At 45.8% G+C, this 70,168-nt stretch overlaps 4 protein-coding genes and 1 long non-coding RNA gene across 7 annotated transcripts; 3 read left to right on the top strand and 2 right to left on the bottom strand.

Annotated features, from left to right (window-relative positions):
- Positions 1 to 724: 724 nt before the first annotated feature.
- Positions 725 to 4,252, top strand: LOC142904006 (uncharacterized). The gene is made up of 3 exons (XR_012929306.1): positions 725 to 2,975; positions 3,055 to 3,178; positions 4,006 to 4,252. It is a non-coding gene; the product is annotated as an uncharacterized LOC142904006 (long non-coding RNA).
- Positions 4,253 to 7,791: 3,539 nt separating this feature from the next.
- Positions 7,792 to 19,780, top strand: LOC142903968 (HHIP-like protein 1). Its single transcript, XM_076049877.1, has 14 exons — positions 7,792 to 8,721; positions 12,335 to 12,599; positions 13,134 to 13,413; positions 13,499 to 13,624; positions 13,728 to 13,871; positions 14,117 to 14,229; positions 14,355 to 14,495; positions 14,813 to 14,887; positions 15,113 to 15,239; positions 15,405 to 15,550; positions 16,236 to 16,317; positions 16,414 to 16,496; positions 16,607 to 17,005; positions 18,432 to 19,780. Exons 1-14 carry the CDS (start codon positions 8,440 to 8,442, stop codon positions 19,139 to 19,141), a joined length of 2,973 nt encoding a protein of 990 aa, XP_075905992.1. The 5' UTR covers positions 7,792 to 8,439; the 3' UTR covers positions 19,142 to 19,780.
- Positions 19,781 to 44,476: 24,696 nt separating this feature from the next.
- On the bottom strand, positions 44,477 to 47,668 carry bloc1s3 (biogenesis of lysosomal organelles complex-1, subunit 3). 3 transcript variants are annotated; one of them, XM_076049807.1, is made up of 5 exons: positions 47,530 to 47,668; positions 46,023 to 46,148; positions 45,739 to 45,931; positions 45,298 to 45,398; positions 44,477 to 44,973 (listed from the first exon to the last, which is right to left on the bottom strand). In XM_076049807.1, exons 2-5 carry the CDS (start codon positions 46,134 to 46,136, stop codon positions 44,788 to 44,790), a joined length of 594 nt encoding a protein of 197 aa, XP_075905922.1. In that variant the 5' UTR covers positions 46,137 to 46,148; positions 47,530 to 47,668; the 3' UTR covers positions 44,477 to 44,787. The 3 variants fall into 3 exon arrangements, with proteins under 3 accessions (XP_075905922.1, XP_075905921.1, XP_075905923.1); XM_076049806.1 differs by lacking the exon at positions 47,530 to 47,668 and adding an exon at positions 46,590 to 46,737; XM_076049808.1 differs by lacking the exon at positions 47,530 to 47,668 and adding an exon at positions 46,198 to 46,338.
- trappc6bl (trafficking protein particle complex subunit 6B, like) lies at positions 46,897 to 49,322 on the top strand. The gene is made up of 7 exons (XM_076049809.1): positions 46,897 to 47,123; positions 47,376 to 47,467; positions 47,596 to 47,663; positions 47,749 to 47,866; positions 47,985 to 48,068; positions 48,203 to 48,296; positions 48,465 to 49,322. Exons 2-7 carry the CDS (start codon positions 47,378 to 47,380, stop codon positions 48,494 to 48,496), a joined length of 486 nt encoding a protein of 161 aa, XP_075905924.1. The 5' UTR covers positions 46,897 to 47,123; positions 47,376 to 47,377; the 3' UTR covers positions 48,497 to 49,322.
- Positions 49,323 to 52,586: 3,264 nt separating this feature from the next.
- Positions 52,587 to 56,986, bottom strand: LOC142904015 (mRNA decay activator protein ZFP36L1). The gene is made up of 2 exons (XM_076049948.1): positions 56,735 to 56,986; positions 52,587 to 55,559 (listed from the first exon to the last, which is right to left on the bottom strand). The coding sequence occupies exons 1-2, from the start codon at positions 56,786 to 56,788 to the stop codon at positions 54,297 to 54,299; spliced, it is 1,317 nt and encodes a 438-aa protein (XP_075906063.1). The 5' UTR covers positions 56,789 to 56,986; the 3' UTR covers positions 52,587 to 54,296.
- Between the last annotated feature and the right edge of the window lie 13,182 nt (positions 56,987 to 70,168).

Below are 70,168 nucleotides of genomic sequence, written 5' to 3'. Positions count from 1 at the left end.
TTTCTACAAAATATAAATAAATAAAGAAAAAGACTTCAAGAGATGGATCGTGCATTGAAGTTTGGTAGGAGGAGGAAGACTTGACTACAGTATTAAAACAGCAATTTGGAGTGGAATAGATTTTCTTCTGCCCTGAAGGCTCCTGAGTTCCTGGTATCAGTCTGTTTTCTAACAATCTGGATTTTCTTTTCTTTTTTTTTTTTTAGAATGCTTTAGGAATTGCTGGTCCTAAAGCAAGATACAGATGTCTTTGTATTTGAGTTTCCAGTATAATACAATGGAATCAGTCATTAGTCTAACAGTGTAAACAAACCATTGAAATGAGGTCTTGCCAGTGTAATGCTCACAAGGAAAAAGAGGGAAAATGACACAATGATTGAAATACGCAGCTGATTTCTTCCTCCTCTTCCTCCTTCTTCCTCTCTTTGGATGCTGCGCGACAACAAACGCCTTCTTCAGACTTTTCTCCTGATTTCCTCTCTCGTCCCTCCCTCTGTCGCAGCACTTCCCGGCCGTCAGTGGAGCCTTCATGGATTCTCCATACAACGGCAACACGTCTCTGCAGACGTCCTCCTCCAACCTCAACGCCGGCTACTCCCGGCCCTCGGAAGCAGAGGATGATGGGAAGGTGTCCAGTGACACCATCTGGCTGTGGATCGCCGTACTGGCCACGTTTGGCAACATTGTGGTGGTGGCGGTGGTTTGTGTCTGTGCCTTCTGACAGATGTGGGAGCAGAAACACGGCTGCTGCTGGGTGCCGGGGGAAAGTGTACAGCCTGAAAATATATTTTCTTTATAAATGATGTAAAATAGCCTTGCTTTTGGCATTTTAGACATACTTTCCCCTACATTACTTTAGATGAATCCGCATGGAAGTCTATTTAAAACCCTTCTACGATTTTTTTTTTTTTTTTAAATGATGGACTATGACTAAAAAAAACAGTTTTTTGAATTTCTTAATTGTCTTTTGGCACATACGTCAACGTAAGTCATCTAAACTCAAATAGAAGTTCTTTATAAAGGATCTGTACATAAAATCACTTCACTGGTAGAAGTTGGAGACGTTGAACCAAAACAAACCGACCACCTGCAGGTGATGAACTAACTACACAACATTGTCTTTTTTCTTTTTTGTATTGTCTCTGTATTCCTGTGTTTTTCCGCGTATTATTAACAGTGATCATTAGTGTCGAGTGGTTTTTGTTTCCGATTTATGTACACCAACTTGGTTCTGCATTCCGCTCCTTCAATATGTTTTTTTTCCCTTCAGAATTTAAAGTTTCAAAAGCAATTTTTTGTATTTTTTGTATGTAGCTCCTTCACCTCACACTGAGCAAATACGACCACTTTATTAAGACCAAATAGCATGTTTAATGTTGTACATTTACTCTGAATCTCAAAATTAAGGTTTTGTATTAACGTATGTCATTGCACTTAAAACTGGGGAATAATTATTTTTATTTTTTGTTATTTTGCCACCACGTTAAAAAAAACCCAACAACATCATTAACCTTTTGAAATAGTTTGTGTCTGGTGGCCGGAATGTCACATTTGAATAATCAGGCTTTAGAAAAAAAAAAAGAGAAAGAAAAAACAGATGAGGTCTTTAAATTAACAGCAGTCTTGCCAGTGGTGGTTACGCAAGTCGTGCTGGTGTTACATAACCTCAGCGGCACCAAAGGTCAGTCTCCAAACTCCCTAACATGGCCTCAAACATCCTGCCAATGCTCCATGTCAACCCCCAAAAAAATCGAACCCAGGTTTTCTATTGTTACTTGACAGTTATTGTGTATTTTGTTAAGTTACTCCAAATGCTTTGGTCACCAAGAGCGTCTGACCTCATTGCCACATCAGTTTAAATTATAAATGATAAATTATTGTATATAAGTTGATATTGCAGGTAAAAACTTGTCTGCCCCCCTTTTTTTTTTTTTCAGTTCAGTGCAATATGTCGAGGAAAACAGAGCAGTTAGCGAACTGATTACAATTTGGCTGGAGGGCTGTAAACAGAGGGCTAAATACGCTTTCTTTTCCAATTAGAATCAGTCACAATTAATCATGTGAGGCTACTTCACTCAACCTGGGGTGAAAAATAAAGATGTACAAATGACAGTGCAAAGTGGGACCCTTTAACACTGACCGCACACCAAGAGAGTTTTATTTTGAAACTGAGGTCATGTCACTGTCTTCACAGTGATTTACACATAAAGACATTGTCGGTCCAGCGAGCGAAATAACATAAACACATTGTGACGCTGCGCTGCTGGTGCCAGTCTGCGAGGCCCCCCTGCAGGGTCTCAGGCGGCTCCTCGCAACACTTCCTCCTGCATCATGTGTGGGTCACGCAATGCAGCCCGCGTCACCCACTGCATGTGTGTGCACTGTGGGTGACACAAGGATGGCGAGGACGGGGGAGGGAGGGGGCGCCATCCTATAGGCCCGTGTGAACCATCGCAGTAATGAGCTGTAATGTCAGCTTACTTTCCGGCTTTTACAACCCCCCCCCCCCGACCGCCCTTCCCGATCCACACGCCCTCCACCCTCCTCGCCCGCTAAGCGCCGAGGGAGCCGAGGCCCCCGGCGGCGATTAGAGCGGTCAGAGCAGATCGCGTCTCCGCGCCGGAGATTGTCAGAGGACCATCCCGCAGACTGAGGAGCGGCAACTTCAGCCGTGCAGGACGGAAGGGGAGCGAGCGGGAGGAAGTGCTAATTACGACCCGGTGACATCGGCTCCGGAGATACGGGGGAGACGGCGTGGCTGGGATAACCGGGGATGACGACAGAATGATGAGAAGGACGCTAATGTGGCAAATGGGGTTCGGGCAAATTAGAGATGACACTCGGAGACGAGAGTGAGCCGCTCTCACCAGGCAAAGATGAAAGTTTGAGGATTCTATCTCTGGAAAGAAGGTGGTCTTGTTTGCTCAAGTTTGGAATTTAAGTTGAGCTCAAGCTCACGTATCCTCACCAACAATGTCCACGATGGGTCCGTGGAGGCCCGCTGTGAACGAGGCCGCCCAGGCAGCAGCCGGGTTTGGGTCGGCGTGGCAGCAGCAAAGGCACCCGATTGTGTTGAAACTGGAGGTGACGCTGCGACCAGCCACCGATGTTCTCCACCTGCAAACCACACCTCCCACTCACCCCAGTGACCCCGCCACCACCCATCAACCAGCAGGAGGTGAGAAGTCCCTGAATTGAGGTTTTTTTGGGGGGGAAAGTGGTGTTGGAATTGTAAAGGCCTTGACGAAGATCGATTCAGTCGGTCGATAAAATTCTTCGTCAGTGGTGACATTTAGCGTCCAGACTGCACTGCGATGTCTGCCTCACTCCATCTGGAGTTGAAACGGAGCTTTTGGCCACTTCGGCCCGGAACGCACTCGGCAAGAGCGAATGAGCAAGTGCTTCGTCACCGAGTGTCCTTTTGCCGAAAATCAGTTCACTCAGCTCAGAAATCGTTCCTCCTCCAGGGGGAGATCTGCACACGAGTCTGAGACACTGTGACACAAACCTAAGGTGACCAAGTGAATCCGAATTTTGTGGAGGCAAAGAAGCCAAGACAGGTCTGGCTGAATAGTTAAGGATTAGTGTCAAAATGAAAATATCAATTTGAATTTGCTCCGAGCTTTCATCAGTATTTTAGAAAACAACTGATTTGTTCCCAGTAAAACATAAAAGGCTCCGATTTCTATGCCCCCACTTTGTGCACGAGCTTCAAATCCTCCATTCCACAAGTGAACTGAAGGGGGCAGTATTGCAGGTTTCAGCACCTGAAGTTCAGAAGGGAGATTCAAACGCGGTAATTAGTTAAAATTGAACAAGCCAGTTCTATGGTCCTTTTTAAACAATGTATTGCTCGGAGAAAATTGATAATGGGAACAATTATCAATATAGACATTTAAACAAAAAACACATAAAAACTAAAAGCTGATGTAATAATGTTGAAGATCTAAAGTTAGAAAAGATATTCAGCCGTGCTTTTTTTTGTTGCTTTTTTTGTCTTCACAGAGATTCTCCTCCCATCTCTGAGGACTGACTGACCCTGCAGTGTCTCTTTCTGTCTGAAAGTCAGAGGCACTTCCAGATCAAAATATGCTTTGAAGATCCACAACAGCACAGCATGGGCAGGAATATGGAGGCAAGAGGCAACGCTTCATAAAAGAGCCTGGGTGACTTCAACCTACAACTGTAGCATCACTATTTACAAAACACCAGATTTTATTCCCACTGTTCCTCTTCAGCCACTCTGTGATTTTTTTTTTTATTTTTTAAATCCAGATTTATGTCTCCGAGTTCAATTTAACTCACGTCTGCTTCATTTAATACCTTGCTTTTCTCTCCAAACATGGCATTAAAGATTCTTTTCTAAAGATTTCTGCTGTGTGACTCCAGTCCTCTGTTACGTCACGGCTTTACATCCATCTGTCACAAAATAAGAGTCTAGTGAGGAGCCCAGGAGGAAACTGAAGCCAGCGTAACAGCGGTGGACGGGTTGTGACTAATGTGCGATAATAAGTGTCTCTTTGGAGACACATGAACAGAGACAGATCAGCCGGACTTGCAGTTGCTACACAGAGACAGAGAGCAACTTTTGATCTTAGCACTGTGTCATCGCATTTGTAAACCCGTCTACTTTCAATAGATGCAGATAGAGTCTGGAGTTCTTTACTATGGATAGTATAAAAAATGGGTCTTTCTTGTGAGCAACCTCAGCCTGGTCCGATATAATTCAATATTAGATACTATTCGGGCTAACGTGTGTGTTTTTTGTGGTCAGTCGGTTATGATGTCCTCCAGACATGCTAACAGTTTCGCAGCTGTCTGTCCAGAAGGGGGCGGTAGCCATAGAGCGAACTTACGGTGGAGTTTGGGGTTTAGGGTGAATCCCACGGAGCCAGCGTAACTTTGGTCTTGGATGGGTCGGAGCGCTATCCGGTATTCCCCCATGGTTGGAATACCTCCAAGCAAAGCTTGTGGGCTTCCTGTCCACCGGTACTTACCCACTCGCTAGGCTAACGAGTGGCTTTTTAAGTTACAGTAAATAGGAAAAGGGAAAAGGGAAAAGGAAAATGTCAGGCAAATATTTTAGTTTGTAGCTCTCCTGAAACGTCCTCGCAGATGAACTTGCTATAAATCCCAGTTTTAATAGCAAAGTTTTCTTTCCTCCACAGCAGTGGACGTCCACGCTCCCTCATTTACATGTTCACCTGTGCTCACCCTCTCCTTTACCGCACAGTGAAAAACATGCATTTGAACATTTTAACCCCTTTTTTTAAAAACCCAATTTATTCATTTAATTATCGTTATATATGAGCATTTCACTTGGGCTACAGCTGTAAATCAGAGGAGCTTCACTGTGTCTGTGAGCCAGGGAATTACTTCAGCTGCAGAAGAAGATGAAGAATGATGATGTCATTGCTCCTCGTGCTACTACAGGTGACGGGTCTGATGTCGCTGATGTAGGTTTTAAAAATAGAAATGCACGTGCTGCACACAATTCTGACTCGGTCTGACTTTTTTTTTTTTTAAAACATTAAAAGCTCGAGAAATTAAACGATTAGTGACATCTAGTGGGCAAAATGCTCTCCTACAACTCCGGAATCGTGTGTGTGTGTGTGTGTGTGTGTGTGTGTGTGTGTGTGTGTGTGTGTGTGTGTGCATGTATTTTTTGGATGTTTTCCCTCTAGGCTGTCAGACACTGCACCTCCATCTGTCGTCCCGTCAGGCATCGCAGGGTTTGGGTTGATGGGACACACACACACACACACACACACACACACACACACACACACGCTTTGTTGTGTGGAAGGAGACAAAAAAAAAAAAAAAAAAAAGAGGACACAGCAGGGTGAAGCCAATACCGGGCTGGCAGTGTGGTCACACACCTGGTCGGGGTACTTATGATGTCACACAGGGATCATTTTCTGATCGGCTCGGTTTTGCAAACACTTCCTAAAATGTGAAGAAAGCCGGAGAAGTAAAGTAAGAACTACACTGGCAGGTCAGAGGTGCAGAACAGAAACATTCAGATAACTCGCCAGGCGCCATCTGATCTCATCTAATATTTCTATTTGTTTGTGTTTCTGCAAGACCTGTCGTGATTCAGTGAGACGAGACAAGATGAACTTTATACACACACACACAGGAAAAAGACTGAAGCGACAGCTTGACTGACGTTTGTTTTGGTGACTGCAGTTATCACGGTGCTCTTTAACTGAGCCAGAGAGGCTGCCTGACCCAGCGATGTCATCTCTTAGATAAAGCATTTACTTATATAAATGACAATTTATTTATAGGTGATCCTAATGAGCATTGCTCAAGAACAAAGCTTAAAACACATTCACTGTAAGTTAAATCAGCACAAACGCATTTGCAATGGCAACATTTCCGTGTGTGTGTGTGTGTGTGTGCATGCCTGTCGCTTCCAGTAAAAAAAAAAATTTAAAACAAGATGACTCAGCCTTCGTCGTCACTCTGGAGAGTATCCCACTTTACAGGCTGACTGACAACATCTGCTCACAAGGCTGCACAGCTCCAACGTGGCTCCACTGGAATCTCATCTTCATGACCTCTCCTCTCATAACCTAAAAACATCAAATAAATAATTCCCCCTGTTGTGGTATTTTCAACTTCTTGGATACCAAAAGAATTAAAACCAAGATATTCATCTTTGGTAATTCCAAATGTTGCCTCATCAGTGGCTGAAATTATGAGTAAGTCAGGGAATTTTCTGGATGGGCGGAACTTTTAGAGCGAATCTGGAGCGCAGGATGACAAAGGAGAGGAGTCAGACGGGAGACACTCTGATCTTCAAGGTGGCTGCGCAATAATGAGGCCCAGATGGCGGAGGTATGTCTACACACTCAGCACAAACCGTACACACACACACACACACACACACACACACACACACACACACACACACACACACACACACACACACACAGCTCTTCCTTTGGTCAAAATATAAAACCTGTCCAAGGAGGTCATGAATTTATTTTTTTAAACAATGGTTCTCAAATAGGTTTAAAAGAAAGTTTGAAAGGATTCAAATGTTGCTGAGCTTCAATAATTCACAGATGACATCAAATGCTAAACAATTGTCAGGAGAAATGATGAAGAAACCTGAACATAGAAGAGTTTAAAGCTGCGAGGAAATACTTTTCCTTTAGATCTTTCTGAAATTCATCAGAGCCACAGGCAGTGAAATGACTTAAACAAGATGTAAAGCTGGAGGGGGAGAGCTGAGTCAGGGATTTTTAGTTCCATTGTAATAAAGAACAGAGTCAACGGCCAAAATGAAAAAAAAAAAAAAAGAACAGACGGTGTGAGGCTGGATTGCACAAGAGCCGCATTTCTGTCTGAAGAATCCATTGGACTCGTCTTCCAGCACACGTCTGAATTGTCTAACACAAGCACTGACGCACACGCACACACGCACCACACACACACACACACACACACACATACTGTCTGACCACAGCAGACACGGTGCGGTGGTCTGCTGGGAACGCCGAGGAGAGGGGGGACGGACGAGAGTTGGAAGTCGGTGGAAAGTTGCAACTTCAGGGCAACAAGGACCACATGCTGCAGGAAGGAATGCAGCGAGTCTCCTGCGTGAGCAAAGGAGAGAGCAAGAAGAAGAAGAGGAGGAGGAGGAGGAGGAGGAGGAGGCGGAGAAGGAGGAGGAAGGGCGGGATCAGAGGCAGAACTGCAGCGTGGCTGAGTGCCTGAATGAAAGAGCCCCTCTCTCTCTCTCACTCTCTCTCTCTCTCTCTCTCTCTCTCTCACTCTCACTCTCTCACTAGGTGCACGTTCGCTGCAGCAAACGAGCACATGTCCAGAGCAAACACAGCCAGACTTTTTTCCGAGGCGAGCTGAGCCGAGCAGAGCGTAAATATTTAGCAGAAACTGCGGCTGAAGGTGTCTGGATGCTTTTTCGCATCTGATCAGGATCCTCGGGGGAGCCTGGATCCCATTTCCTGGCTAATTTTGCTGCTGATTTTGATTTTTTTTTTTTTAAGAGATACAAAGTCGTCACGTTGACAAGGACTTGGTCTGTCTGCACTTTGACAAGGACTTTGGGCTCATCAGAGGGACATCAGCAGCTCTGCCTGGACAGCAGAAGCTTTTTATTGGATCACTTAGTTTCTTTCTTGTTTGTTTGTTTGTTTGTTTTCTCCTAACATAAAAAAGGGTTCAGGTTTGCAGGCAGGTGTGATGTGGGGTCAGCTGGGATAGCACAGTGTCACACTTCTACACACAAAAACAGACTTAAATGACAGTGCTGAAAAGTCAAATGAAGACGTGCGACAAAGTGAACGGTTTTGAGAAGTTGACTGCGCCGGTAGACATGTAAGATTTTGCTTCTGCTTCACGCACACGCTCTCTTTGGATTTTGCATCACGCTAACAGACTCCTCAGAACTGCATCCTCTGCACCATGACCCCGAGGACCTTCCTCAACTGGCCCTGGGCCTTTGCGGCTGCGCTGCTGTTGCTCCTCCAGGCCTGGCGGGGGTGCTGCCACCCGCAGTGCCTGGACTACAAGCCGCCGTTCGAGCCGCACCAGCCGCTGGCCTTCTGCAAGGAGTACTCCAAGTTCGGGTGCTGCGATACGGCGAAGGACGAGCAGGTGGCCGTCCGATTCTACAAGATCATGGAGAACTTCGACCAGTCGGGCTTCGTCACCTGCGGCAAATACCTGCGCAGCATCCTCTGCCAGGTGAGAGCGCCGAGTCATTGATCGCATGCGACCCCTACTGGTTTGTTATGATGATGGATTTGTTATTTTTGATGCTCTGCACCCTGAAGGCCTCACTAAATAAGTAGTAAAGTAATTTTATTTAATGCAAGTTGAAAAAACACTGACTGCATCCTAGAAAACTGTTTAAAAAGTTACCATGTCTTAAATTTCTTAACATTTATTTGAGCATTTATGACTGTTTATTTTTGCTCTTTTTTTAAAAAAAATAAATCAAATCTGTGAAAACCCACTTCCCCCCCACTCGATCTATTCCTGCCTCACTCTAAAGGAAACTTGTGGTGAGTCAGAACTTGCTCCCAGAAACGACAGGAACCAACAAACTGAGGTTTAATGGCCACGCTTGGCTTTTGACATCACGCCGACTCGGATTTATTTAATCTGACAGGTCAGGAAAAAAAAGATATTTTGCAACATTGAACCTCTTGACACGAGTAATAATTGACTGAAAAAAAGAGGACTTGGCTCACTTTCTTTTCTTTTCTCATGATGCCTCTTCCCCTCGTGACTTTGATGGGGATTTATTTTGGGTTGTCTCACAGGAGACACAGCAGGGAGCTACAGAAAAAAAAAGTACAACACTTTAATAAAGCGCATTTAGAGTAGCAAAGTCAAAACACCACCAAAATAATCCCGACAGTAATGTCAATTTGGAAAACAGCGAGTTTCTGCTGTTCGGGTCTGTTAGTCTAGTTGTGTTTAAATAGAAATGCTCATTACGTGAACTATGTTTAGGTTTCTTTCCTTGCTGGGACAAACCCCAGCGCCGCTCCGCTGGAAAGGCCCTCGAAGGCAGCGCCGCTCGCTGATTACATAATCTGACATGCAGCTATTTGTGCAGGTCGCGAGCTGGAAAACAAACCGGGTCTGAGTGGCGGGGTCCTGATAAAAATCTTGGCTGTGCCAGAGCCAAAACAACAGCAGTGGGACCGGGAGTGACTCGTTTTCTTTCTCCTTTCAACTCTTAACGACGCCGAAAAAAACACGTCAAGGCAGTGACAAATCCTCCGGCTGCTTAAACGCCGGTTTCCATCACTGCGATAATTACAGCCCGCCGCCGCATCGCTCCCTCCAGAGCGTAATGACAGCGCTGCAGCGCGTGCACGGCCGCCGCTTTGGGATGCAACAGAGGTTTTGAACAACGTGTTTTTTTAATTCTCAAAATGCAAGATTGTTTTGAGTTAACAGCTTTCTATTCTGTCAAAGTGCTTCTGGCCGGCCAGCTTTCTGAAGTAGAACAAAGTGCTTTTGGAACCCTTTTTTAAAATCACATTTAGTCCCTGAAGTTGGTCAGAATAATCAGATTTTGGAAAATGAACCGGGTGACGACGGTGTCTGAAATGTTCAAAATGACTTGGGGGATCCAGGGAAAACTTATTAATGATAAACGGTACAGTTCTGGAAAAATAAGCACTTTGTGATGTCACCAGGGTCACTGACACCTCGCCCAGGCAGATGTTGGCTCTGCTCTCTGAAACCGCCTTGTTTTTTTTCACCCCTTCGAACCATGTGAGAGGCTCAACGAAGAATCAACTCAAGCTAGAAGCTAAAACTCAGTCTTTCTTCAGGAGGCTGCAAACAGAAGGCTAAATGTGCTCATTTATGCTATCTAAAGACGCTGCTCCACAGGCAGAAAAACCAAAGCTTTGAACTTGAAGCCTTTCCACGTTGATGTTTTATCCCTGGTGGTCGTCAGTCAGTGATCTTCAGCTGGGCAAAGCCACCGGACCGAGAGGCCTCCTGTTGCTTCCTGGAACTGATACCAGTGAGACAGACAGATGAAGACACACATACAGAGAGGGGGAATAAGTGCTGCGTTTGGTGTGTGTGTGTGTGTGTGTGTGTGTGTGTGTGTGTGTGTGTGTGTGTGTGTGTGTGTTGGTCAGGGACACCGCGGGTAAGATTGTCCTCATCCTCCAGCTTAACTGACCAAACAAACATCCATTTCCTCCCCCGTCGAGGGACACAGGGTATATTGTGTGTCTCCACGAGAGAGTGAGGAGGAGGAGGAGGTGGAGGAAAAGTGAAGGAGCAGATAAAATATAATCAACTTTGAATAAAACCCCTCACCAGATGGAGAATTTGATGACACAGATTAGTGCCAACGCTGGTGAAGGGAATTCTTCACTAAATGGGGGCCTTGAAATCACCAGAAATGTGTTGAACTTTATGTTTTAGCCAGTGAGTCTTTAGTCATTAGAATTTTTTTAAATACACTTTTACCAAAGATGAGTTGCAGTTTCCTAAACTCCAGAATCCTCAACGATGCTCTGACAAAACGCTGCTATTTTCTGTTCTTTTCCCACTCAGCCAAGAGGCTGGTGTGTAAATGCTATGCAGTGCTTGCAGAACTCTTTCAGCCTAGTAGGACCAGCTCACACTGCTACACAACAAGCCAGCGGGACGCGACAAAAGCCTCCACTTTCCCCCTTTAGATATAAAAGTTTGCGCTTGCACGCACCGTTCAGCATCCGCGACTGCTTGCATGTGTCGATGACCGAAACGAGACTCGTAACAGTAAAAGTTCTAATGTGCAGGTTAACCTCATCCGGTAGGCCTGATTCACATCCCCACAGCCCCTATTTCAGGCACGTAGACACGTAATTGGCTGTGGGCGGGGCAAGGGCAGCCCACACTCGTCTCTGTACTACCCTCTGGCCTTCCATGCTTGTCATTTATCATTTATCATTGACTGATCGCAGGGACATTTCACTGTGAGGATGTTAAAGTTAAATTTTTAAGTCACTTTGTCTGAAAAAAGATGCCAATCTAATTTTCTTGTGGCCCACCTAAAATAAAATAAAATAACATTTCTGCCCACTAGGCCACTGCCTTAATGGTCAAGAAGACGTGGCAGACCAGTCGAGCCGGGTTCCATCTGCTCTTCACTCCTGGAGTTTCCCTCCACAGCAGAACCAGCTGCTCAGACAGAATGTTTCATTTATTTATTTATCTATATATGTGTGTAAAAACCCCAGCAGGACTCTGATCTCAGTTCAGATGATCCCATCAAAGATTAGAGTCAGTTCCTTTGTCCCTTTTGGTCAGATGATGACGATTTTACTGTTGAGTGCTTTGTGGTTTAGTTTATTGTTCCCATCAAGACTGACCACATTTGATGGTGAATCAAAGGATTTTTTTTTAAAGCTCACTAAGTGGCTGTTGGCAACCCATTTTCCCTGACTACAATTAATCCCAAGCTTTAAAACTGCATTTCTGTGCAGCTGAACGTGTGAGGAAGGAGGATCTTTTTGAGTTTCCTGGCCCTGATGATCATTCGGGGAGATTTGGGCCTGAGAAAAAAAAAAGAAGAAAAAAAGCTCCAGTCAACCACAGGATGGTTTGGGCTCCTCTATTTGCCTCCATCCTGGGTGTGGACAGTGTGGTGGTAGTTTAATCACTGACTGGACCTTCGTGGGATACATTTATACCAGCCGGCATGCAATGCAGCCTGCATATATCTGACCGGTCGCAGTGAACTTTCAGGCAATCACTTTAAACCGGATCAGTTAGAATTAAAACAACCAAACACCGTTTTTGCCTTCAACCATGAAATCCAATTGTTTCCCTGCAGGAATGTTCCCCCTACGCCGCCCACCTGTACGATGCTGAGGATGCTAACACTCCCATGCGGCTGCTGCCTGGTCTCTGTGGTGATTACTGCGCCGACTACTGGCACCAGTGCCGCTACACGCTCAGCCTCCTCTTGGAAGACCTGGGCGTCTTGCACCAGCTCGCAAATGTGACATCGGCCATGGAGGAAGATCGCAGAAAGTTCTGTGAATTTCTGGAGCTGAAGGACAAGCAGTACTGCTACCCCAGCGTCGTCTCTAACACTGGTATAACGCCCGCATGCAAAACTGTGATACTGTCGGAGAAATGCTTCACCCATATCCAGTGTGACAAAGTTTGCAAAGTTTGCAAAAGCTACGCTAGTCCAATGCTGAGGTGTATCTTGTGTGCGGCATGGCTTAGGAGTGCTCCTCTGATTGGTTCTTAATTATTGAGACGTCTCCTGAAGTGAAAGGCAAAGGCACCAGGATGAATTTTAGTTTCAAATATTGCCAAATTCCCATTGATCGCACACATTACACATTTCTAATAATGACTAGGATGTTGTTTCGATTCAGAACTTGAGCCATCCATTCCTCCAAATGTCATCCAATTTTATAGAAAAAAAAGTATACATTCAAAAAGCTAATCTTTCTAGACTTTCAATGACCAATATGATCCCGTTGAATTGCTGAATCAAGTCTTGACATGACTAACAGGAAGATGGCAGTTGTTTGTGTCAAATTATTTTCTGCTTCCTTTTTACTGATTCAACAACGAAAGAGACTCACTCTTTCCGCCATCCTATTTCCTCCCAACAGAGCTAACTGCTAACCTTGGCGTCGTGCGGGAGGATCCTGAGGGGTGTCTGGAGTTGTGTTTGCAAGAGGTGGCCAACGGGCTGCGGAACCCTGTGGCCATGATCCACGCAGACGATGGGAGTCATAGGTTCTTCGTGGCCGAGCAGCTGGGATATGTGTGGGTGTACCTGCCCAACGGATCCAGGATTGACCGTCCCTTCCTCAACCTGACCCGCGCCGTGCTCACCACGTCGTGGGCCGGAGATGAGAGGGGGTTCCTCTGTATAGCCCTGCACCCCAGGTTCTTGGAGTACACAGTATATCTGTCTTAAATGCTATACTGAGGTGTTTGACTTCACTGGAAAACTTTACTTGTCCTCCTAAAGGTTCACCACCGTCAGGAAAGCCTACGTGTACTACTCTGTGTCCGTCAAGAAGGAGGAGAGAATCCGAATCAGTGAGTTTACGCTGTTACCTCACGATGACAACCAGCTGGACCACTCCTCGGAGAGGTGAGAGGCTCACCATCAGGGATTTTATGCCAAGCAAATGTAGCCCGATGGAAGTTTATTTTCAATAGGAATTTGTTCAAGCAGAGACTTGCTTTGTTTCCAGAACCATCCTTGAAGTGGTAGAGCCGGCATCCAATCACAATGGCGGACAGCTGCTGTTTGGCCATGACGGCTACCTCTACATCTTTATTGGGGATGGCGGGCGAGCCGGAGACCCTTTCGGCAAGTTTGGCAACTCGCAGAACAAGTAGGTGCAATTGAGACTCAATATTGAGCAAAGACATGTGGTTTGGCGTAACCTAAAATTAGACTTTAAAAATATTTTCGAAATTTTGTTGACAGGGTACATGGTATGTATTTTGATCACGTAGGCCTTCTAACTTTTTCTTTAGCTAGAAAAGAAAAGATATCACCCTTGGATTGCTTGTTGTTTTGAGGGTGAAACAAACACCGGGGACAGAGAGGTAACATGCACACCGAATCTTTCATCAGGTCAACGCTCCTTGGCAAGGCGCTGCGAATTGATGTGGAGAACAATGATGACGGCGCTCCGTACAGCATCCCCTCAGACAACCCTTTCCTGTGGGAGAAGAACTCACGGCCTGGTAAGTCCTGCACAGGAATAGGTTTATCTCAGGGCTGACCGTAAGATGAACTGAACAATATTCCACAAAGTTCAAACTGAGTGCAATAACTTTACGCATCGTGTCGTGATCGTCTGCCTCTGCAGAGATTTATGCCTACGGAGTTCGCAACATGTGGCGCTGCTCCATCGACCGCGGCGACCACATCACCCAGCTGGGCAGAGGGAGGATGTTCTGTGGCGATGTGGGCCAGAACAAATACGAAGAAGTGGACCTGATTGTCAAAGGTACCATAGTGAGACATTCTCCTTTCGTTCTGCCTTGTTGGTGACTTGTATGTACGCCAAGTAGAACCCGTTGTGAGTCACAAGATCTGGTTTGTAATTTCAATTTCAATTACAACATGATTTATACCAACTTCCCAACAAAAAATCTCCAATTACAGCCTGTGGACTTGCTAAACCCAAGTTTAACTGTTTTTAAACAAACAGGAGCACTGCTTTTGCACGTTAAGTCATCTGTGTAATTGGTGTTCAGTTGTTGTTGTTGTTGTGCTGACTGTGTTGAAAATTATTTTTTTTTTTTAAATGTGGGTTGGACCCAGGCGGGAACTACGGATGGAGAGCGAAGGAAGGATTCAGCTGCTACGATCGCAAACTGTGCCAGAACTCCTCACTTGGTGAGTGGATAAACAAGCACAAACAGTAATAACAAGTTTATACACGTGTATTAAGGTAAAATAAAGTGTTGTGTTAGTATCAGTAGGGTCCATGCTACTTCTGAGGACCCAGTGTTAAACATCTATTGGCTTTGAGTGATGAAATGCCAGCTGTCCAGGAACTAAATGGTGTTGATCTTCACTGCACTCATGTGCAAATCAGCTAATGTGTTGTTGTGCCTGCAGATGATGTCTTGCCCATATTTGCCTACCCACACAAGTTGGGTAAGTCGGTGACTGGAGGATACATCTACAGAGGTTGCGAGATGCCAAACCTTAACGGACTCTACATCTTTGGGGATTTCATGAGTGGGTATGTCCTGCAGTTTTCTAAAATATACTTACATACATTTAAAAAAAAAAAAATACGATTTGAATGTAGATGCTCCAAAAACATGTTTGTTTTTTGTCAACTGCAGAGGAAGTGTTTACAGGGGGTCTGATGTGTTGGCTAACGCCCTGCTTTGTTGATGCTCAGGCGCCTGATGTCTCTCAAGGAGAACGTCACCAGTGGAGAATGGCAGTACAACGAGGTCTGCATGGGCAGAGACCAAGTCTGCAGGTTCCCCAAACTCATCAACAGCTACTACAAATACATCATCTCCTTTGCCGAGGACGAAGCAGGCAAGTTTGTGTGTCTGCGTGCATGTGTGTGTGTCCGCTGTGAATCTATGCGATTCCGTGTGAGTACGTGTGGTCTCCTCAACTTTTTTTTTTCCATCACCTCCCATCTGAACGTGCCACAAAGGACAAAGGAACCTGAAAAGAACATGCAGGGACTCTGGGCCACAAACGCCTCCTATCATTAAAACTCAAAATGAATGAGTTGATTGAAGTTCGAGGGCACTTATTCCAGTTTAAATAGGGATTATGTGACTCTAAGTGACAATTTCTTTCTTTTTATTGAAGTGTTTGCTCTAACTTTTTATTTAGACAATCTGAGATCTACTAAACTATCCCTGAGATGACGAATGTTGAAGGGTTTTAATTTGACTGTGAATTAAAGAGCTGGCTGGTCTGGAGTGTTTTTCACAGAGAAAACTTTCTGTAGATCAGAAACACTCTCGTCCCTCCCTCTGGACGTGAGCCTGTGGAGATTTCAGTGGAAAATTCCAAACCTTTTCTTTCAATTCACCTTTTGAACTTGCTCTGTGTTCCTTGTGTCCGTCTTTTAATCACTGCAAATATAAAACTCCCCCTCCCCTCTCCCAGCTTATCTTCCTCCTCTTCTCAATCCCACCCTTGTCTTCCACAGCCAAACTTTCTCTGTTTTCACCACGGGTCAACACTTTCTCATTTCCCCCTCCAGGTGAACTGTATTTTTTAGCCACGGGAGCCCCCAGAGCCACAGCCAGAGCCGGAATCATCTACAAGATTGTAGACCCTTCCAGGTACCCATGTGCTGCTGCAGCAAATTGGAATAATCAGAAGCATAAAATGTATTTATATCACGCTGATTCTCTCTTGTATTTTGGCAATTTCTACAGGCGAGCGCCACCGGGAAAGTGCAAGATCAAGCCATCGCCGGTGAAGATCAAGGGGAAACTGATCCACTTCTATCCCAAAGAAGGTGATGGAACCATCCTCCTGCACAAACTACACAACCCTCAGACTAAGAAATTGTCTCGTGCTTCATGAGTTCACAGAGGTGTTTTCCTCTCATTTGTCGTCGTGCCACAGAGTTTGTGATTAACAAGAAGCCCACCACCACTGCTGTGCCGACGACCACTACCACCAGGAAAACCACCACCACCACGAAGGCGCCGGCCAAACGGAAAAACCCTTTTGTAGTCGTGAAAGCGCCGCTACCGACCAGGAAAACTTCACGGAAGGGAATACGACCACCGCCGACCACAGCAATGAGGAGAGCTACGGCGTCGCCGCCACCACCAACAACACCACCACCACCACCACCGCCACCAACAACAGTGGCGGCAACAGTCGGAATAACATCTTCGACAAGGAAACAAACTGTGACAACGGCGACACCCAAACCAACGGCCCTGTTGACAACGACCGTACGAGCAACAACGGCCGCCCTGATGGCGACGACGCCGGCAGCCACTGGTAGGCCCACCGGTGCACCCTCTCACAGAACCAGCCCCACTGACCCTTCCAGCTCTGGCTCTGCTCCTAATCAAGCCACTAAAGCCAGCGTTAGGACTGAGTTTAATCCCACGGCGGACGCCTCAGTGGGGGGAGGGGCCGCCGCCCCTGGTCGCCTCCCCCAACTCCCCCTCCCGCTCCTCCTCCTCCTCCTCCTCCTTGTTGTCGTCGCATGCTAACCGCAGGATTGCCACTTTTCTTTGACAAACTCTCTTTGCATGTTTCCAGATCTATTATTTGTTGTTTTTGCAGTTTCCTCTCTTTTGATCTTGCACTAAATAACAAATGTAGCTTAATGATGTGATTCTGAGAGAGAAAAAAAAAAAAGATTACCGCAACGAAAAGAAAAATGGAGATGATTAGGTAATTCATGGCAGCTAATGTCCTGGTTGCTTATAGTGAAATTAAGGAATCAGCTTACATAATACTAAACAGGGTTAACTCACGCAAAATGATCAGCAAAGTGGGCGTGTCATTAAATCACCTATTTATTTTTAAATTATTGTATTTATGAAATCCATTCATTTTAAATCACTTGGGATTAATTATTTATGGCATTTTAAGAGCAGCAATTCTTCTTAAAGTGCTAATTAATATTAATTTCATGCTTGTGCCCATCGCATGTGAGAACAATGAGATCAAAACACATCCGAAGAGGACATTCTTTGACAGAATTAGACCTTTTGTTTTGTTTTGCTTGAAAAAGACAGTCTTTCATCTATTTGCACTTCAATTATGTAAAAAAAATAACTTTTAAAATTTTAAAAAATGCGGGCTAAAAACGCTTGACGGTATTATTCAGACTGATCGCAGTCGAGTAAAAACCATGTGGCCTGCATGTCTGCAGCTGGATGAAGGTAGTTAGAGGAACTTTAGGTCCTGCTGGTCTGTGGCTGGTACCAGACAGGAAGCAGGACGAACGGACGGCGCTCACTGACTGTGTTTTGCCGTTTTACACCACTTCAATTTCCTCCGGATATCCTCGGCCCCCACCCCCATTGTTGAATAAATGATTCTGCATCAGCCTCAGTTTGGACATTCATCCTTTTGTGTCTGTGTTAAAGTCATTCCTCCTCCTCCTCCTCCTCCTCCTCCTCCTCCTCCTCCTCCTCCTCCTATATATATTTGGGGCAAACCCGAGACCTTTCTGACAATTATCTACCAAACAAAGTCCAACAAGTTCACCTAAAAGTCTCCTAAGCTAATTGCTAATTCATCTACATACATCAATACATCAATACATATAAAGTCTTTTTCCCTCCTGTTCACCATCATTACACGCCTGCCTCTGTATCATTGGACACAGAAAGCAGTGACAGTGACTCGGGCCAAAAACATTCACTCACTTTACCCCAGAAAGTATTTTCAAATAAAGAGGGTGATTGTGTTTCTCCCTCAGGTTATCACCTCATCACCACGACCTCCTCTCAAACCCCCTCCGCTCCGCCGCCACCCACCAGGTCACACGGCAGAGCTGCTAAGTACCCGCCCACCACGACGGCAACACCTCCCCCTCTGATCTCAGTCCCACCTCCTCCGTCTCCAACCACCGGACCCTCCCACGCCGCCCCCACTGTGGCAGGGACCACGCCGTGGACGCCGCCCTGGAGCCGGACGACCCCGGCGGCGACCTACAGGCCTCGGAGGCCGTGGTCCAACGACACGCTGGCCAAGACCCCGCAGGACAAGCTGTGGCTGGAGGAAAAGGTGGAGACCGATAGCGACGGCAACCAAGTGTTCAAGAGGCCTCGCGGTCGAGGCCTCAAGAGGGGGCGGCGGCTCCGGGCCGGCGCCGTGCGGCTGGTCAGCGCCGACGGCCTGCCCGGCCGGGGCAGGGTGGAGATCTTCATCCACGGCCAGTGGGGGACGGTGTGCGACGACCTGTTCAGCAGCCGGGCCGGCGAAGTGGTGTGTCGGCAGCTGGGCTTCAGCGAGGCGCTGGCCGTGATGAAGCGGGCGGCGCTGGGCGAGGCCGACGCCAGCGTCAGGATCCTGCTGGACGACGTGGTGTGCCAGGGCGGGGAGAGGTCGCTGCTGGAGTGCAAGAGGTCACGGGTGGGGAAGCACAACTGCTCTCACAGGGAGGACGTCGGCGTGATCTGCGGTTAAAGGGAAGGACTCGGAAAACCAGGACTCGAACAGGAAGTGACAGGCTGAGACGCAAATTCCCACCGCCTCCGTCTTCAAATTCTTCCTGCAGAATGGCACAACAGATTGGAACTTTCCCAGACATGAATAACAGAAAAATAAATTGAAATATTGAATTTTATTTTCCAATTTTTACTCAGACTACTGAATCCAAATTTTAAATCACTATGTGAAACAGAACCTGCTCATTTTAAATGTCAATACATTGTGAGTGGATGAGCTTCAACTCCAGTCTGGCCAGAGAACGTTTTACAAGCCACTGGTTGAGTCGGACGGGCAGGGTTTTAATAAAGAATGTGACCAAATGTTAAAAAAAAAAAGAAAATCTTTCTTGTTGGGTATTTGTTTGTTCAACCAAAGTCACTGTCATCACAAATCACGTCTCTGCTTTCTCCTGAAATTGTGCAAGTTGATTTAATTCCACCAAACTGTGATTGAAAGCTTAAAATCTTGTTCTAAAATCTCTTGTTTTAGTGACAAGCGTTTGAGTTTCTCTTTGGGAATGTTGTTGGTTTGAATCCCATCCAGGTTGTGTTACATTTACATGCTTTCCAGAAACTTTGAGTTCATGTTTGTGATGCCAGCAGCAAGAACTAAAAACCAACAAAAAAACAAACCAGTACAGTACTGTGTGTGTGTTTCATGCTTGTAAAATATAAGAATGTAAAATATGTTTAAAAAAAAAAAAGTTTTCCAATGAAATGCTGGACATTCTGTGTGATGAATGTAGTTAAAAGTTTCCAGTTTGATATGAAGAGATGTGAGGGCATGGAGTGCCTTTAAAATATAAATAGACTTTGATGCAAAAACCATCCGGCTGGTTTAAATCATTGCTCTCTTTAGTTCTGTGTTTCTATTCAGAATGCTGAGCTGCTGTACATTATTCATCTTCTCAGACACACATGTGATCCGTGGCTGACCCCCCCCCCCCCCCCCCCGTTTTTGTTTCTTCACTGTGTTTTATAATTCTTCCCCCCCCCCCCCCCCCTGCTGTAGTCTCTTTCTTGTGGGTGATGGGAAAAGATGCCTCGTACAATTTTGTTCCTGCTCACCCAAAGCACAACTTCCGCCTACGCCACCGATCCAATTAACAAACAAAAGCCCCCCCACTACTGCAAGTATGCTTGTGTAACTCACTCATTGGAAAAAAAATATTCCCTGTAGGCATCTGAAATATTCAACAGGATCCCGAGATCTGGAGGAGAATTTGTTTTTTGGGGGCCGTGAAAAGGTCGAGCTGTCTTGTCTCTTCTCCGTTAAATGCTTCACTCTATAGACGGAAAATGTGTGCAGAGGGAGCGTGTGTGTGTGTGTGTGTGTGTGTGTGTGTGTGTGTGTGTGCGCACGGGCACTCCCAGAGTAAATCACAGTTCACTGAGATGGAAGGAAGCTCACAGTATTCTCCTAAAGTCCCCCTCAGGTCAGAAGTGTGTGTCTTCTCCTTCATGTTCATCCAGTTCAGTGTTCAAGCTGTGCGGAAGATTGTTTGACACCAAGAGGCTGTTTGCACCTTTATGGACTGGGTGATATACATTTCCAGGAGAGGAGAGGTTTTTAAAGGGAAAGGAAAGGTTGCTTTGTAAATTTTTTACTTGAGGAATAAAGAGCATAGAGTAATTTAACTTGCCAACTAAAATATTTTTTGGTTTGAAAAGTTGTGCGTGATGCTTTTACATATTATATTTACAATTAGTAGCATTATAGAACAACGACAACTACAAGGTGAAACAAAAAGAGAATAAACACATCTACTTGGAAATATCAGACTTCATCTCAATGTAATACCTGCGAGGTGAATTGGAAAACTCTAAATTGTCCGTAGACGTGTATGTTAATGTGAATGGTTGTTTGTCTCTACGTGGCCCTGCAATGAACTGGCGGCTTGTCCAGGGTGTCAGACTGCCTTCGCCCTATGACAGCTGGGAGAGGCTCCAGCAGACCCCCGTCACCATAAACTCAGGAATAAACGGCCATCGAAAATGGATGGATGGATGGATGGATGGATGGATGGAGTTGTTCTGCGGGACTAACAGCAGAGGGCGATAATGAGCGAAGGTTTGACTCAAAGTAATAAAACTTTTGCATCCCGAACGCGTTCAGCTTTGACCTGCACTCCTGCACTCGAACACGAGGGGGAGCCTAAACCTTGTGCTGCTGCATACGGACGCACCACGAGACAACTAGTGACCCAGATTTATTGCAGAGGGAAATAGAAATAGACTCATTAACGGTGATGCTTTCAGACTCACGTACCCCCCCACAAACACATGCATAGCGTTTCCATTTTACTTCATGACGGGTTTGACCTGAAAAAAGTTAACCAGTTTTAACCTCGTTCAGTGTGTCCCTGCAGTGTGTGTGTGTGTGTGTGTGTGTGTGTGTGTGTGTGTGTGCGTGGTTGGGTGTGTGTGTGTGTGTTAAAGCCTCTCATTATAGCTCTGGCTTTAGCCTCAGTCGGTGCACTTCTGTCAGATTTGCTTAACTGCGTTTTAGTGAGACAAACACACAGACAGTCATGAAATATATAAAAAGAATGGCAGGCTTGTGGAGGAGGTGTGTGTGTGTGTGTGTGGGGGGGGGGGGGCAGCCAATGACGGCGGTGACGATAATCTCTGCCAGCAGACTGTTAACTGAGACATTAATTATATCTAAAGGATCTGCGTCTAATTAAGACAATGACCGTCTCTGGAGCGGAGCCGAGTGGATGGAGGGGAATGGATAATCCCATTGATCTCGGCGAACACGCTCCCTCCACAGGATCAATGTCGAGGGGAGAAAAACGCAGCTCCTCTAAAGTCTGGAGAAAAACACGGCAGCAAGTCGTTTTATGGAGCTGGTGGCGTAACGGTGAACACTGTTGCCTTTCACCTTTATCACTTTTTTTTTTTTTTTTTTTTTTTGCAACAGATGTTGAAAAATCTGCTGTCCCCATAATGCAAAGTTGAAAAAAAAAAAAAAAGGGGTGGGGGGGGTGGGGGGGGATTAAAAGAGAGGAACAACATGCGATGAAGCGGACCAGAAACACAGCCTACCCTGGGATTTCTCAAGGCTTTAGTAAAGGATGAACACATATAAATGTGCAACGCATGCATGATTACTCCCACACACAGACACACACACACACACACACACACCCTCCTCCCCTCTTGTCTTTCGCTCCTAATTTAGCTCTCCCCGTCTCACACTCCCTCTTTATTTGCTGCTTAATGACTGTCTCCTGGCTCTCTGCTGCCTGTTCTCAGCTAATTTCATGTTTGGAAAAGCTCCTTCTTTCTTTCTTGCTACCTTGATTTACTTCATTTCCTGATAATGTCCTTCGGCTGGTTTCTCGCTCTGTCTTTGTCTCTGTCTTGGGTGAAATGACGATACAGAGAAACGATGACCACCAGCCGCCATAAAGTGTCAACTCCTGAGCACCAGTGGACATAATCACAGTTTTAACCAACTTTTACATCAACAGAAAACATCTGAGAATCCAAATCTAGAGATCAACCTCCAGACACAATAAATGATTACGTGCATGATCAGTATTGGATTGAGTTTCCCCACTACAAAACAGGAGAGCGTAAATAAAACAAGAATGCGCTGATGGTAGCTCACAGTATATTGTTTAAGGCCCAACTGTACCCACAAGAACTAAAAAAAGCAACAAAAATATTGTCTCGGTTCGGATGTTCCTGCACAAATTAATAAGTGAAATAAAACAAACAAACAAAAAACAGTGCTGGACTTGAGGCATAATAGATGTTACATTTTAAAGAGCGTCTCCTGGGAAGTCAGCCAGGCAGACATTCAAACGTGACCAGGCGGCCCTCAGAGCGAGCAGAGTGGAAATCAGCAGTCAAGCAGAACTTGTGCGGCGGAAAACCAGGAAGCAGGCTACAGATGGCTTATAATGCAAGATGTATTCAGATGTATTCCTCTGTCACATCGGATCGGCGCCGCCGCCTTGAGGCGGACGACGACGACGATGCAGCACATTTAGCCCTCAGTGCCCCTCAAAGTAAAGGACAAAGCGGGGGAAAAAACTAAAAGAGGGAAGTAAGACTTGAGTGAATTTGCAAAGTGGTTTGTCATGACAGCGACTGACTGACTGTGAAATCGTCACGCAGTACTCCGTCAGGGAAAAACATCCAAATGTGACAGCACAGAGACCCGTTGGTAGTACTACTACTACTATTACTGGGGAAACAAGGCTCGAAAAAGAAGTCCGGCTGGTGTTTATTTATTTATCTGCCATAGCTGCGTGTTGGTCCCAGTCCCCCCAGTGTCTGAATATTTTCTTTAGCTTTTCTCCTCTCACATGTTTTGACTGAAGGAAACCAAACTCGGTTTCAAACGTGGTGAAGAATCACATGGTACTTTTTCATTGGATTGGGAACATCTTCCACCAGAAGACCAACTCTTGGAAAACATCCAGGGAACAAAACAACATCGCAATTTTAGTGCAAAGGGGGGAAGGGGAGAAGACAAAGTGAGTGCAGACTGGTGAAACTGCAGGGAGGGACACAACTAAACAAACTAAACCTCTTCCAAACACAATGAACACAACACAGAGTCACCATGTAGCAGGAACTGAGGCTCAGAGAGCAGCTGATATACTGTGAGCTGACGAGCTGATGACGACCAGGTGAGCTTGATTGCTGAGGCAGAGCAGGTGTGGATGCTCTGCCTCACCTGTGCAGGGGGGCGGGGCCAGGAAATTGAATGCCAACAAAACACAATAACCCCTAAATGAAATAAAGAAGGTACACAAGCGAAATAGCTTAGCTGGACATGTTGTTTAAGGTAACAAAATAAAATGTATTTAATTTGCAGCATAATCATTAATATGCACAAATAGTTTTGTTTTTTTTGTCTCAAATTCAGTGTGAACAATCAGAGCTATCGAGTTTTGCTTACAAAACTGTTCAAAAATGGTTTTGAAACGCGACGTGGCAGCTTGAAAGATTCTGCAAAGAAGGCCACAGAGAAAAAACACACACACACACACAGAAATACACTGGAAGGGGCTGCTGGTGTCGAACCAAGTCAAATTTGAAAGTTTATCTAATGAACTGGTGCTCAGAGAAAAAAACATTGGTTCAGTGTTGACCTTTTATTGTTTCAAAAACATGTCAGCGCACACACACACACGCACACACACACACACACACGAGTGGGCGTGGGCACACATTTGCACACACACATACACACTCTTCCTGTTTGAGTGGCTGCACAGATGGTGGCACTGGGTGATGCTAGGAGCCAAAAGGACAGCGCTAACCAGCTACACACGCACACACACACACTTGCACAATCTAACCAGGATGACAGACGCGACATTTCACCTCATTAAAAGAGAGTTTTGGTTGGTCTGCAGGGGGAAAAACATACTTGACAAGGTAGAGTTCTAACTGAAAAGGTCCCCACAGATGTAATAACTCACATTTATGTCACACACACACACACACACACACACACACACACACACACACACACACACACACACACACACACACACACACACACACACGGCCAGTAAAACATTGCCTCTCCTCCTTCCTTGGCTGGTCCATTTCTCCCTGTCGTGCTCTCGCAAACCTCACAAACATAACGCGGCTGATGTTTCATTTATTCATCGGATGACTCGACCTGCCGTTTGTAGAACTGAACTTCCATCCGAGCCGAGAGCGTCCGCTGCCCAGCGGAGGCTCACCGCACGTCTTCTCTCTTCAATCTTTCATCCATTTTGCGGTTACGGCCTCCGAGTGCAGGAGAGAATTCTTTCATTATCGATGATCGCAGCGGGTTGCATTGCTGTACAACACCGAGGCCACTGTTGCACGTTGCACGTCTGTGTGTGCGTGAGTGCATCCCTAAAACCTTCCTCAGAGTTTGTGTTTTTTGTATTTTACATGCACATGCATACGAGAAAATAAGAATGCATTTTCTGTGTGTGTGTGTGTGTGTGTGTGTGTGTGTGTGTGTGTGTATTATTCATGCAGCAGCGTTATGAATGGGGACGATGGTGTTCGCTTGTCCTGGGAGTGATGTTCCCCACTTCCGAGAGGCGCTCCGCTCGCTTTCTGGAAGCTTCTCTCACAGTGAGGGCAGGGTGGGAAAAGGAAGCAAGCCGGAGGACAGCGAGGGAGAGAGTGGGGGGGGGGTGATGGAATTGGGGCGGGTGGGCGGTAGAGACACAGACGGAGAGGAAAGCGTGGGAGACAGGAGTGGATGGGGAGATGGGAGAGAGGGAGGGAAATGAGGGGAACACTGTGGTAGAGAGAGAGAGATGGCGAGAGCAGAGAGGGGGGAGGATGGAGGAGGAGGAGGAGGAGGAGGAGGGGGAGGGTGGGATGCTGCATTTCAGTGACAGCTCAGGCTGAGGCTGCAGGAGCAGACAGAGCGCTGCTAGGAAATCAGACGGAGGAGCGGCAGGATTCCCACTCAGGTAAAAACAACAAGAGAGCAGCTGGAAGTGCGGAGCCTCTGACCAATCAGAGGCTCCGTCTGGCAGGACTGAGCGGGGAGGCCGTGAGCTGGAGTCAGGGTGCGTGAGGGGCTTCCTGGACACCACAGCAGAGAGCAGCTGACCTGCTCACCCATCCGTCCTCCCATCCATCTGTCTGTCCATCCATCCATCCCCTCATCCGTCACCTCCTCCTCTCCCTTATCACTTAATATCCGTTCTACAATCATCTCCCCATTCCACACACACACACACACACACACACACACACACACACACACACACACACACACACACACACACACACACACACACACACACACACACACACACACACACACACACACACACACACACTGCCCTCCTCCTCCTTCATATCTCCTCTGCTGTCACTTCCACACATCCTGAGGGTGTCTCTTCCTTTTTTTATTCATCTGCACGTATTTCTTCTCTTGTTCCATCCTCCCCCCCGCTCCACCTCTTTCTCTCTCTCTCGCTCTACTGTGATTAAAGGAGCATTCATCACCATTTGGCCTTTTTTCCTCTCTGCTCTTTCTCTCTCCAGATGGTGACGAATGTGACGTGCACTTGGGGCGACGGCGGGACGGCAAAGAGAGGAAAAAGAAAATGAAAAGCAGCAAGAGGCACCTCTGAACCAGCCGACCTTGTCAGACGGAGAGCGTTAAAAAAAACAAACACCTGTAGTCGAGACGATCAGCGACTGGAAGAGCATCAAACGAGAAGCTTCCTATCTCCTGCTTGTGTCTCTCAACGACTTTTTCCGCCCATCTGTCTCACCAAATTGGACGGAAAGACGAAAATACGGCGATGAAAATGTCCCGATGAAAGGAAAGAAACACATTTCTTTCTAGAAACAGAGAAAACCCATTTGCAAGCTCCTGGAAGGGGGGAAATGGAGAAAAGAGCAGCGTGAGTCAGAGCGCAGCAGCTGCCACGATGCTGTGTGTGCTCTGCATGCAAGAGGAGCGAGGTAGAAGCAGATAGAGGAGAAAACCATCCTCCGTCTGCGGTGGGGGTGAGGTGGCGTTGGTGGCAGTGGGGGACGACAACACAGGAGCAGAAATCAGCAGCCGACAGCCTGAACCGAAGGACGACAACATTGGCAGGCGGCGGCGGGAAAATCAGGCCGAGTGAATCAGCTCACTGAGGTGCTGCAGGGGCGAAGGAAGGAGGAAGAGCAGGAGGAGGAGGAGGAGGAGGAGAGGTTGAGTCTAGAAAGCATCACTTTGTAGCATGAGGATGGAGAAGGTTGAGGGAAGGTTGAGTGACAGCGTGGAGTGACGTGGTGGGAGGCCGCCCGTGCAGCGAGGGAGGAGAAGGTCGGGCGCAGGGGCGGGGCCAACGGCGACGTGACGGGCATCGAGAGGAGCCTTGACGTCGTCAACGGGAACCCCGGCCAGACGTGGAAACTTTGACCGTGACAGCAACGCGGCAGGAAGTTCCCGTTAAAATATTGACGCTCGACCGGCCAACCTGGGCAGAGTGGCTCCTCCCATCGCTACAGGTCGCAGGTGGCGCGACGGAGGGACGAGAAACAGCGGCTGATTTCTCTTTTAAATCCAAAGAATCTTCTTTGGATTTTTTGCTTCCTTCCTTTTAAACGCAGGAACAAAGACGAGCTGCGAAGTTGAGACGTTGCTGCTGCTGCTGCAAATTGGGAACCCGGCGCGCAAATTAGCAGCGGCTGGGCTTCCTGGAGGTGTTTTGGCCAGCTGTGCCGCCTCTCGCAGAGACCAGAACGACTAGCGAGAGAATATCTGGATCTTTTATCTTAACAACAGAGGTGGTGGTGGTTGAGGGGGGGGGACAACAACCGGGTGGTGGTGGAGGAACACTGGGCTCTCCTGCTGGACCGCCGCTGTGAGGGGCACCGCCGGCCGGCCACTGCTTCTGACTGATTCCTCCCTCTCGAGTTGCCCCGGACTGTTTCAAACTGCCTCCCTGGAAATGACATCACTGCCTCCCAGTTGAGGGTTGCCGCCGCCGCCGCCGCTGCAGCTCGTGGGAAACGAAAGCGTGGCGATGCTTTAATGATGCACATCGACGTTGAAGGATCTCTTTTTAACTGGGTGCCGAGATGCACAGTTTTATTTTGTCTTCGGGGCGGGCGACACTCGGCGCCGTCGAGGAAGACGCCCGGCAGCTCGACCTGAACTGCACATTCCTCAAAGCATCCGGAGAGTAACGCGGGGAGACGCGGCGTCGCAGCCTCTGCTGCTGCTGCCCCTGGACCAGCTGTTTGTGTGTGCTTGTGTTGAGTGTGGCTGCGTGGGTGGGTGTGTAACAGTCACAGTCGGGGAGCTTGCCTCTGCTCCCGAGGTGTGTGTGTGTGTGTGTGTGTGTGTGCGTGCGTGTGACTCTGAGATGCTCGCCAGGCTTTAAACCCAGCTGTGCCTGAGTGTATTTTCAAAGCAACTGCCCCAGGGTTTTTCTGTGTGTGTGTGTGTGTGTCTTGTGTCCATGCATGTGTGTGCACGTCGCCTGGATTCCCCCCACCAGCGACGGAGTTGGACCTGAAGAGCTGCGGTGAGAGGGGGGGCAACAGAGGAGGAGGACAGCGAGGTGAGAGGAAGCAGCGGGAGGACGGAGGAGGAGGAGAAGAAGAAGAAGAGGACGAGGAAGGCAACAACATGCTTTGGATGAAGACATAGGGAAAGACGCAAGGCTTTGGCTGCCACCCTGGTGCAATGTGTGGTGAGTACGCGGCTGCTGCTGCTGCACATCTGATGCTGCTGCTGCTGCAGCTCCGTCGCCTGTGTGTGTGTGTGTGTGTGTGTGTGTGTGCTTGCATGTGCACCGTCTGCCCCCCGCAATCCCCCTGCCCTGGGGGGGACAGAGGAATTGTGTGTGTGTGTGTGGGGGGGGGGGGGGGGGTGAGGGAGGGTCGTACAAGTTGAGAAGTTGGGATGAACATCGGTTGGCGCTGCATCGTCCACTGGCTCATGTCACATCTCCATCTCTCTTCCGTCCAACTCGTTTGAACGCAGGGGGTCATATGATGCGATGCCCAGTGTGTCACGTGAGTCTGTTGCCAGATTCTCGAGAGCTGAGCCAACCCCCACCCGTTCCCACCAGCATTTGAAACATTCCGAACGTCGCAGGAGTTCTTGTCATAGACTCCAGGCGTGCAACTGCGTCACCCTGAAAAAGGAAATTTCTTTTATTTTTATTTTTTTTTTTATAGAAGATTAGCTCTGCAGGAAGAGCCTAACGAGCTCAACAGAGTCGGACTCTGTCCCCTGATCCAGGAGCAGCATGACATCGGGATGTGCAGAACCTGGAAGATCAGAGATAGCCATGGATATTTGAGTCTAAACTCTTGTTTGCACTACAGTGCCTGTAAATGTAACGACAGCTCAAAAAAAAGAAGAAAATATTGAAATTTCCATTGGATAATTTGCTGGAATGCAGCATTTTTACTTCAGTTCATTTTTTATTTGTTTGTTCACTTGTTGACAGTCACTGACCTCAATGTATGCCGCAGGTTACGAATGCATTTCGAATGGGTTTATTTTCATACACATTTGTGGAACAATGCGAGTCGTACAACAAAATCGTCAGTGCAGAATCGACGCCGCCACTTCCTGCGTAGCTATGCATCATGAGTGCACAGCGTACACAACACAACGTCATCACGCTAGTCAGCAGGACTTCAGAGTGTGTGGTGAAATAGACATGTCAATCAGCCCTTTGTGATGTCATGTAGGGCACCAACAACTTTTCACACCCAGCCAGGTGGTTCCAAGCTCTGTTTTGATCCCCTTCCGAACAAGTTTAACAGCAAACTAATAAAAATAATAAAAAAAAAATGTAAAGTATGATTCTAATGAGCTTTAGTTAGCTTAATGTAGAATTTGGTTTGGTGAGCACCATTTAAGTTGGATCAGTGCACACATTTATAAATGAACACGAGTCTATCTAAAATAATATTTAGTGCCAAATGGTTCAGTTCTTTGGGAGGCAATTTGCATGACGCTGCCGGCTGTTGTTGTGTCCTCTGCTGCCCGTCGGGCTTCTCGCTTACATTAATGACTTGTTCGCTCCTCATTATTCCCTACATGTTACAACCCTGTAAGCCAGGATCAATACGTGTCTTTTAGTGGCCCTGCTCCAACAAGTTCCCGCTCTTAAATCAAATCCAGCAGCTTGGTCAGCGGCCAGAAAAGCCTCTAGCGGCGATAAAACAGTGCCGTTGGTTCAGAGTCAGTAATTATAACACACATTATGATAATTGATTGACTGGTTCACTGAAATATGGAGACACATAACAGTGATGAGGTTTTTTTTGGTTGTAGGCTAGAAATGTACAAAAATGACGACCAATGGTCTGGAAATTTGCGCGGATGAGTTAATTAAATTGTTTTCCACATCGGAGAATAAAGGGGCAATCCTAAGGGTTTTTTTCAAACCAATTTCATTGACATTGCAACCTTCAAATTGAAAGTCTGCGGAGAAAAAAAAAACACTTTTAAAGAGGATCAATAGGCCCTTATTGTCCCACAGGGAAATTGTTTTCCAGTGACATACGCACGGGTGCTGTGACCTGACAGGAACAAGAAAAAGGACTGAACCATTTGCTCAAACCAGCAGATCAAGATCTCATTTTGAAAAGCCCCTGAAGTACATCTTACTCTAAATGAGTGCCGTTAATGTTACACACCTTTGACCAGATCATTTATTAAAACCACGGGCTCATAAATTCATTGATATGTGATGCGTGAGGGGGATGAAGTCAGTGAGGATCTTTGACGTCCCGCAGCGGTTTCACCTGTTCATAGGACAACACAGAGGCGATGCCGCTGGTCAGAGGCTCGGTGACATCGGTCGCCGAGTTTGAGCTGCTGTGACTCAGAAGAAGGTCGGAATGAGATCATGCGAGAATCATGGTTTAGTGAGACGAAGAATCAGAAGCAGTCAGGTCACGCACGCACACAAACACACACGTGAATCTTTACTGTTTTCCCTCCTTTGCATGTTGAAGATAGTAGCTAGCAGCACTTTATTGCCAGGCGAGCGGTGATTGTGCTACAGCTGCTGTTGCTGGTGTGAATAATGCATGTGAAAAGGGTGGCCGTGCATGCGAACCGGAGGAACAAGCGCGTCAATGACCTGTTGCCGTGCAAACTCTTTGCACCTAATACCCTCGCACGTCTTCGTCGCCACGTAATGAGGCGAAGCAAGAAACATGCGCCCACTGCTGTAAAAGCACAAGCTTAGCTCGCTCTTTTCTCCTCAACTCCTTTCACCCCCGACCCAACTGACCCCTCCCCCCTCCCTCCACCCTCACGCACATCAACAAATGTGCAGGAAGGAACAGTACTGTTGCTGAGGAGAAGTGACAGTTGCTTCATGGCTGCCAGCCTCGTGCTCTGGCAGCGCTGCCCAGCCAAGCTCGTAATGAGGCCGTGGAACCTCACAGTGTCATACGGATCCGCTTCCCGCACCGCCACCCGGGAAGTGGCTCGGCGTGCACGGGAAAGCCGTCCTCCTCTCGCCCCCCGTAGGAGTCACACAACACGCTGCAATGTGCGACGTTGGACTTTTTGCAGTCCGCCTACAAGTGCGCGTCGTTGCGCGGCACGCATTGATCCGCAGTCTCCCCGGTGACAGTCCGCAACGCGCTGCCAAAAGCTGTGACATCATCGATCGGGGCTTTCTGTAGGAGTCGATAGCGCAGTCAATCAATGTCCCTGATCCGTGGTTTCTCCTGATCGGTACATTATAGACACAACTCAGCGTGACGCATCGAGCTCAATTTACTCGCACTGCATTCACCATTAGATGGGTTTTTGTCTTGATTACCGTTAATCAAAGACTTTGCAGCGTGACGTGGGGTAAAGCGAGAGAGCCAGCATTTCAACCAAGAAAAACCCTGGTTGATCCCACAGACTGTGCTTCTATGCGTAGTTTTCAAGGGCCAGAGACGAGTAGTTGCTTCAAGACAGAGCACCGATATTTATAAACACTTTGCCCCTCGGACTGTTTATTTCCTTGCTTTTATTAACTGGGGTGGTGGTGGCATGGGGGAGGGGGCTGGGAGAGAGCAGAGTTTTCCAGCTGGACCCCGATCAGGAACATTGGAATTGCGTGGTTAATTACTGAAACTCCCACAGACCCTGACACCTACCTGCAGGACACGCAAAGACAGTGACTGGAGGGCCGAGTGGGGGGCGGGTGCAAAGCAAATTGTGAGGTGGAAAAGGAAAAAAAAAAACAAAAAAACAAGCGAGCGCGTAAAAAAAGATTTATAAGGCTGTAAACGCAGGGAGAGGTTCTTGAAATGTTTCCAATGTCTGTGATAAAGGTGATTGGACATTGGGCAGGGTATACCGAAGGTAGACACTGGTCAGTGCGACGTCCGTCCAACCTCCTCCTTCTGGCTGCTGCAGTGATGACTAACGGCTGCGGGCCGTGCAGCACAGACAGGTGATATGCTTCCGCTGGGGGGGGGGGGCAATAAAGGCTGCCGCTACAATCAAGACGCTCTCGCGAGGGCCAGAGAAATTAAAGTTCTGCCGTCATCAAAAATCCCATCTGCCCTGCGATATGTGTGTGCGCTTGCAGGGGTCTTTTAATACAGCTAAGAGTGTTCCACAGCGTCCAACCTTGGAAAATGTGGATGAGACAATTAACAGAGTTGAAACTGAAGGGCAAATCTTTGCAGCCTTCCCTGTCTAGTATCAGTACTTCAGCAGGCCAGGTCCTAAATGTTTTGTTTGCATGTGTGTTGATGTCAAAGGATTAACTTCACGTTTTATGGCTTTCTTGTGTTCAAATTGTTTTATTATTGGGGCCAACTGACACTCTGTGAGGACAGACTGTTTGTGTCTGAGAACTTAAGTTGGTCCCCAGATCTGTCCTGAAGTGCCACCAAGAATCTTTTAGCTCAAAGAGTGATGACAAAGTCACAGAGACATGCTGACAGATTTTGTAAAGTATCTCAGGTGGCTAGATGTATTACCACCCTGTCCTCAAAAAACCCTCCATCTCCTTTGAGTCAATAAATGCCTACATCATATACAAATCATTGCACCTCTGTTCAATTTCACCTTCTTCTCTTTTTTTTTTTTACAAAACTGCTGCAGGAGAAATTGTTTTTGCCGGGGTAATAATGTAATTTAAAAACCCCTCGTGAAAGCGCTCACATCAAACAAAATCAAAAGTTATCCTCTGCAGATCGATGAAAGGTGCATTAAAACAAAAAGCCTGATATGAAACATTTTGCTTCCAGGGCCCGTGGAGAGCGCACACCCCCGTAGGAAAAACACTATTTTAGTCACTAAACAGCAGCACAATGCGCACACAGCGGGTCTAATTAAGCTGCACAGGCCGCATTTCCCCAATTTTGCAACTTCCTCTGCAAAGGAACAACAAACACCAATCCTTGGCTGCTGGTCATCTGAAATATGCGCCCCCTTCCGTTGGAGATATATTCATGGGGTGACCTCCACGCTGGCTCCAAACGCCTTAGACACAGTAATGCATACTGCACTGCAGACCGTGGGGAATTTGTATCATACTCTGCATAAGTTAATTTGACAGCGAAATAAGCAGAGCAGCTATCTGCACCAATTACGATGAATATTATGCATGAGCTTCGTGGGGCCGAGTGCCTTCCACAGCTCGGTCGAGGGTGGAGGCTGCTGTTGCTGGTGCGATGCCTCCTCTGCATCAAGTAGAGCAGCGGCGTCCTGAGTCTCTTGTTTTCCCAAAATAAAAGAAAAAAACAAACAAAAGGCATGTTCATGCGGCAGTGGGCATGATTGCTTTAATTACACTTTTAATTGATACTGCAGGGAGGGCTTTTCAAACTAATCAGTCAGCATGAAATAGAGGAGCAAAAGGTTTCTTTTGAAAATTCTAAAGAAAAGCCAAAGACTTTACCCCATGACAATACTCGTGCCTATGGCTGGAAATAAAGCACTGCTGAGTTTTTTACGCAAGGCTATATTTTGTCAGGAGGTCAATTTGTAGGAGGGAAAAAAAGAAAAGAAAAGCCATCAGGATTTGCACACTGGCAATCACGTCTAATTCCTCCTCTTTTTGCCACAGTAATGTGAATGTTTGAATGGCTGAGAGAGAATGGCTGTGTTCAAATATTAATTTGAATGATTAAACGCTTAAGCTGCTGCGCTTCATTAAGATTGGGCCTTCCTGTGGGCGGAAGAAGGGAGGGAGGATGGAGACAGAGAAGCGAGAGAGAGAGAGGGAAAGACAGAGAAGCGGCGGCGTCCTGTCGCAATGTTTAAGGATGCCGCACGAGTGCACCGTGGCTTTGAAAAAAAAAAAAAAAATTGAGATGGGAGATTCTGACAGAATCCACAGGAGCGAGCTAACATGACACATTGCGGGGAAAGATTTATGGCCAAGGGGAGGTTTGTTGATCTCGGAGCAGGAGTTTTCATGACATGAGGGTGGCTCTCATTTAGCCCCAGTCACATACATCTCCATGGCAACCTCGCTGCACATTAAACCAGGTCCAGCCCAGGCAATGTTTCAGGTTTAAATGGGCTGTAAAGCGCTGTCTTTCTAGAATTCCTGTTCTGGCAACAACAAAAAAATTGTCCCTGAGAAAAATGTTTCTTCTTGAGCCATTTCTCTATATAACAAACTTGAATAAACTGATGAAAAAAAATGAAAAAATTAGGCTTTGTTAGTGAACGGCTCGTTGCACTGGTAATATAAAGTTCACAGCTCAGGATGCATAAATGTGACTTGACTGTCAATGCTTGATAGAGTCGATCGTCCTGCACCATGCCAATACGTTGGCTTCATGGATCCAACAATGCCGACTGAGGAGGAAGTTCTAGGAATTCCTCAGTCAGTTTTAATCAATGCTGGTAATGAGAATGTGTCGGCCGAACAGAAGTGCGAAGCAGAAAAGATGCATTACCTTAAATAAAAGCAAACAAGGACCGTATTTTGATTTTGTCTGCCATTTAGGAGATAAAGTCGTGCAACGACGGACAACTTTCCCAAATCTCAGTTTTCATTGGTCTAAAATCTGTTCTGCATATATTTGTGAAAGGACAAAGTCCAGAGGAAAAAGCTATGAATTTAAAAATACCCATCAAGGTGCGGAGGAACACGGCGGATGTCCTCAACTTAACCTCGCTTCTTCTTCCTGCTCCCAAACTGCCTCAGACGACAGCAAATTGGTCCCACATCAACATCCGACTGACCTCATTCATTTTTAACAGAATCCACTGATCTCAGGTCAGAGCCAGAGTTGGAAAAAAAGGAAAAGAAGAAAAGAGAGAAAGTTGGAGACTTCAAATACTGAATTAATTAGCTTCGATTCAGCACAATACTTGACAAGAACTGGCGACTGTTGGGTTTTTAAAAAAGGGAGGACTGCCCAAGTTGTTAGTGCACATTAAAAGGAGGGTGCAAACAAATAAATTATATGTATGACACAGAGAGATAATCAATTTTGTTTCTGCTTTTTAGGTATTATGTTGTTTGAGGATTTTATTGTATAGCACCTCAGGTCTGTTGGGTGCTGTCCTGTCAACTAAACTTAATAAATGTTGACAACAAAATAAAGATGAAATAAGGTGAACGGCAGAGTGGAGAATGAAATGAGCACAGAAGGAAAAGTAGCGACGTAAAGAACTTTTGGAAGAGAAAACTCTAATCAAATTATAAACAAACCAAGACAAATGTTGGTTTGCTGTGTTTCATAAAATACACTCACGTGATTAATATTCAATGCTTGGAAGCTGGAAAAAGTGGAAAAAGCGTTGTTGCATGCAAGTTTGTGAGTGTGTGTTGAAGGCAAGAGATGGGGAATTTTCTGCTTCTCTGTCATAATTAATACCACTGTGTTTTCTCTCCACCCTCTCTTTCTCTCTCCCCCCCCACTTTGCCCTCTCGTTCACCTCTCTCCCATCCCTGCCTTACCACTTTGCAGGCGTGGTGCCCTCTTGGGGTGGGGTTCTGTGATGGTAACCATGGTCCCCGGCAGTCGTTATGTCTGCAGCGCTCACGCGAGGGAGGACGACCGCGAGAACGATCGTGAGGAACGGATCTTAGCTTTGCTGGGGATAATCGGAACCGTCCTCAATCTACTAGTGGTCATATTTGTCTACATCTACACAACAGTGACCTAAAGGAAAGACTGCCTTTGATTTTTTCCCCCAGTCCACACTTACTGTGTGTTGAGAGGACTTAACGTGTTTGACTGCATTTTTAGCTGGATTTTAGCCATATACATTGACTCATGCAGCTTCCCTCAAGGCAAGACTGCTGCCAATTGGACGTTGGCTGCTCTTCTTTCTAGTTAACAACTCTGCATATAAAGATTTTCAAGACAGTTTTGCACCTCTGTAAGCCAAAGGACTGCTGCCACATCCAGTCCACAACTGGGCCATTGCTCTTTTGACTGTACAAACTGTGGGAGTTGAGCCCTAAAGTGTCTCTGGAGTTATCGCATTTGACCGTGGCACATCTTTCATTCAAGGCAATATCACTGCCAGTGGCATGTAGTACCCTGCCTTTAAGTCCAGCTGATCCAAGGGAGTGAAATTTCTGGCATACCCTTCCAGGACCGAGGGAGGATACAAATTAAGGGATAAAGAGGAATACCTTGTGGGGTAAATTATAGTTTTTCTTTGTTGGCTCTGCCACATAAAGACTTTCACATGGAACTAACGTGTCCTCACCTCAGCACGCCGGAGGAGAGATTCCTTGCTGTGCTGGGTGTCATCGGCATAGTGCTCAACCTCCTGCTGCTCGTCTTTGTCTACATCTATACATCCACCTAATAGGTTTGACAGAAGAAGGCATCTGCTCGTCAATAACGTGACAGCAGAGGGGCAGACAGGTTACTGTGGAGACCAAACTTGCATAAATTTCAAACCAAAGTACAGCCCTATCTCATAGATAGTTGTAGTAGTAGGGACAGTATGCTTCTGTGCCTGATAACGAACTGAAAAAGAAAGCAGTGAGAGAATTTGGAGGTAAAAGTAATGGAACCCAGGGTGAAGGAAAAGACACATTTGTTTGAATTTTTATCCATAAAAAAAAAAGAAAAACCCTTGAGGAAATGTATTTTTCTGGTCCAAAGTTGTGTCCTACAATTTGTGTTTAGTAGATCCAGTGCTTTGTCAAATTAATGCATGTAGAGAGGTTAACTTAAGTTTGTATTACTCCACCTTCACCTCATGTAAAGACTGCCACTTTTCTGGTGATCCTCACCATACCCTTTGCTCTTTTCATGTCAGTATGACCCACACGCACTTGGATCTCCCTTGGTCAGATCTTTCTGAGAGTGCAGGGGCTCTGCACACCATCAAAAACCTCCAAACTCAAGGTCGCCGTCCCAGAATGATGGTCTATTATCTCGTGCCGTTGCCCTGTGACTGTATCAGTAAGCCCAGCACTGAACGGAGACAAGGCCGCGCAAATCAAGGCAGTGTTCTACTGCGGTGCAGTGCATGCAGTACTAACACAAAAGTCATGTTGGACCAGCGTGAACTGCCTAACACAAGGGGACATAAAACCTCTGAACAAGGCTTCACCATCTGTTGGCAAACTTGCCGTGGCAGAGAGTGCTCGCCGAGATTGAGCTACACCATTCCTGCTGCAGTCGCGTGCCACTCTGCGCACAATTTTGGGTTGAAAAACTGCCCCGCTAACGGAGGAGGAGCCGAGTCAAACGCGGTCAACGGGCAAACGCGGATGACTGGATTGAACTTGCACTTCATCCTCGACATTCTATTCTCTACCAACAAACTGAAGCCGGAAAAGACATAGTACTGAGGGAGGAGCCACGGGAGAGTCTTCTTTCCTTTCATTTCACACATTTCTCTCTCTCTCTCTTTCTCACACACAGACACACACACCATCAGTCAGATGTTTTGGGGTCAAAACCCCGGAAGACTACGACTGCTCACTATATTTCAGTTTTACATGTTGACTTGTGCGAATAAGTGTTACGATTTTTGATATGCATTGCGTAAATACTTTGTTGCTATGTTGTGTTTGTAGCTATGCTCTGAGCTCAATTGTTGCTTTGTAATGCCTGTTCAGTTTGGTACAGACCCCCAACCTCCCTTTTTTTTTTTTTTTTTTTAAAGAGAAATCAGACAGGGGAAGAACTTAAAAGGTCCAGTGTGTAAGATTCAGCCTCATCTTGCAGTAAGAAAGTACATTGTAAAGAAATAGTTACCAGTGCACAAATCATGTTTTCTCAATCAGTGTTTTCCACCCTGTCCAGGGTGTACCCTGCCTTTGCCCTATGACAGCTGGGATAGGCTCCAGCAGACCCTGAGCTCGGGAAGAAGCGGGTATGGAAAATGGATAGATGGATGGATGTTTTCCACCCTTATGTCAGTCCAGGTTTTCCAATGTCCCCCATTCTGCTTCTGATTGGTTTCATTTGGTTGTCAACTCTTTGACAATGAGGCTCATCAGTACCAGACCGGGCTTGAATGAGCTGTGACATTGGTGTTAAAACCCAAGCACATCCATGTTTCTAGACTTCTGTAAAAAATGCCATTAAGGCTGCCTCCATACTAGTGAAACTCGTATTATGTAAATATCAATCCTTATTATGGGGGGGCGGGGGGGGGGGGGGGGATTACACATTGCTTTTCCATTTTTAGATGCTTTCAAAAGCTAAATCCATATGAATTTGATTAGACCCGAAATGGCCAATTTGTTTGAAATGACTCAATTTTAAAACAACAACAAACAATTCTACAGAAAAACCTGAAAACTAAAACTGCCACACACACACACACACACACACACACACACACACACACACACACACACACACACACACACACACACACACACACACACCTTCTGTCTTTATAATCACTTATTCCTCAGGACACATTACTGAATGTGATAAATGTGTCTTGCACATTAATTGCTGTACAGTATTATACTAGCACAGAGTGTTTGTTGGGTTTCTTGAGTTGGTTCCTTCTTCTGTTTCATTTAAGTCACTTGTTGTGCTGACTGCAGACGTTTGCTTCCATAACACTGCATGCTATTGTGGGATCAAGTGCTTAAGGTTATCAGTTCATGATACACGGCTTCCAACAAATCCAACCCAAATCTGCACACACAATGGCAAAGTTAAGATTAAGTTAAGATTCACTTACAATTTCCAGTCACACTTTCCTACTATGCTCCGATTCATTTTGGCCCAGACCAGTTTTAACATGTGGAACTTAGCGGCGGGCTAGCCAATGAGAGGGGAAGGCCTAGAGGGTAATCTGACCATCTGCCACCTCAACAGCGATTTAGCCATCTCCTCAACGTACACACAAGGCCCCTATAACACACACGTGCACACACATTATAGCAACTGTCCCCACACTGACAGTATGCATAAGTGGACCAACTGATGGAGCAGCAAGAGAAAAAAAAGAGAAACAACCCAATCCTCCTGGTGGTGGGTTGCAGTACTGGTCATAAATATTGCAGTACTGGTCATTGCGTAACAAAATTCTTGGTCAGAAAAATTGTCACATAAATTAAGATACATAACAAGTCTGGGATATCTTCATTTTATCCCTTATATTTTTCTTTTTAAATGTCTATTTATTCTATTTTGTTATTTTAATGTGAACATGCACAAACACAGTGTGAAGGAAGCAGTCTTCACTTCCAGAGGAAAACCAGGTGCATCATGGGACACCTGGACTCCTATCTGATGCCTTAGGCAGAATTGTTGACATTGGAAACAAGAAAACAGGGTTCAGAGAAAAGGCAAACAGCCGCTGTCTTGAGCTCTGGCACAGACGCGACCCCCCTCATGTTTTTTCATGATGCACAGGCTGAATTGATTCTGAGCCTGAGAGGCTGCAGTAGAACAGAAGAAAGCTGAGCCCCGAGAACAGCCGAAGGGGAAAATAATGGGAGCCCTTATTTCACAGAAACTGAGCTGAAGAATAACGAGCTGCGAGAGATTTTATAAAAAATGATTTTCACTTTGAGAGGCTGAACTACTGCCAGATTTTGCACAACACAGGTTCCACAGTTACCCGCCCGATAACTGAGGCACAGACTGAAACTTTTGTACGGGAGAAACTGCATGCTGAAGTGGACGGTATGAGCAAATGACCAGATTTTTAATCCAGATATTTGACACATACTTTTGAACAAATAATGTGAGAGCTGGTGTACTTTCATGTCATGTTTATATGTATTCTCATAATACTGCCAATAAAAAGAATAAGCAATTTGTCTTTTCAGAAAATCATTCAGGGGAATTCATAATACACAACAACAACAACAAAAAAAGTGGCCAACTTTACTGGGAATTTTATTCACCTCCAACTCGATATGGATAGACAAGCGTCATCCATCTCAGAAAGCCAGCCACAGTCTTAAATTCTTCTAAGCACGGCGACTCTTTCAAAACACCTTTCAATAATGACGGGTTGAAACTCAGGCTAATAATAATTTAAAAAATAAATAAATAAATAAATCTTGTGTGGTAGCGGCAACATGGGTTTGTAAAGCTGATCGGAATAGAAGTCTCGGCACTGTTCTTCCCTCCGACGCCGTTTGATCCCACAGGCTCGTCAAAGGGACGATTCCTGACTCTTAACACGAAGAACAAGGTTATCAGCCGAGCAGCAGAGCCCGAGTCCTCGGAGTCCTCGGCGGCGGCATTGTTGCTGCGGCTGCTTTGGCAGAACCTGTGCCGCTGTGTGCAGCGATGCTCAGCCAGCCGGATAAACTAACAGTGTGTCCTCAGGCGCCCCATGAGAGAGCCGCTGACCTGGCTAATGTGGGTGACTGTCCTCTCTCTCTCTCACACACACACACACACACACACACACACACACACACACACACACACACACACACACACACACACACGTAGCCCCGATATATAAACTCCTATGATTTAATAATCCAGTGTGCCTTTCCTCCTTCACCCTCCGCGCTCCCTGTACCAGAAACATTTATGATCCAATCCTTCCTCGGCGGCGCCGTCGCACTATTTCCTGCCGCGCTCCTATTTTAGTCTTTGGTTAAGTTTGCCAGCTCGAGCGTGACGGGGTCCGCCGCCGCCGCCATTCCTGGGTCTCGCAAAAGCCCCGAGCGAGCCCCTGCCGCCGCAGCGCCGGGGAAAAGATGTTTTATGTAAACAGTAATGCATTGTCCTACTTGCCCTGTCGAGTTCCAGTAAATCCTCTCGGAAGATCACCCGGCCTGGGAGGAAAATACCCACCGAGTCACACTGTTTGGCTCGGGGGTCCGTGGTTCTTCGGCCGCAGCCAGGTTTGTGTTTTAACGCACAAGCAGCGGCGTGTCTGAGGGGATCAGAGTCACATCCAGGACAAGGTCCTCCGTGGAAAAGGCCCCTATTATAGCCTCCTTCAGACCCGCATTATAAAAAATAATAATAATAATAATTCCTAGTAAGCAGAGTAACAAGTAGTAAAAGTCAGATCTTGAAAACCATCTGTAGTTCTCTGATTTCTGTAAAAAATAAAATAAATAAATAAATAAATAAAAAAAATCTGGGATTCAACTTCATGCTTAAACTACTGCTTGGGGAACCTTCTATATATTGTTGAAAGGACTAAACCTGGCAATCGCTGCAGGTGTCTGTGACATCACAAAGAGCAGGAGCTTTGATGGACCGCAAGTTCTCTTGAAAAGAGAAAAAAAAAAAAGTGGCACAAAGTCAATGAGGTGGCAGTTTGACATTTCTTTGGGGTTTATGGACAGGGTGCAGACGTTAACACTGGTCAATGCAGCATGTGAGCCTTTTGCTGTAAACTAACAACATCATGACTGGACTGGAACTGCGTGACTGGCAAGGTCCTTTTTAATCATTTGCAATGATTCAGTGAGTGTGTCTGTGGGTCCATTTTGAAATGGCACTTGAAAAACAAATGAGATTCATTTGCACTGATTCTCCTTCACTCCTTTTCTGAACGTTGCAAATCTAAAAGCTAGCTTGAAAATGAACATACTGTGAAACAAACACTAGTTCTCGCACATGCAACATGACAAGCCAGCACAAAGCTAAACGCAAACTATATTTATAGCAGGTGATGTAAAAAATCATGGTGGGGAAAACACTCAGACCATCAGGAGACTCAAAAGGGGGCGAAGCAAATCACCTGAAACGCAGAGGGAGTTAGATTTAAAGACACAGACACAAAAGGAAGTGACATGACGAGACTAAAACATCGACTTGTGTTGTTCCATGAATCCCTGTTCAGGGACTGATGGTTCTTCTTTTGAATGAGCAGCACATACTGCCATTCTTTATTAAAGCCATGATTTTCTTTTTTTTTTGTATTTTTTGTTCCCACACTGTGTTGCTGACGTCAGAATTTATCTGTTTTAAAGTGTGTCCTTCGTTCCAAATTCTGTCTCACTCATGCAGCCATGTAAGGCCGGGAGCTTTGTCAGCACAGCTGGGACACACACACACACACACACACACACACACACACACACACACACACACACACACACACACACACACACAGACACACACACACAGAGTGAAGAGAGATAGCGGATCTGCGTGGACGTGAGAAATGCTTCTCTGGCTGAAAAAGCAGTTACTTAAATGAAGATTGTCGCTTCGCACATCTCTGGGGCCTCATTATCGCCATCTATACTCATCTGCAAGCCCGTGAGAGTTGCTGATCTGTTCATTAATCACCCCTTTCTCTCCCTTGGCGGCCTGCTACCTCTGCTCCAAGACGGGAAGAAGGGCAACGATCAGGTGCTCCCGCATGCAGTTATTATTCCAATAACCGTCATCGTTTAAGTTGATGGTTATGGAATGGAGGGGGAAAGAGGGGGTGTGGACGGTGTAATTATTCACTTTGCATATACATGTACACACACCGTGTATTTTTCCTTACGCGACATGGAATCTGTCATAATTATTGGGATGCGCATCACAGCAGAGACAAACGACACACAAGTCAAAAGCGTCAGCTGGCGGCGAATGGTCCGGATTCGTGTTCGTCAGATTAACACAACTGCAATTAATCTTCTCCCCCTGCAAATTGGGACATAAGTGTTTCTTTTATCAACGTCCCCTCCCCACACACACGCCCACATGTTAACATGGCAAATCTTTTAAGCTATCAGTTTTGCTGAGTGCATTAGCTGCATTACATGACAAATGTCCCCCAAGAAGCTTTAAAGTGACCCTCATTAACACCTCAACTAACATCCTCAGCCTCGGCCGTAATGACGCCTCACTGGCTCACAATTATTAGGAGGGGCCTCCTCTAATGGCAAACATGCTCTGCCGCCTGTCTGCTTTAAGAATGATGGATGTGAGTCAATACGCAAACACAAACACACACACACACACACACACACACACACCCAAGCATGAGGCGGCTTGGAGCCAACTTTATAAGAACCTGACGCAGACAAAAGTAGCTGGTCAGAGTGACAGTCTGAGCCATTAGACTCACAGCGAATCCCTTTATTCTCTTATGTTTTACAGACCAGTGAGTCTCAGGGAAGAGGGTGGGATAAGGGCCAAAAGAAAGAAAAAAAAGAAGCCCATCAAGCCTGGATGGGCAGTAACTATTACAGAGCTGCTTGTGTGTTCTCAGGTAAAGGTCGAAGAAGTTTATGGAGTGCTTTGACAGTTTTTTGGGGGGGCCGAAAATGGAGACAACGTCATCAGCAAGAGGAAGAAATGGAAAAGGTGAAAGAAACTGCAAAAAGGTAAAACAAACGTATTAGCCTGTCTGTGGCAAGTTCTATATGCATTTTACCATATTTTATAATGATAGGTAACTTATTAGCATTATCTGTCACAATTAATTGTGCATATATGTACATGTATATATGCTTATTTTATTTTTATTTTTTTTTTAACCTTAATTTATTATAGTAAATTATTTTCTTCAGATTTTCTTCAGCTAGTATCACAAGCACTCACAAATTGTCCTCTTGATTTTACCCTATGATTATTAATGCATGAGATAAATCAATTTATATGAACAACACAATTGTACAGTTCAGTTTAATTCGAACTTTACATTTTAAAAGACTTCATTATGCACGATGAGAATTTTCATATTTGGTGCTGGACGTTTTGTCGCTTTATTAACATCTACATCTTTAAATGCACGTACTTAATCTGTACAATAATACTCAGCATCACACATTATTATCTTGGACATTACACGCGCAAGTTTGAGTGGCCCTAAAGTGACAGAATAGGTTCAGTGAAGATGCATCGCCATGTGTTGTGAACGTCTTTGTCGATGGCGCCCTCTGGTGTCGGAGACGTGTCAAGACAGTAAAAAGGACTTCAAATTCCTCCAAAAAACTCATGTGAGTTCTGCAGCTACTACTGTGCTCTCTCTGTCTCTTGCAGATGGCTGAAAGTGTTGGCGAAACAGGCCTGTGTAAAATTGACCTGGAACACATGCTCGGCATTGTTGGTATTGTGGCCACAGTTCTCAACCTGCTGGTCGTGGTTTTTGTGTACGTCTTCACGCCTGTCTGACCTGCCAACGCACAAACTGGAGATGGACTCACAAAGAAGGTGTTGACTGGACTTGGTCTCACTTAAACATCGTGGAAATGAGAGCACAGAAAATGGACAACGTTGGTTTACGGACACAGTTAACCAAGAGGCCGTTGTCTGTCTGCGTTCATCTTAATTTAATGCATAGCTTTAGGATGTAAAGGAAATAAATTGGACAGTACATTATTCATATTGTGCAGCTTTCTTTGTAATTGCTTGGCAAAAAATACATTGTTTTAATCTGTCTGCCATTTATTTATTTATTTATTTATTTACGTATCTACTTATTTATTTATTACAATACACAAATAAGGCATCAATGAAGCATCTTTCAACACAGTTTAATATTCAGCCAGGCAATTGTTAACTGAACAGAAGTTAAAAAAATTCAATAAAGCTTCTCTCAATTGTTTTTTGCTTTTCTTTGACAGTGAACAAGACAAAGACAAAACAGCAATTTAAGGGGTTTAGTCAACAAATGTACAAAAAAAGGCAAAAATAATCTATATATTAGAATACGCGGGTCATCTTTGGTACACACCAAACTGCTAACAGCCTTCTTACATACCGGTACTTATATTTACCGTACACAGGTGTATTTGTATAAAATAGAACATTGGAAACACAAGCATTGGCCTACGGTGAAGGGACTCTGCAGTTGCTTTGACTGCTGATGTTGATGTCCGGCAGGATCTGGCAGCTGGTGATGATGTCAATCTTCTCGGACACAGCCTTCAGGTCATCCAAGATCAATCGGATGCTGTGAGAGGTGTTGATAATGGCGGTCTGCGAGGCGTTCAGTTGAGCCGTCGCACTTTGAACCTTTTATGAAAACGAGGGCGAGTCAGGTTGTGCACAAAACAAGCTGTTGCAATGAGTGTTGTTGCAGTGGCTTCGTGTGACTTCACAAAGCCACTGGCTAAAATGGCATAAATAGTATTGATAACCATGAATATTTTGAATGTTAACTTGAAGAAGTAGACTGAGAGGTGATAAACAATACAAAGAGGTGAGCCATATTGGTTCGGTTTGGTTATTTCTACTGAAGTATCAATGAAAATACTGAAGAAGCTGGACCTGGTGTGAATACCTGCAGAATGTCAGCCTAAACACATTTTTACAATTATTATTACATGCTTCTCTTACCTCTTTACTGGCATTGCTGTAAACCTGCCGCACCGTCTGCCTCACATCGTGGTAAAGTCGGCTATTCGATTCCTGCAGCTTTTGTTGTAAGAGGGTCTCACCTGAAAACGGAATGGCAAGAATCGAATAATAATAATGATGATACTAATAAATAAATAAAAAAAACAGTTTTTTTAAATTATTATCATTATTATTATTATTGGTAGTGAATGTCACTCTGGGTGTCACAGTGTAACAAGGCAGCAGCTGGATTCTTTGCTGTTATTAGCTGCCATTGCAGTGTTGACTGAGTCTTGATTGGTCTTGGTCACAAACCCAGAGTCCGTCCAGTACGAGACAAGAACGAGTAAAAATGCCCCCGAGTCCGAGACGAGACTCAGACCAATCTCGAGTACTACAACGCTACCACTGGGTCGTGGCGCTATGATGCGTCCCACTCACCACGAGGCCTGTGAGTGGGGCTGGGCCTGTCCTCCACGATGGACTGTATATCAGGATGATCTCTGACCACTATGAGGGGCGGCAGGTCTCTCCTGAGGATCTCCGAGCTCGGCTGGCTCAGAGTGGAGGCTCTGCCGGACTCCTCCTCTCCCTCCTCAGCTTCACTGTCGGTCTCAGACGCCTCCCCAGGTACCTGACAACATCCAAGACAGACGGTGAAGACCTGGACGTAAAAAAAAAAAAAAAAAAAGGCAGTATTATGGTGAAGACTGTCACTGGCGAACCTTGGCCCCTGAGGTGGAGGGCTGGGGAGCAGGCATGGAGGTGATGTAGACCTCATCGTCGGAGTCCGTCTCGGACGCCTCGCCCTGCACCACTATCTGGTACCTGCTGGACATGACTGACTGCACCTGTCGGATGTCAAGTCGTTCGTTAACACAAGTTCATTTATTAACTTACCTCCGCCTAAACCAGACAATAGTATTGTAGTCAAGACCGCACCAACCGAGACCAAGACATTATCATGACTACAGAGAATCAGGACCAAGACAAGACCAGGAGGACATTTGAAGTTCGAGACCAAGACAAGACCAAGACTTTAAATATCAAAGAAAAATAAATAAACTATATAAACTAACAAGAAAACGGAAAAAAAATAACCAGTGTGTTTTTTTTTTTAATTCAAATTTGTTTCTAAATCAAACAGCAAGATTTATTTTCAGCAAGGTATCTTTTACAGACAAAACCGAGTAAAAATAACCCTTAAAAAGACCAATGTCGCGTGCTACAACACTACCAGACAAAGCTTCGTTTCGCTCTTTCCTATACAGAAACGTCTGATATGCACCCACCTCAGTCCTCGCACGAGTTGGCTTAGCAAGAATTCATCCCGTAATGTTGCAGCCCGTCGGTAAATGTTAAGATTTGCGCCGTGAAACAGTCCAAAAGTGTCGAACCTTCTGCGAGATGTTAGAAAACAGAAGTCACATGATCATAAAGGAAGGGAATTGTTGTCCAAGCACCAATCTGAGTTGAGGCATTGTTGTCACATGACAAATACCGTTTCCTAACCCGATTGGTGACAATCTCGTGTGTGTGCTTGCGGTGTTTGACGGCGTAAACCGAGTTTTAGAAACCAAAACATCTCGTTGGATCTTTTCCTAGCCTCCTCTGCATACTCAGTTCATGTAACTGACTCACGACCTCAAACTACAGGTTTATCTAATCACCCATCGTTCCCCTTTTATGCTTGATATCGCCAGTTTGACACTCCTGTTTAAGACCCCGCCCGCTTGAATGCAACGGGCTGCGCCGGTAAGTATGTTGAAGCCATCCTAGGAAGAAGCCCAGTTTTTACTCCGTCGAGTCCTCAGTCATTGGGACAGGTATTGTATATTTATTTCTTCTTTCCGTTTCTTGCAACATATTTTGAAGTAATACTCCAAACCGTCATAAGATTTTCTTTTTTACTCATCTTATGTTATCTGATAGAACATGTAACCTCAATACCACCCAGGTGAAAACAAGTAGCCGACCGTGTTAGCTGTGCTAGCTAGCTGTCGTTCGTGTGTAAATACTTAAAACATAACGCTCTGTGTCATGTCTTGCTGACAATCATTACATTTTGTGCCCTTCAGAAATGGCGGACGAGTCGTTGTTTGATTTTCTCCATATGGAGATCGTGTCGCATGTTTACAAGCACTCCAGTAAGGGGGAGATGGACAACAAGGTTAGTGAAACGATCCGAGCACAAATATACAGGCCATGGCGAGTTTACATGGCGCACTGTACCTAGACACAGGCTCAAAGTGTGTTGTCGTCTTTACAAATATAATCCGTCGGAACGACTTTTTCCAGGATCGAGCTGTCTGTGTGTCTGTCCTAGAGGGGATGGGCTTCCGGGTGGGTCAAGGACTCATTGAGAGGTAGGGAAACGTCAACATCCGGTGTCCGCGAAGCTAAATACTTTACCGGTCTTAAGCATGCGTTTTAAATTGCTGCTGTGTTCAGACTGACTCGTGACTCTCCGAGCTTCAAGGACGAACTGGACATCATGAAGTTCGTGTGCAAAGACTTCTGGACAAAGGTCTTCAGGAGGCAGGTGGACAACCTCAGAACGAACCATCAGGTGAACAAACAAGGCAGCAGAGGAACTTGCTGTTGAACAACAGAATGAAGGAATCCTCCCCCCCCGGCCCCCTGTTGATATGCAAACAAAATATACCTCTGTTCCTCTGCTGCCACAGGGTACCTACGTCCTGCAAGACAACAAGTTTTGTCTGCTGACTCAGCTCTCCAATGGGAAGCAGTACCTGGATCAGGCTCCTAAGGTTAACTTGCAATTTCTGCTACACACTGCCGTCATCGATCTGAGCGAAACCCAGCAATGTTTCATTCTCAATGTGCAAAAAAAAAAAAAAAAAAAAAAAAAAAATCCAGTTCATTTGTGTGTTTTCTCCTTCAGTACCTTGCTTTTTCGTGTGGTGTGGTGAGAGGAGGTCTGTCTAACCTCGGACTGGACAGCGTAGTGACAGCTGAAGTCTCTACTATGCCGTCCTGTAAGTCTAAGACACATGCTATTGTCATTAGACTGGTTATTAAGAATGTTTTTTTTTTTTTTTTTTTTTTTTTTTTTTTAATTCATGCCTCTTAATTCAAATAACTTTAGTTTTGTAAATGTCTGTCAATAACCAAGGCTTTATATTTTGTTTATTCTTTATTTCTAGGTAAATTCCAGGTGGTGATCCAGAAGTTATGATCTGGTCCTCTCTGCTACCTTGTTGATGTGAAACAGAAACAGTCAAACATCAGTCCATTCAAACAGAGAACCCCTTTCAGGTCAAAGGGGGAAACCAGGGTACCTTCGGTGCCTGCATGTACAGTGTATGACATTACAGTGTAATTTTTGTGTGTGCGTGTGATTAATTTTAACAACCCATTCGAAGGAGTTGGTTGTAAAAAAAATAAAATAAAAAAAACTTTTTTTTGAATCGAAGATGGAAACGAACATGAAGCAGCATTGAGGATAAAACATCTTGTCGGAGGTTGTTGGATTGGCAACTGTAAAAGCACCTTTCTGCATCACCTCCTGATCTTCTGCTCATTGGAAGGCAAATGCAGACAAAGAGTTTGTTGCTGTTGTTTGCAGTTTTTAGGCAGGCTTTTCAACATTTTGGAAAATACATTTATGTAAACTAAGCAAACATTGTTGGATACCTGTTTAATTTCTCCCCTTAATTGAACATGTTTCAAAATCTTATTTTAAAAATGTGTAAGAGCCCATCAAAAAAGAACTGGCCATATGGTGAACCAAATGTGCCCCTTGGTTAGATGCGTATGCCTTGTTCTCCCACTAGAGGGACACATGTCCATCAGCTGTGTCTCTGCTTCTGCTTTTGGAGGCTTCAAATGTCAGCAGAACAAACACAGCTGTACAGTACTGAATCACAGCCTTTATCGTGTTTTGTATATATATTGTCTTTTTTGTTTCATACCACAAAGGAAATTAAAATGAAGTCATTAAAGTCATTGTGCTCATATGCTTGTATCTGTTGGCCAGTTTGAAGTCAAACAAAAAAACAAAACAAAGATCATATCTCTTTTGGTTCCAACTGTTCAGCCAACCTTGTTTTCATTATACCCCCCAAAAACATATTGAAGGAAGCTTTTAGCAGGAAGCTGTAAACACAGAGCTAAACAGAAAATCAGAAAGTCGTCGTCTGTTGCATCTGCAAAATCTGTTTGGGAGGGGCAGGTGGGGCCAGCCACAGCTCTCAAACTCAGTCGCGTCCTCACTTTAGCTTACAGGCCCTTCAGGCAAGGGCTCTTAAACAAGCTTAAAGGTTCAAGAAGTTTAAACAATGATTGCGAGTATAGCGGCCGCATTACCCTTCCTGAACCCCACAGTGTATCTGAGGTGAAGCGGGACGCGCTTGCCGGCTGACCATCAGCACAAATGTGGAAAATCTGTCACGAAAACAAAGTTTCAGGCTGGAAAAAAAAAATCAGTCAGGCATCTGTGCAATCGTACAGCAGCGCCATAACCCATTTGTTGCAACCTATTAAACACTTTGCCCAAATCCTCTCTGTGGAAGGGAGGAGAGAAAAAAAAAACAGTGGGAGGGATTAAAGAGAATGCCTGGGAGGGGGCAGAAAGAGTTAGTGGCGAGTAGACAAGGGGATGGAATAAAAGATGGAGAGAATGAAGAGGCTCTACAGGAGGCTGCGGGGAAATGAATGGAGGAAGTGAATTTATTAGAGGTGGGAAGCGTGTTGGGGGAGGGAGGGAGGGAGAGAGGAGAGTGGATTTGAAAGAAGGGGAGAGAGAGGGTAAAATCACTGATCTGCGGTAAGAGTGTAATATACCTCTGGTAAAAGAATTCAAAACTGAGGAGACGTAAACGTGACAGACGATTCGTCTGAGCTCATCTACAGCTGCGTTTCGTCCCCTTCGTCCAGCTCCACCTCACACAAGTACCTACCCATAGAAGACCAGAAAACGCCTGTGTTGGCCCTCTGTTTGCTGCCCCTAGCGAAAAACTGCAATGCTGAGTTGGAACGATTTGTTTGACGTTCCACGTCTGGAAGGGCACAAACAGACTGGCTGGGAGTTACGTCACTAACCTGGAAGAAGCAGCGGCGCCTTTTGTGGCGTCACAAATGTTGGTTTCCAGAAGTATGTGCTCGCTGCTACGCTGCTGTCGGTTTATGCTGCTGAGAGAGAGAGATATTTGGATGCAAACAAAAGATTGCTCTGTTGTCAGTTATTTAATTTACAAGTAAAGTTCTCCAAATTTAACAAGCTTATCTTGATCAGTCAACAAAATGCTAGTTAGGCTAACTTGTTTAGCACAGCAGCCAAACTACTTAATGTCTGTTAGTTTGGTCTTTTTTTTTCTTTTTTTTTTTTTACTTTATAAGACCACATTTGCACATTAAATGAGCTCCGACCACACTTTTCCCTTGGAAGTTTTTTTTTTGTCTAGGAATTTGTCTAACCGTGCAAGGCCTGCAGTGGTGCCCCCACCCCCCCCCAAAAAGAGAAGAAATCTAACATGCTGCCTAATTCCATCCTCTCTAATTGTCCCGTTCCAGTGTTTTGTCAGCCGCTCTATTCCAGCTCCTTTCCTGCCCGGCTAATACCACGGTGGCTCCCCCACTGCTCGGCCCCGCTCATTCAGCTCCTTCCACTCATGCATAGTCAGAGTGTGATTCTCCAGCCCGCGGACACAAACACAAACCTCGTCTCCGGGGGCCATATGTTAACCCGCAGTGGACCTGAATACGGCCATCTGCCTGCTCTCCCTTCGCCCCGAGGGGCAAGTGTGGCGGAATGTCTGTCAGATGTGTGACAGCGAGCACACACACAGACACACAGACACACACCACCACTCGAAACGAAAGGAGCATGCGCGGCTTCGAGTAACAGTTACTGTTGACAGTCTGTATTATGTTGATTGTGACGTGACGAGATTGCGTTGCATAACAAAATTGAATAAAATACTTGGAAAACACCAGTGAGATACTTTTCAATGGAATTAAACCCCTGCGAAACCTTCGCTAACTGAATGTAACAACTGTCATTTCTGTGAAGGATTACACAATCGCGTTACGGCACTAATTCAATATGGTTTAACGCAATGAGGGCCGAGTCGTCTGCATGATTTAACATGATAATTAAGACCCTGCTTCCACCAACACCTTGTGCTTCCCCACAGCCAGAGCGGAGTGAAGCGAGGCACTGGAGTGGCGCTGAGGGAGGCGAGAGCGAGGGCGAGGAGGCGAGCGGACGTAATTGAGGGAGAGAGACTGAAGTGAGGAAGGCCGGGCGAAATCACTGGAGGCAGCGAGGGTGAAAGGAAATGGGTGGGAGCCTGGGATTGGTCAGATTAAGCCGCAAACAAAAGCCTTCTTATCTCCACATGAAATCTCAGTGGCATGACTACACATTAACTTGGAGACACACACACACGCACGCACGCACGCACGCACACACACACACACTCATTTTCTGCTATCCTGAGGCGGAGAGAGTTGTCACAAACACTTCTCCTTCTGGGAAACTTGAAGACATCCAACCAATATTCCCTCAATTTATCCTTTGATTCGGTGCGTTAAATCAGACTGCTAGGCCTCTTTTTTTTTTTTTTTTTTAAATCCAAATGACGAAAAATAAAGCTTGATCTAAAAAGCCTGACACAAAAAAAGATTAATTTCAAAGAAACAACTTGATATTTAGCAGCAGGTCAACTAAGAGCATTCTATGGCAATGTTATGTTCAGTCATTGAACTCTCCTGAATGAGAAAAGCCCATCAAACGTCTGTTTTTCACACTTTTCAGAAAAGCGTGCTCTAAAACGCGTAGATCTGTAATTCAGGCCTTTGTGATGTCACAAAGGGAGGACACTAATTACATCTCTCACTCGGCCCTCCGAGATTGGTTTTGTCCCCTTCGCGAGATGTTGAAGGACCGAGAAAGAATCATTTTTTTGCAGGTTGTAAACAGACAGCTGCATTGTGCACTTGAAGCTGCATTATTGCCAAAGGAGAAAAATAATTCACTCAAGCAAATGCATGCATTTTTTATTTTATTTTTTTTTTACTTAAAATGCAATGAACCAATGTGTGCAAACTGCGCTTCAATACTTAAGGCTTCCTGACTCGGATCGTTCCTACTGTGAAAATTACACTGCAGAGTGATGCACTAATTTGGACTAGAGGAGGTTTTCTGTGCTCATGTGCTGAAGCCTCAATTTGAGACAGACGTCACTAGCAAAGAGGAAAATTTCATGACCCAATTTTCTGTTCAGTCCAAAAAACGATACGAGTTATAATTTACGACATTAAGAAAAAAAAGAGCAAAACTTTATTCAACCATTTAAAAAAAACAACAAACAACTTTATTTCCAGTACAAAAAAGCAAGAAAAGCCAAATATATTAAACTTGATACAAGCATTAACAACTCAAACTCCTCTATAAATATGTTAAAATAAATTAAAGAAATTAATTTACTAAAGAAGATCACCTTTAACACTAAACAGGCCTCGAACGACTTGACAAAAAAAAAAGAAGAAAAAAAGAGACAGAGAGAGAGGCCATTTTCAATAGACCGGTAACAGCAAGGAGTCTGTTCTCTAATCAACTACACAGAAACAGCCGAGTAAAATTTCTAGAACAACAAGCACTCACTCCCTACACACCTACGGAACAATCCTTGACGCATGGCTTACAGGCCTCTACACGTTAATAACGGCACAAAACTGGAATAGGAGTAATTAATACTGCATGGAAAAAAAGAGATGAACTTTCCAGGGAGAGAGAACCATCATCAAAAAGAAAAAGAAAAAAAATGAGTCTAGCTTAACACCAATTCTGCCTCTGGGTTAAAAAAAAAAAAAAAAAAAAGAAGAAGAAAGAAAACATATCAGGTGGGAATGTTTCAGATCCTCTGAAATGTGGATCTGTGCTGCCAAATTTGATCCAGCCAGAAGCAAAACAGGATTTCTGTAAAACATTATATTGATGAATCATTCCCCCCCCCTGGACTAAGGAGAGATGGCAAGTATTTCCATGCTCGCTGCTGCCATAAAAAGTCCGTCTTGTCAGGGCCGCGACAGATGATTTCTTTTAAAAGTACGATCAAGGACACTTTGCCGGTTTGGTGCAAATCGAGGTTAAAGGTTGAACACGATCATTTGGCACTCGACTAGTTGCCACTGAAAAAGCATGAGCCGAGGAAAAAAAACAAAAACCGTGTAACAGTCTTATCTGAAGTATAGCTTAGTTGACTTGAAAGGACTCGCACTCCTCACCACACCTTCCCAACGAACCAGCAAAATCCTGCGTCAACGTTGTAACAAGACCTGCAGAGTAACGCTACCGGCACAGGCACTTCTGTCGCTTAAAAACTGAAATCGGTTTCCGGGGACAGCGCTTGGCACAAGGCCTCAAAATGCATCGACGGGGGAGACAAACGTAACCCGAAATCTATCGTCCAGCTTATTAACACGATGCTGTGTGCAGTGACTGAAAAGAAATTCATAAAACAAGTTCAGAGTGGTGTGTAACGCCATTCTAACATTTCTGACGTCTTTGGCTTTGTCGCATCATTTAAGATCACTTGGGCGAAGTTGGCAAACGCTTTTAACACAGTGTACTTGGCAAACAAATAACAAGTCATCTCCTTCAGCTCAACTTGCTGCTCTCGGTTTACGGCTGTGATAAAGCATAGAACACTTGCGGTGCCGGTGAATTTCCACCGTGAGAGAACTCTGTTTTCGGAGGCAACGTCCACAAGTCTTCAGCATCACCGGCGGCTTCCCTGATGCTCAAGCCTGAGACAGTCAGCTTCGTATAAATATCATCTGTGAATCTCTGCGTGCTTCAGTCAGTAAGGTCGAAGGAATGTCTGAGGTCTCAGTCCAGTGGCTTTGTGTGTGTGTGTGTGTGTGTGTTTGGGGGGTGGCGTCTGACAAGTTCATAAGCACTGAGTGTGTGAAGGTGTGCTGCATTTGTGTTTTGTGGAAAATGTGTGTCAGTGTTTGGGGCTCGCGGCAACTTAAGGACAGAAGCCGGCGATGTCTTCAGGAACGGAGAGCTGACTGAAGACCGCCAGGCGCCTGCTGCTGGCCTCGCAGGGCTCGGAGCCGGTGAACGAGCTGGCAGAGCTGCCCCCATCCTGGTCCTGGTCAGACAGAGAGGTGTAGGACAGGGAGCGGGCCCCCAGCGGCCCTGAATACAAGCCGGCGGCACCGGGATTCTGCTGCAGGCTAGGGGAGGTGGTCGGGGAAAGCCTGGATGGTGAGCCGTCGGAGTCTGGGGAAGGCTGGAAGGGAGACTGCGGACCTACCGCTGAGGTCAAGCCCAAGACGGGCTGGTAAAGGCTGGTGGCGCAGGCCTCAAAGGCTGAATCCGCCTGATCCAGGAATGGGTGAGGAAGGAGGTCGGTGATGTCGGCGCAGGAGGGGGGAGAGGCCGAGGGAGCGCGAGAGAAGGAGGCGCCGGCGTGGAGAGGCTGGGCAGCCAGGCCGGGCTGGAGGCACTGCTGCGGGACCGAGGGGAACCCTGCGAAACTGAAGCTCTGTCTGACCAGAGGGGGTCTGTGGGAGCGGGAGGCGCAGCTCGGATGCTGGGAGATGCTTGAAGATGATGATGATGAGGAGGTGCTGGAGGAGGAGGAAGAGGAGGAGAATGAGGAGGAATGAGAGATGGAGCTCTTCCTCTCCTCTTCGTTGTTGTGGACAAAGTGGCAGCGCATTCCGTACGGGCAGAAGCCGATGGTGTGGAAGGTGCGGCACGGCTCGGTCTTGTACTTTGGATGCCGGTTGAGGTCGCGCAGCTCCTCTGGCCCGTGGGCAAACTGGCACTTGCTGCCGTACTTGCACATGCCGCTCTCGGTGAAGGAGCGACACAGCTCAGTCTTGTAGCGCGACGAGGACGAGGAGACGGACGAGGAGGAGCCGGCGTGCAGCGACGTGGGGGTAACGGCGTCGCCCGGGGAGTGCTTGATGTCGATCCCGTGCCACGCTAGACTCGCTGCCGTGGCGCTGCCCGTCTCAACCATGCTAATGGAACGTTGGGCAAGAAAGCCTGCTTTTGCCCAGGGATGGGAATTAGCTACCTGGGAAAGCAGAGGGCTGTCGAGCTGCTCCCCCCACTGGCCGGAGGCCATGAAAACACTGTCTGAGGGATCGTTGGAGGGAGACGATAGGGAGGACGAGTTGTTGCTGCGTGACTGGCTGCCGTTACCTGATGCTCTCATTGCCAGACTGAGGGATGGCAGGGCTCTGCTTTGGTCCCTGAAGTCCAAATTCAGTAACTGCTGCAGGAAAAAAAAAAAAAAAAAGCAAAGATAAAGAACAAAACATTAGCCATTAGGACTTACAAATTAAATTTTTAGGCAAATGAGAATATTTCATTATCCTTTGATGCCCAAGAAATAAACTCAAACATAATTCAGCTGTAAACCCCGAAAATGAATGAACTTGCATTTATTGATACAATATTGTTAAAAGTAGCTTATATTATACAATGACTCGTACAGTATGTTATACAATTGGTGCAGTCCATATTTACTGTACTGTTTTTGTTTTTTGTTTTTTTAATTAGCTTAAAATGTGAGGTTTTTAAAATGTATTGTACATCCTCATTGTTAACGTTAACGTCACTTTTGGTTTCGGTCCTCACCCCAAGTACGTAACCGATTTAAGTGGACTCAACTTCTAACCTCAAACGCCTTCCAGAGCAAGTTTCAAAACAGCTAAAACTTTATCTTAAAGCTACATACACACCCCCTCCCCCCCACCTCCCGCAAGTTCCCCTCTTCTCTAATACGGTGGGAAACTTAACCGACTTCTCCAAAGCCTTCAAACAGAGTCAACGAGCGGACACGACGCTAACCATTAGCCACTGGGGTCAAACAACGCAACAAGTGTAGCTCGGCTTGTTTACGGGGGTGTTTTGATTCATTCACTTGTTGATTGCCTCCGTGGTTGGGAAACCACGCGGAGCTTTGAGTGCGAAAACTTAAAATGAAAAAGTAATGTGGGGAACAGAAAAATCAGCCAGGAGACACACTAGCGATGTACCGGGCGAGCTACTCGCGACAAAAAAAAAAACTATGAAGCTGGTCTATCCAGCGTCATTTGTGTTATGACGGCGCGTTAGTCAGCCCCAACGTGAGCTAACACTGACACTGGAAGTTTGGAGCTAATGAGCCGAGGGCTAAAAAAACTCTGATTGACTTTCAGCTAAAATGACGCCGAAAAGGCCCCAAGAGCACGCGGCTGTCAACGCTGAGCTAACCGCAGTCACGCGGTCACCGTCAGCTTCCCTCGAAAAAGAGAGAAGTGAGAGAAAAGTTAGCGCCGAGTTAGCGCCGAGGCTAGCTCCCGAGCTAACAGACGTCAACCAGTTAGCACCGCCAACTTTAGCCCCGCTGCCAAACTTTACCCGCTCCACGCGGGGGCTTCCTCGGCCGCTCATTCTCTTGTTTACCTTGCACATCACGTCCTCCAGCTCCGAGAACTGGCTGATGGGATAAGACGGCATGTCTCCTTCTTCTTCTCCCCTCGTCAGGCTCTGGGGTCAGTTACGAAGCGCTCCGAGCGATCAGAGCTGCCCCCGCGGTGGTATACGCGCAGAGCGAGCTGGCATGAGTGGGTCAGAAGTTTCTGGTCGTGTGTGCAGTTAAAGCAAGTCGGAGATCCAGACCACGTGTTGATTTAAAAGCTGCACTGCTTGCTGGCCCCTCCCACCGTCCCGCGCTGCCCAGTGCGCCACACAGAGCCGAGTTGTTTTCAGCCGCACAGACTGCGGGCTGTCCCAGGAGCTGCGAGAGCTGATCCCAGTCCATGGGGCACAGTTTTAGTCAAGCAGGTTATGCTATTTACATTATTTTTTAAGGTGTGTGTGTGTGTGTGTGTGTGTGTGTGTGTGTGTGTGTGTGTGTGTGTGTGTGTGTGTGTGTGTGTGTGTGTGTGACACAATAGACCCATCAACACTCACGAGCAGGTAGGTAACCAGTGACACTATGAGTTTGTTTACCAAGATGTTTGGGTTTTGTTTTGGAATAGAATAGAACTTTAATGTGCTGCATAGTGGAATGTTGACATTGGGTCAACAACATCAATCACAGTAGTACAAAAACAACAACAAACAAAACAACACAACAGGAGGGACTGAGACACATGGTTAGAGAGGAGAGAGTGGAGACAGCACAGCCCCGTGAGACAGACAGGGAGGAGTGAAGTCTTTGATTTCAAAGGTGGACGTGTGAAGAGCTGACACAGACACAGACACACACACACACACACACACACACACACACACACACACACACACACACTGGTCAGGTGGATATTTATTAACATCTTTTGGGATGAGACTCGAAACGTCGTCATGTTACTAAAAACCAGTTCAGTTGCCTTAACTTAAATCTCAAGAATATTCTTGAACATAAACAACATTTCTTCACAAAAAAAAAAACAATCTAATAAAAAACAACAACAAAAACAACAACAAAACAAATCCTTTCTGTCTACTGCCCTATAGACAACACTTTTTGAAGGCGGCCCCTCTCGCCTGCCAGTCTGCCAGGACTGACGGCGTCACACCTCCGTGATTGCGAGGAGGACCCAAACAGCTCGGCCCAGCGGCACGACAAGTTGGCAAACAAGACGGCCGTGAGGGAACAGACGCCTTTCAGTTTGTTTGCCGTGCTGCTCGGAGCTTCCCCGACGCCCAAGACGCGGGCCTCCTCCGCACTGAACAACAGCAGTGTGAGGGAAGCAAGAGTTTTTCCCGAGAGCTGCTCGTCGTTTGTGGGTGTTCTCGGACTGGGAGAGCATCGAAAAGCTGGCAAGTTGTTACAACAATCAAAGCAGAGTGAGTACTCAGGTCAGCTCTGAACCCCCCCCAACTTATCAGCACGCACGTTTTGAGGATCAAAGCAAATACCCCAGCAACAACAAAATAATGTGCTTCTGTCTGCACCGGCCATGAGGAGACGGTGTCTGCTTGCATCTTTGCAGCTCTTTTGGCCAACGTGTCAAAGCGGAGCGGCCACTAACCAACCACTAATGGGATGGAACGCAGTAGTATGTCTTGTCCAATAGCTGCATGTTCCCGTCATTTTTGTTTTTCCTCCAGCCAGAACGCTTCCACCGCAAGGTGAACAGATAAACGTTTTTGGGAACCCCCCCCCCCAACCACCACCACCACCACCACCAGAAAACTCTCCTCTCTCCTTGGCTCTGAGCCGCTTTTAGAAAGACGAGCTCAGCTGAGAACAAAGGCGGCCCAGAAGCTTTGTTTTGGTCCAGCCAAGTGGTCACCATTAAGAGTGTGTGTGTGTGTGTGTACAGGATTGTGTGTGTGTGTGTGTGTGTTTGCCAAAGGGTCTCCGCTCCACCAACCCCCTGTACTGTGGCGCTGTATTAGTATGGCTCTTCCCCAAACAGCCTCTGGTGGTCTCGGCCAGCTGTGCTTTGTCTTGTGCGACGTGATATGAATCTGTGCTTCCCCTTCTCCCCATGCTGATGTTTTTACATTTCCCCCCCCCCTCTTTTTTCTTTAAACACACTCCTAAGTTTACATTTGGGCATTTTGGCTCTTGAAACCTTTGCTCACGCCTCTGAAACAGGCTCCTGAATGACGACACACGTCAGTGCACATCGTCCAAAGTTCTAATTAAGGTGAAAGTTTGTTTGTTTTTTTGCCCCGAAGGCTGTTTGCCTTCTCACATATCACATTATCATTAGGAAAACCGCATGCAATTGGACAAAAGAGAAGCACTCTTGTATTATAACACAACTCAAATGGTTGTTTATTTTTCATTTCAAGGCAAAGTAAAAATTTGTATGTTCCCTTTGTCCATGCAGGTTTTTTTTTTATTTATTTTTTTTATAGCGCTTTATTTGTTTTATTTATAAGGCAAACTAAAAAGCTTTATCAATGTATGATTTTTTTATTTTATTTTGGATAAAATTAAAGTTGATGTGTCCTTTTTATCAGTGCAACGAGTTTCTGCTCTTACACAATTTTCCTGTTTGGTAATATCCTTCCCTTCCACGCATCACATCATGCGCCTCCGCCGTCAGACCATTTCAATTATCATCTGCCGATATGTTCTAAACGTTCCGACGTGCGCACCAATCATTGCTCCCGAGGCGAATTAAGAGTGTGAACAAGGCCTAATTACCAGCGGGTGCGAACCCCAGACGTGGAAAGCTGCTGTAATTAGTTGACGGCCTGAAGAGTTTTGGCTCTGCGTGTTTGTTTGTTAGCCAGCGGTGAGGACCACCACTGTGGACGGGCGGGAAGCCATTAGCACGGTGTCAACAAGGCGACAATCTGGAGGTAAGCAGGCCCGTCTTTTTTAATTTAGCTAAGTAAACCTCTGCGTTATCTACAAGCAGGTTTTTTTTTTCCTGGGATAGCTAAAGTGGAGTTTACCTCTATAAACAAATCCCTCTGGGGTGAGTGAGTAGGGAAGGAGGGAGGGGCCGAGGGGCTGAGGGGTGGGGATTACTGAGTGAGACGGAGGGGGTGGGGGCTCGGCGGAGGGTGTAAGGGGGCGGAGGGGTGGGGGAGAAAGGTGAGGGGGAGATTTGAAAGGGAGCTCTGGCTTCTTGTTGAGTCCAGCTGGGCTGCAGGGCCTTCGGAGGACAATGAGTTCAATGAGCTGCAGAGGCAACTAACAAACTAATGGCCCCGCCCTTTGCGACTCTCTACCGGCCGTACTCGCACGCACGCGCGCACACACACACACACGCACACACACACACACACACACACACACACACACACACACACACTGGAAATAAGAGAGAGTGTTGAATGGATGGGTGGGAGAGAAGGGCTTTCCAGGGAGGAAGAGATGGGGGTGAGGAGGAGGAGGGATGAGAGAGGGGAGTCGAGGGCTGTTTATATGAAACGGAATGAGTTGGAAGGAGAGGAAGGCCCTGAAGGACGCATGACGACGCGCTTCTGATAAAACTGAATGTGCAACAATCGTGAAGTTTGGGAATTTTTTTCTCTCTCTCTCTCTCTTCGTATACAGAGACTAAAATTGTGACACGGAGCACAATTTATCACATTTGGTGAAATAATTAGACGTGCCATGAGGGAAGCTTTGGTTGATTACTTTTAAGTGTGCAGATAATTCGGAACTGTGCGGCTGAATTCATGTCCTGCAAGGAAGTTATAAAGCAAAGTTCTAAAAATAAATAACTCCATAAATTCTGAACAAACTCGGCACTGTTTGAGGATAAATGGAGGAGGCGCCACACAGCCGGAATGAGAATATAAGAAAGAAACAGGCTGTGTGTAACTCCATTTGTCTTTGTGTGTGTGTGTGTGTGTGCATGTGTGCGCGCGCCTGTCTCTGTGTGTGTGCGTGTGTGTGTGTCTGTGTGCATGCTCAGCCTATTGAAACAGAGTGTCATTCCATCACAGCTCCACACTGGCTCCTTCAGATAAGAGCTACTATTACCAGTGACATATTAAAGAGAGGGAGGGGGAGGAGGAGGAGAAAGAGAGGGAGGAGGAGGAGGAGGAGGAGGAGGAGGCTCTGCAGACCTGATGAACATCTGCTCCTCTTTCCTTTCCTGCTCAGACCACCCCCCACCATCGCTCCTGCTTTCACAATGTGCCCATTTGCCCGCCTGTGTGTGTGTGTGTGTGTGTGTGTGTGCGTGCGTGTGTGTGTGTGTGTGTGCATTTGTGCTTACAGACAGTTTGTGAATTCAGGGAGACAGTTTGGCTGGCCATGAAACTTTACGCACCCCAACTGAAAATGTGATAGTGTCGCAGGTTAGTGATAAATAAATCCTGCATGACTGTCAATGATTGAAACAAACAGTTTTATTTTCCAATTTCCAAACTGTTTCCAATTTTAATGCATTAACTTAACTGCAAATGTTCCAGAAGAATAGTTTGTCATGTGAAGTTGACTGTATGCCACGGTTTTGTGACAACACTACTGTACATGTGCCTGTAACATGCCAGTAAAACTTCCCTTTGTGACATCACGAAGGGCACTGATGCATCACTCAGACTCAGTCAGACTTCTTTCCAGGCTAGTGCCGTGTATTTTATCTGGAAGATGAAACACAACAGGAGGCTGTAAACAGAGGGCTAAATATGCTGCTTCAGTTTTTTGTTTTTTTGTAACAGTAAATCTTGTCTACGGCAAGAAGTTGGAAATGAAATACAAATACTAGGGAACGGGTTTAATGCAGAATGCAGCAATGACATGAATAGAAGTAAGCCTGTGCTGAGATGAGATGTTAAGTAATGCAAAAACTGATGGTTGTTTTGAATGTTGCTCTGGCAAATGTGCCTCCCCCTCTGGTCCTCAAACACAAACACATGCGCACGTCTCCAGAAACGCTGCACGGCGGGGTTTTTTACTCGCAAGCCAAAGGTCAGAACCTGAACTTTAACCTCTGACATCAGCCGGCTACCCCCCTCCCCCGCCACTGCCTGCTGGAATTCACTCCTGTGGATTCAATTAGAGGAAAAGGGGACACGATGAGCAAAAGGAGGAGGGCACAGGAGGTTCAGAGGCAAGATAGCAGTGACAAATGTCTGCACGGGCTCCTGCTTGGAAAAGGAGACAATGTTTTGGGCGCCTGAAAGACGTGTGAGAGTGATGGTGAAAGTTTGTGCATTTGTTCTTTCGGGGCCTTTTGTTTGGAGGGTAAAATGGAATTACAAGAGTCAGCCGGGAACAAGGGGACGCTCAGGGTTAAGCAATAATAAAAGCAACATGTTCATTTTCTTCTTTAATCTGGACACAATTGGAATTTATTTGAAATGTTCTCAGAGCTAATATTAGATATTGAACGAAGTAGCTGACTCATATCCAGTATAATTGAGTTTTGACAGGCAGCTTCGGGGGGACTGATGATAAGTTTTTGTGTGATTTTGCAGCGAGTTTGCTAGTTTTTGGCTGTAATCTGTCGCCCTCTAGTGGACTTCAGTGTGACTATATCTATCTATCTATCTATCTATCTATCTATCTATCTATCCATCTATCTATCTATGTGTTTCCTATTTGTTGTTTATGGAGACTACCATACATATTAAAGAAAAAAAATGTCAATGGAGGCAGAGACGGCTGTCTGAGAAGCACCCGTTTCTGGAAGCAATCCACACAATGCTCTGTGTGTGTGTGTGTGTGTGTGTGTGTGTGTGTGTGTGTGTGTGTGTGTGTGTGCGTGTGTGTGTGCGTGTGTGCGTGTGTGCGCGGCAAAGTTCCGTGAGGTCATCATGAGGCCCAAACAAACAACGTTGCCTTTGTTCTTGACGCAGAGATGCTGGTTCACAGTTTTGCTGTTTCCGTCAACCTCATGGATAGAACCATTTAAAGATTGCGTTCCATAAAAATAAAATTAAAAAAGCCATTTTTATATAAAGTCTTCATATAGTCTGACTCTTGGAATACATGGAACCAATATTCCAGGCTGTAGTTTTACACAGATTGCACATGAGTTGGTTTTAATTTTTTTAATTATTAACAACATAACATAACATAACATAAGATACAGTGATTCTTCTAAGATTTGAAGATGTTTGGGTCGTGTGCTGTTCATTCACAATGTGTCAGATGGCTCCTGGTGAGAGATGCAGCCTGACCTGTACTTCCACTGTTGTCAGGCTGCAGTGCAGGTCTAAAAGTCTCTCACCTTGCTGATATCTGGCACGATGCTTGCCAAGCCAGGCACAAGTTGCAGGACAGGCTGGCTGATACATGGCTGGAAACTCTGAGATCACTCCAGGACAGACTCTGGCTCTCAGCCGTCACAGACGCCCAGTGACGACACAGCTTTGGGATGTATGAGGGTCGTTTGTTTCACACGGTATTTTGTTATTATTATTGATGAGGTTAATATGGCACGCTGTCACATTCCCTCTTTTGGAAAGGCATCCTGCAGTGAACCATGCCCCAGACTTCCATACTGTGACCACGGCAGCGGTGGACACTTTATCAGGTTTTATCTACCAAGGAGACGACCGAGCAGGGAGGACTTTTGGGGAGTTTTGTCAAAGTCGAGGGCCACCAGCAGGGTAATTGGCCCATTTGAGTCGATCAGCGGTGCTTGTGGCCGGCCGCAAATGAGATAAAGGCGCCGAGGTTGAAATGGGCCATGCACAATTCTTCTTCTTCTCTTCCAGCCAATCAGCTGCCTCCGTCTAACCGTCTGTTCTCTCACACCGACTAACTTCATGTCCTCTTCCACCCCGTTCATCAATCCTCCCACCTGCCACTTCCCACCTCAGCGTCCTCCTGCCCAGATCTTCACTGTTCCTCCTCTGAACACATCCGAACCATCTCAGTGTGGGCCTTTCTTTTGCTTCACACAGCCCTGATGGACTCATTCCTGCTTGAATCCATCCTGGTAACTGCCATAGAGAAGCTCAAGAATTGAAGAACCAGTCCAGTTGCCCGAACTTAACCTTTTTAGACGACGACGGTCTGGACGGACGATTGAGAATCGCTGCTGTCGCCACTGTCGTCTGCACCTTTCCCGTCATCCTTCAAGACTCTCATTCACACTGATGGCTACAAAATGATGAGAGGTGTGAGAGAGTGAGATGACCATCCAGGTTTTGATCTACACGCACCTAAAATAGTTTCTGATCCCAAACGGACTGTTAACTAGAATGTTCCTCCACTTGTCCCGTCCGATGACGACTGTGACGTGAACCCTGGTAGAAATGTTAAGAGTTATTACATGCTCGAGAACAAAAAAGGAGAAATGGATCTCAAATATTTACATTCAGGCATTGTTGTGTGGCACATGGTGGGTGAAATATATACAAGCTCCCCCCGTGTGATGTAAACAGCAGGTCATTAAATGGTTTTTCTCTTCTATTTCTGCTTACGTAAAGCATCCTGGGCTCTGTTAGGACAGAGATATCCAGGTTTCGCTTACTGTAAACGTGCGCTCTGTCTTTGACGCACGCTCTCATACGGCAGACAGTCATGATCAGACTCAACATGGTCAGACTGGCTTTTTCTCTGTCGCTCGCGGCACAGGTTTCGGCTGGGCCCGCCCACCTTATCGACGTGTTTACGCGGCAACACTTGCGTACACACATACTTTTCAGTGTTTGCCTTTCTGGTTTGGAGAGAAGTAGGGCAGAGGTTTGTCCGTTCCTATCTCTTTTTCATTCCTTTCTTGGAAAGTGTGCTTACGTCTCCCGCAGGCCGACGCAGTTCACCTCTTTCTCACGTCAGCGCTTGTTGGTTTACTTTGGTGTACTTGGCAGCTTTTGCAGTACATGTCTGGCACTGTCTGGTGTCCTTAATACGCAGTGCTAATGGAGTGCACAAGACTGCTTCTAAGCCCAAACTTGGGGAAAACATTATTATTATTTCCCCCAAGTTTTCCTCTTTAGCTCAAAATCACGTGTGGAGTGAGTCTCAGTTTGTCACAGAAGGTATGCAAAGGAAGATTCCCCAGTTTGTGTGTATTCCCATGTTCCTGCTCATCCAGCCGTATCCAGGCAACACTTCATAATATTGATGAGAGTGTATGTGATCACAGATCCAGAGCCTGAAATTAAAGGATGGACACACACACACACACACACACACACACACACACACACACACACACACACACTGCATGTCTGTCTTTTTTCCATGTACTCGTCTCTTTTCTTCCACTTCCTGTTTATTTTCTCCCCTTGTTCCCAGACATCGGAATATTTGTGATTGTTTCCCTGTGTTTGCATATCTGCATCACTCATGGCATTGTTAGCACTGGAAATGTTTTAAACCAAGAGTGTGACGTCCCAAACCCTTTGGGAGCATCAAGAGTTCCTTCCCATGTGGATCATTCAACACCGAAGCACTGCAATGCAATTCTGGAAATAAATAAGTAAGTAAGTAAGTAAGTAAGTAAGTCAGTAAGTAAAATCTGTCACTTGAGTGGCAGAACACAGCTGACAGCCAAAACTACGAGGACAGCGTCTGCTTTTCGCTGCAGGACCAAAAGGGGGGGCTAATGTTGCACACCAGTTCAAACTAGCTGAGCAGAACTAGTGGTCTTTCAAAGGGCACAGACTGCGGAAATGAAAAGTGCAAGACCGCGCCATTCCACACTGAGGGCTGTTCACTCGTGATTGTGTAAATCAGACTGGATGTTACTTTGCAGTTGAGGGGACTGAAAGTGCGCCTGCAGTCTGAAACCTGTGAGATCTTATACTGGTTTTAAGTTGTGTTTTTGCAACACCAAGTCAACCTCTGGCCTCTTTCTTTTTCTTCTTTTTTTTCACTCATTTCACGCCCCGCAGTTCACTTCTAAATATCAAATTGTAAATTGAAACTGTTATTGTTCCGTTACGTATGTTCTGAGTTCATTTGAATTTGGTGGCGCATCTTCCACCAGCTCTCTCCGACATCTGCGTGTCTCTCGATTGAAATCAGCCTCATTATTATCACACTGTTGCACATTTGCCATCCGAAACTAGCAAAGTGTTTGCATATAGTAATTTGTTGCCATCAATGGAAACTACTGATTAATGATTCGGAAAGAACAAAAACTTCTGAAAACACCAACCAGCATCATAGAAAGTATATATATATATATACATATACATATATATATATATATATATATATATATATATTATTCCTCCGCTTTTTTCCTCCACAGATTATCGCTCATGAACTCTTTGTTTGACTTGCTTTACCCGGCGTCATTGCAACTTTTGCTTCCGTTTTTTTTTTTTACTCATCATCGTCACAGCCTCTGAAACTACCTCACACAGCAGGTCACTTCCCAAAAGTTAAGGCCGCATGTGCGTTCACATGGGCGCCAGCGGCTGTTTGCAACTTCCCAGTGCGGCCGGTATTTGTTTGGCTCGTCACATGATGTTTACTGTCTCTGCGACTGCGTCTGGGCTTCTTTGCTAGGGCCATTTCTTTTTTGTTTTTTTCTGCTTTGGTTGCTTTGTTTATGATAACAGCTGGTGGCGGCTTGAGAAATCCCGCAGGAGACAAGAGGCTTGAGGGTTACACTGAGTGTGTCATCAGTGTTACACTAATGTCGTCCAATGGAACTTGACGAAACAGAAAGGCGTTGATTATACTCTCGTCTGATTATAATCATAGGGTGAACTGGCACAGGCCCTGCCTTCGCCCCCCCCTCCTCCCCCCCGCCTGGCTGGCTGGTAATCCTTTCCCAGAGGCACCGTCTGAATTTTGCGCACAAAAAAAATAAAAATCTGGCGCATCACAACGTGTTGATGACGCCCGTTTCTAGTTTTCCAACTCGAGCGGTTGTCACTTTAACGACAGCATTGTGTAAGCGGGCGGCCGCGAAAAATAGGATGTGCTCAGCTGCTGCGTTTGCACGTTGGGACGAAGTAAGCAGACACGCGACTGACTGACAAAAAGCCCTGCGAGTTGTGCAACACAACCCGGCTTCCTGAGGTCGTAATCGTCATCCAAATTAAAAGTGAAAAAACCCCTTCACATTATCTCTGCGTTATATATTTTGTTCTAGATCTTCACGTCCAAGTGGGGCAGCCTCTCACGATCTCTAGGACGAAGCACATTAAGCCCTAGAAATAAGCCGGGTTTAAGGGTTTTTTTTGCGAAACATTTTTGGACCTTATTCAAGGTGGCCTCCGAAGGTAAAACTGGGTGTTGTAACAACACAGGGAATGGTGTTACTGCCCTTAGTGACATCACAAAGAGCTGATTATCAGAACTGTGTGTTTTAGCACGCACTTTATGTAAAGTGCGTGCTAAAACACACACACAATCTCCAGAGACGGATTACAGGTCGAAGACTTTAGTGAAGGTCAACCTGATAAAATTAGGGATTGAATAACACAAAAAATACATACCTGAAGGTCAAAGCAGTGGATGTATTGTTGGCTGATAGGTCAGAACATGGAAATGCAAAGTTATATTATGAACAAAGTATTTCATATTATACGTGCTTTGTGTATTTGGCCTTTCTACAGTTACTGTTTTTTTTTTTTCTTTTCTAAATCTTTTCCATCTGAACTTTGAACGCAAGACTCATGTTATGAATTCCTTCTTTACCTCAGGCTCTGACTGTTTAATACTTATGGGATAATTTATTGTTCATAAAAAAAAAAGTTTTCTCTTTTCCCCCAATTTTTTTTTTTTTGTCTTCCCAGCACATTTCGCAGTGTTGGGCTTTGGCACAAGACTGACATTTCAATTTCCCTCAAATTTCCATGAAAACCGAACAGACTCTTGGTCGGTCAGAAACCTGGCTTTGGATGCTTGGTGACAAATTGGTCGGCCGGTGCTGGGCTGGAGCTGGAAGGCCTTCGCTCCCCTGCTCTCCTCTCCAGTTTCCATGATGCTTATTTTAATAAGAAGGAATTCTGCTGCTCTCGGCACTGCTCGTGTCACTGTGGTATGTGTTCCTAGGATGGAGGCCAAGACTAAACACACACACTCATATCCATTTCTTGCCTTTTCAATAACCAAACGCACAAGCGCACACACACGGCCGCGCACACCTCGCTCACCGCTTCGTTTTAGGCCCACCTGTATAAACACAGCCGCGTGTGTGTGTATGTGTGTGTGTGCGTACGTGTGTGAGGGCCCTCACAGAGGGGCCTATTGTCCCCTTCGCCTCAGATGTGTGTGCTGTGTCATGAATTGGCTCAGCGACCACAAGCCCCGCTGCTGATTTTAGCTGAAAAACTAAAACACTGGCCCTGAAATAACACGGTCAGTGACACGAAGCAGCTGGTGCCGCTTCCTCAGCGCCGGCTCCACGGGCCACTTTCTGGGGGATGTGAACGAAAAGTCTTCCTCCGCACATGTGCAACTCTCCAGATTCACCCCTTCGTTCCTCGTCTTGAAGACACTGTAATTACAATCTGATAAATGAGCCTCACTGCACAGTTTAACTGGTTTCTTCCCATGGAGTCAGCTGACGGCCAGCTGATCCGTATCAACCTTTGTCTTATCGGTGCTCGACCAATCGCAGCCCTTCTCCTACGATCGGCGGGGCCGGTTAAGCATCTTGTGCTGATCTCCACCCGCTCGGCCTTGAGTCTGAAATGTCACTGCGCTGTTCGTGGACTTCGGTGTGTCGCTTCACTCCCACTTGTGTGTGTTTGTAAATGAAAAAGGGGGATTTTCTGTGCTCTACGACTAAATATTTGTTAAAAAAAAAAAGGAACAGACAGGAAAATGGCAGAAAAATGATATGAAATCTTGTGGTCATGTCTGGCGATGGGACCAACCAAAATCAATTTGTTGCTAATGAAACTACACTGAAGCCTATTTCTTCTATTTCTCTGAGTTGAACTCTTGACTGCATAAACAGAGGAAAATAACATTTCTACACAGATGAGGCGTTCCAGAGCACATTCCACATTCCAAAATAAGAGTTGTGAAAGGTCTGTTCTGAGCAATTATGAGGAACATTGCGGTGTCAGGATTTATCTCGTAACTTGAAAACACGAGCCCGCTCATCAAACCGTCTCATTGTGTTTGCCAAGAAACTGAAGGAAAACAAAGGTTTCAATGACACAGAACTCGAGCGAAGCGTCAGATTCTGCCACCAAGACAGTTCGTTCACTCAAAAAAAAGGGCCTTCAAACATTTTTCGAAGCAAAGCCCGAGTCGCTGTGATCTGCGCTCGAGGCGTTGAAGGCATTTCGCCTTTAGCACAGAAAGCTGTTTCGGCTCTGGCGTGCAGGTCACACATGTGTTCCTAATAGACTTACTGACGCAGTGCTGATTTATTCTCAAACCATGTAAAGAGAAGAACCTAAAAAAACAGGAAGTGCAAAATCTAAAAGAAGAAGCCCTGTACGGAGTGTGAGCGTGAACAGGAAGTGTGCAGTGAACATGCATGGACCGGCCTGTTGTGAAAGATCTACTTTAATAAGACAAACAGATGTGAAACTGCCTCTGGGGACTTTCTTCAGCAGCACAATAACCTGATGTAACCTGACGTCTGTCAAAGTTGAACGCTTTTTTTCCGTTAAGAGAAAGAATTTGAACCCTTCTGCCCCGTTTCTCAAGGAGAAAAGACCTTTTGACGGTCGTTTTTCCGCTTGTCAGAGGTGGATTTATTGTACTTACAGGTGAAAAATAGGGGAATTTTCTGGATAGTTAAGCAAGCGCGAGACGCACTTAGACAATAAAATGAAGTGAAGTTTTGCAAAAAAAAAGAGGAGGGCTGGGGGGTTAACAAACACAGACGCTATTGGTGGTAAGATAAAGCTGTGTTTTGTTTTTGAAGATGTTAAGTCCCTGTGGGGTGGGGTGGTGTGGGGATCGGCTGGTTAATGGACCAAAGAGGAACTCAGCTAAAGGTTTTTTTCTTTTTTTTTTTTTAATCACAACATTGTTTCAGAGCCTTTTGTGTTGTGTTGGATCAGACACACCAAGTTCTACTTTGTAGTTCTGAACTAAAACGTCGCTTTAAAAAGCAATTATTTTGTTGTAATTATTTTCTGTTTGAAAAGCTTATGTTTTTCACCAACAGAGTGATGCATTTTCTGTGTGGGTGGCTGAATATGGTAAAAACAACCTCTGACGCATCTCATAATTGAAAGTGGGAAGTTTCACAAGCACAAACCAAGATCCACTCCAAGTATTTAAATTCCTCTTGCGCTTAGACGCACGAGCCATAATGAAGTGAACGCACGCTTTCATGCTATCGAAATGTATTTTCCAGAGTAACATTTTTCGTTTATCTTTCATCATTGCATGTTGAAAAAAGGCTCTGAAACGCTCCATTGTCCAGGTCTTTGGGAAAAGTGGCTGATTTCAAGCCACATTTGAAACCCATTACAGTGAAAAGCGCTACAGTGAACCGGAAACGGAGCGCTCCAGCAACTCCTCCGAGTCCACCGCAACTTCCAACTGCAGGCTGCAAGTGAAAGCAAAAGAGGAGAAGGATTTGAGTC

Source organism: Nelusetta ayraudi, unplaced genomic scaffold (genome assembly GCF_046127955.1).
Source record: "Nelusetta ayraudi isolate G7.1 ecotype Tasmania unplaced genomic scaffold, CSIRO-AGI_Nayr_v1 ptg000120l, whole genome shotgun sequence".
NCBI lineage: Eukaryota > Metazoa > Chordata > Actinopteri > Tetraodontiformes > Monacanthidae > Nelusetta > Nelusetta ayraudi.
Note: the sequence above shows the minus strand (reverse complement) of the source record. Positions and strands in the feature narration are given on the sequence as shown.

Excerpts from the sequence above, each read along its gene's own strand:
- LOC142904015 (XM_076049948.1), bottom strand. The coding sequence starts at position 56,788 with ATGCCGTCTTATCCCATCAGCCAGTTCTCGGAGCTGGAGGACGTGATG. Across the intron at positions 55,560-56,734 it reads TGGAGGACGTGATGTGCAAG|CAGTTACTGAATTTGGACTT; the intron begins GTAAACAAGAGA and ends TTTTTCCTGCAG.
- trappc6bl (XM_076049809.1), top strand. The coding sequence starts at position 47,378 with ATGGCGGACGAGTCGTTGTTTGATTTTCTCCATATGGAGATCGTGTCG. Across the intron at positions 47,664-47,748 it reads GGTCAAGGACTCATTGAGAG|ACTGACTCGTGACTCTCCGA; the intron begins GTAGGGAAACGT and ends TGCTGTGTTCAG. Across the intron at positions 48,297-48,464 it reads AGTCTCTACTATGCCGTCCT|GTAAATTCCAGGTGGTGATC; the intron begins GTAAGTCTAAGA and ends CTTTATTTCTAG.
- LOC142903968 (XM_076049877.1), top strand. The coding sequence starts at position 8,440 with ATGACCCCGAGGACCTTCCTCAACTGGCCCTGGGCCTTTGCGGCTGCG. Across the intron at positions 13,414-13,498 it reads TGTATAGCCCTGCACCCCAG|GTTCACCACCGTCAGGAAAG; the intron begins GTTCTTGGAGTA and ends GTCCTCCTAAAG. Across the intron at positions 16,497-16,606 it reads CCACTTCTATCCCAAAGAAG|AGTTTGTGATTAACAAGAAG; the intron begins GTGATGGAACCA and ends GTCGTGCCACAG.
- bloc1s3 (XM_076049807.1), bottom strand. The coding sequence starts at position 46,136 with ATGTCCAGCAGGTACCAGATAGTGGTGCAGGGCGAGGCGTCCGAGACG. Across the intron at positions 45,399-45,738 it reads CCCCACTCACAGGCCTCGTG|GTGAGACCCTCTTACAACAA; the intron begins GTGAGTGGGACG and ends TTCCGTTTTCAG. Across the intron at positions 44,974-45,297 it reads ACAGCAATGCCAGTAAAGAG|GTTCAAAGTGCGACGGCTCA; the intron begins GTAAGAGAAGCA and ends TTTTCATAAAAG.